Raw genomic sequence first — 72089 nt, forward strand, 5'->3', positions numbered from 1 at the left:
TTCTCCCATGTCCTCAGGAACAAACGTAACTAGTCACAAATCATATTCATGTTCATAATCAGAGGGGTATTAATATGCATAAAGGATCTGAACATATGATCTCCCACCGAATAAACCAACTAGCATCAACTACAAGGACTAATCAACACTACTAGCAACCCACATGTACCAATCTAAGGTTTTGCGGCAAAGATTGGACACAAGAGATGAACTAGGGTTTGAGATGAGATGGTGCTGGTGAATATTTTGATGGAAATTGACCCCCTCCCAATGAGAGGACCGATGATGATGACGGTGGTGATGATTTCCCCCTCCCGGAGGGAAGTTTCGTCGGCAGAATAGCTCCGCCGGAGCCCTAGATTGGTTCCGCAAAGTTTCCGCCTCATGGCGGCGGAGTTTCGTCCCTTAAGCTTGCTTATTATTTTTTCTCGCACGAAATACCTCATATACCAGAAGATGGGCACCGGCGGCCTGCCAGGGGGCCCACGAGGCAGGGGGGCGTGCCCAGGGGGTAGGGCGCGCCCCCCACCCTCGTGGATGCTGGGTGGCCCCCCTCTGGTACTTACTTCGCCCAATATTTTCTATATATTCTGAAATGGGCTCCCGTTAAGTTTCAGGACTTTTGGAGTTGTCCAGAATAGGTCTCTAATATTTGCTCCTTTTCCAGCCCAGAATTCCAGCTGCTGGCATTCTCCCTCTTCATGTAAACCTTGTAAAATAAGAGATAATAGGCATAAGTATTGTGACATAATGTGTAATAACAACCCATAATGCAATAAATATTGATATAAAAGCATGACGCAAAATGGACTTATCAACTCCCCCAAGCTTAGACCTCGCTTTTCCTCAAGCGGAAGCCGATATCGAAAAATATGACCACATGTTTAGAGATAGAGGTGTCGATAAAATAAAATACGGACATGAGGGCATCATGATCATTCTTAGAACAGCAACACACACACACACACACACACATATATATATATATTGTCATATGATTTCTTATGCTAAAGTAACAATTCCTTCACAGTTTCAAGTATGAATCATAAACTTCATCAAAAACTAACAAACTATAATCTCAGTCATTGAAGCAATTGCAATTTATCATAACTTCGGAAAGATTCAATATGAGAGCTTTTCAGCAAGTCCACATACTCAACTATCATTTAGTCTTTCACAATTGCTAACACTCACGCAATACTTATGGGTATGAAGTTTTAATTGGACACAGAGAAAGATAGGGGCTTATAGTTTTGCCTCCCAACCTTTTACCTCAAGGGTAAAGTCAACAATAATAGTTCATGAAAACTCACATCCAATTAGCTATATATATCAGGATCTTTCCAACACACTGTGCTTGCCAAAGGATAAAATGTAAAAAGGAAAGGTGAAGATCACCATGACTCTCGTATGAAGTATATAAGACAAGAATAAAGATAGGCCCTTTGTAGAGGGAAGCTGTAGCGACCTAACCCGAATGGATCAAGTCTCTGTGCTTAAGTGTCATCCCTGGATCGGTATGCTGACACACACAGTATTCGAAGGATTTATAACAGAGGTAAATCACATGTATAAAGTAACGTAAATACTATTACCTCAATCCATATAGCGGAAGCAACAAGGTTGTGGATTCCCATCAACACCAACGGCAAAGTTGAGTGTAGAAATCGTAACCCTAACGTATCACTTACTCGTCGTAAGATAATCCTGCAACATGACACGTTGCAGCCCGAAACGGGTCAGTACATTGAATGTACTGGCAAATTCACACCATAGAGAATGTTGAATAAAGACTATCACTACATGCATATTTGGCTGGTGGAAAAGCTCTATGGTTATAAGGTTTTTGCGTAAAGCCAATTTTTCCCTACTGCAAAGGAATAAATTTTATTTAACTATCATGCTGGTTGTTGAACATTGAGAATGGTTGACAGCATTCTCAATCCCAATTAAGTAACATCATTAAACCCAACAATATTCATTTAAAGTAATGTGATGAGATCAACAGGATAATCCAAGAACTAGATACTCAAAATGTCCATAACCGGGGACACGGCTAATCATGATTAGTTTATACACTCTGCAGAGGTTTGCCCACTTTTCCCCACAAGACTCGATCGCCTCCGTTGGATTTCTCGCACTACATGGTGTTTGAGAAATGGATGACCGAGACATAGTCTTTCAGAAGCGCTAGCACCTTACGATCGGGTAGACCGTACCACCTACAACCCCTACATCTGCTAGTCTACCACTGTAAGAGTTCGCACAACTTAGTCAACTATGCCAAAGCCCATAATGGCATGTGGCTGCACACAGAAGTTTCTAGTATGAATAATCTCATGATCCCTTTGAGCCTGGGTGGCGGTCCAAAGAAAAACAGGCAAGTCCTGGAAACCCCAGGTGCCTCAATCCACCCAGATGTGTGTTTAAGTTGCCACCTTAGATAAACCATTAATTATCAATCTCACATCTGTCATGGATATCACTCACCCAATCCACGTCTACTAGCATAGCATGGCATAATAAGCAAACGTAGAAGTAACTCCCAAAGGTTTGAATGCAGGGCAATAGGTTCCTACCTCATCAACTACTTCCCAATACCCACATGTTATCAATCCTACTCCTGCAATGTTTGAGGGTGAAGCTAATGCATAAAAACTGGGTATGGAAGGGGATATGATCAAAGTGTGAACTTGCCTGCAATGTTGACAAAGATGATTCGCACTCAAAACTCTTGATAGATCTACTCGTCACACTCCGGTCAATCTATCGTAATCAAGCAATAGTAACCACACATAAGCAATCACTCAAAAGATCAGAAAGATCGAAGAAGTCGATTCGGAAAACATCAAAATCAAGCAAATAGCTCTTGCAACATAAAACTACTTCTAACAGTACCAAAATTATGTGAATTTGGCCTTATCAGAAGGTTTAGGTCAAGAGCTTCGATTTGCAAAAAGAATCAACTCAAACGGAGGTACGAAACTCAAGTTATGATCAAACGAAGTTTGAATTCAAATCTGACCTAATTCAAATTTTAAAACTTTCAAAAACATGTTTAAGTTGTTTATCCGGATAGAGGAGATCATAACGAATATGTGGGCGTTGCTTTCATTGGATTTGGACTAACGAGCAAAAAGTTACGGTGTTTCGAAGATCAGGGGCTATTCTGCAAATAAGTTATTCACAAACAGGTCCCTGGCCGAAATAACAGAAAAAGAAAAAAACTAAAAGGCGAACATTCGTTTTCTATACCTAACCAGTGAACATTCTCTAAATATACTAAACGGGGTTTTAAAAGAAACCGACTACTAAAACGAAAACCTAAAAAAAACCGGACCGGGCGGTTCTTACCGGTTTGATCTAAATAAACCGACGGCGGTTTACGGCAAAAACCGGCGACGGCAGTTCCTAGCGATCTCTGGCGAGATCGCGGCGACGGCGGGGTGGGGCGGTGGCTACGCGGCGCGGGAAGGCGGCGCGGGGTAGCGGAGCTAGCGGCGGCGGCGGCGCAAGGTGCGCTGGGGCGCGGGCGGGGTGGAGAGCGAGGCGCAGGCGAGGGGCGGCTGCGGCGGTGATGCAGCGCGGCGGTGGCGGCGAGATGTGGCGAGAGGGGCGGCGCGGTGTGGCAGAGAGGGGAAACGGGGCCCGGGGCTCCGGATATATAGGGAGGGGAGGAGGTGGCGTGGAGGAGGGGCAAGGGAGGCGGTGGCGGTGTCCATGGCGACCACGGCGGCGGCGCTGTCGTGCAGGCGACGGATTCCGGCGGGAGCTCGGGGACGGGCGCGCTGGGCTGGGCCGTGGCCTGGCAGGAGCGGGGCCGGCCCAGTTTGGCGGAGGGAATCTCTTTTTTTTAATAAACTTTTTTTTCAGAGAACTAAAATAATAAAAACAAAATAACTAAAAAAAATATTATATAGGCATATAATATATCAAAATTTTCAGAAAAAGAATATCTACAACATGAACATTTTTGTAAAATCAAATAAAATCCACACAAATTCAGATAAATCAAAGAGTGCTACTGGTCTATTAAAATCCAACTAAAATCTTTTTAAAAAAATACCAAAATGATTTCAAATAAATTTTTCTCCAATTTTCTAATGTACGGAATCATGTTACCCTATTTTCCATGTATTTTATTTTTGGAGAAAAATAATTTGAATAAAACTCAAATAAATCCAAATTGAAAATAAATTCAAAAGAACTTTGAATTTAATTCTTTGAAACTCCCAACTCATATTTCATATAATTTGAAGAAGTCCTTTTATCTTCTCTCATGAAAATCATTGAGCTGCATGAAGTTTATGAATTGAAATATTTCCAAATGAAATCCAATTATTTTCAAATACCCTTTCATTTAATTTAAATGGAAGAAGTCATATCATCTTCGCTCAAGGGTTTTGTATTTGAAAAGAATTTGAATTCATGGAGATCAGAAAGCAAATATGAAAGTTTGGGAAAGTCCTTTTATTCCCTCTCATTTAACTTTCAAAAAGTTTCGAATTCACTCACTTTAAAACAATCAATCAAACAATAAGTCAAATCTATCTATTTATTATAACATTCCAAAATTTAGAATTTTGGGATGTTACAGAAGCAGAGGTTGTCATGTGCTTTTATGGTTGGATGCATGAAATCTTAATGCAAAAGAACATCACTTTATATTGTCACTTGTGATATGAACCTTTATTATGCAGTCTGTCGCTTTTATTTCTTCCACATCACCAGATCGTATAAAGCTTATTTTCTCCGCACTAATAAATCATACATATTTAGAGAGCAATTTTTATTGCTTGCAACAATGAGAACTTACTTGAAGGATCTTACTCAATCCATAGGTAGGTATGGTGGACTCTCATGGCAAAACTGGGTTTAAGGATATTTGGAAGCACAAGTAGTATCTCTACTTGGTGCAAAGAATTTGGCTAGCATGAGAGGGAAAGGCAAGCTCAACATGTTGGATGATCCTTGAAAATATAATTTATTTCGGATGTAAGAAAACATTACCCATTATGTTGTATTCCTTGTCCAACATCAACTCTTTAGCATGTCATATTTTAATGAGTGCTCACAATCATAAAAGATGTCCAAGATAGTATATTTATATGTGAAAACCTCTCTTTCTTTATTACTTCCTATTAATTAAAACTATGACCAAAACTTTGTTTTTTAACTCTCAACAACTTTTATTCATCATACTTTCTATATGTGAAGTCATTACTCTCCATAAGATCCATATGATCTGTTTATTTCTTTTTATTCTTTCTTTTCTCTTTTATTTTTATTCCCTCAAGATCATAGCAAGATGGCAAAGCCCTTGACTCAACACTAATCTTTATTATATATAGCTCACGGACTCGATTACATAGAAGGATCATAAAGCAAAACTTAAAACTAGATCATACTAAAATTTTATTCTGCTAGATCTAGATATTACCAAAAGGATCGAACTAAGAAAAAGGTGAAGATAAAAATGTGTGATGGTGATACAATATCGGGGCACCTCCCCCAAGCTTGGCAGTTGCCAAGGGGAGCTCCCATACCAGATACTCAGTTCTTCTTTGCTGGTGATGGTGATGATGATGACAATTGTGCCTTCAGCTTTTTCATGTTGTAATTGAGAAGAGCGATCTCCTCTTGTAAATCATCGACCTCCTATTCCAGCTTCAAGATCTTGTCACATAAATCTCCTTTGCTTTACTGCCGAAAATGAGAAGTAATAGATCGGTTGTTAGACAGTTTAGCCCTCTTGGGGAGACTAGACTTCTTGAACTTCACGTGCATATCCCCAGGTTGAGGTGGAGGGACATCCTCCTCCTCCGAACTTGAATCATAGATCATCCTCAACTGAGCATCCTCATCATCATCTATAGTTCGACCACTTGGAGATATGTCCCCATAGGTCTTTGGATCGGCAATGAGATGTGAGATATAGCTTTCTCCGTCGGAGTCTTGAGATGACATCTTGCTCTAAATCTGCAGCAGAAACAACTTGAAACAAAACAGAGGATATTTGCGTGGTACAGTGGTCAAAACCTTTGGGAGATTATATAATGAATTTTTACCGACCAAAAGAAGTATCGCACAAGAAAACGGAGTCTGGAGAGCACACGAGGTGTCCACGAGGCTGGGGGCGCACTCAGGGGGTAGGGCGCGCCCACCACCCTCGTGGACGCCTCGTTTCCTTCCCGGACTACTTCTTATTTTCCTATTTTCTTAAATATTCCAAAATGGAGAAAATTGCTATTAGAACTATTTTGGAGTCGGTTTACTTACCGTACCACATACCTCTTCCTTTTCAGAGTCTGAAACATTCTGGAAAGTGTCCCTTATGTATTCCTCCGGGGTTACGGTTTCGATAACATTAGTTTCAACATTTATAGGATTACCTGAGATATAATGTTTGATTCTTTGACCGTTCAACACCCTTGGACTTATGCCTTCGAAGTTGTTGATTTTTATAGCACCGGAATGATAGACCTCCTCGATGACGTAAGGACCTTCCCATTTAGAGAGGAGTTTTCCTACAAAAAAATCTTAAACGAGAGTTGTATAACAATACATAATCACCTACATTAAACGCATGTTTTTGTATCATTTTGTCATGTCATCTTTTAACTTTTTCCTTAAACAACTTGGCATTCTCATAGGCCTGGGTTCTCCATTCATCAAGTGAGCTAATGTCAAAAAGCCTCTTCTCACCGACAAGTTTGAAATCATAATTGAGCTCTTTAATGGCCCAATATGCCCTATGTTCTAGTTTGAGAGGTAAGTGACATGCTTTTCCATAAACCATTTTATACGGAGACATACCCATAGGATTTTTATATACAGTTCTATAAGCCCATAATGCATCATCAAGTTTCTTGGACCAATTCTTTCTAGATCTATTAACAGTCTTTTGCAAAATTAATTTAAGCTCGCTATTACTCAGTTCTACTTGACCACTAGACTGTGGATGATATGGAGATGCAATTCTATGATTAACATCATACTTAGCAAGCATTTTACGAAAAGCACCATGAATAAAATGTGAACCACCATCAGTCATTAAGTATCTAGGGACTCCAAACCTCGGAAAAATAACTTCTTTAAGCATCTTAATAGAGGTGTTATGATCAGCACTACTAGTTGGAATAGCTTCTACCCACTTAGTAATGTAATCAACAACAACTAAAATATGTGTATACCCATTAGAGGAAGGGAACGGTCCCATATAATCAAATCCCCAAACATCAAATGGTTTAATAACAAGTGAATAATTCATAGGCATTTCTTGACATATACTAATATTACCAATTCTTTGACATTCATCACAAGACAAGACAAACTTACGGGCATCTTTGAAGAGAGTAGACCAATAAAAACCGGATTGCAATACCTTATGTGCAGTTCTGTCTCCAGCATGGTGTCCTCCATAAGCCTAGGAGTGACACTTGCATAGGATCTGTTCCTGTTCATGCGCAGGTACACAACGTCTAATAACACCATCTACTCCTTCTTTTATAAAGGTGTGTGTCATCCTAGAAGTAATGTCTTAAATCATAGAAAAACTTTTTCTTTTGTTGGTATGTGAAACTAGGTGGTATAAATTTAGCAACTATGTAATTAGCATAATCAGCATACCATGGAGCAATACGAGAAGCATTTATGACAGCTAATTGTGCATCAGGAAAGCTATCATCAATAGGTAGTGGGTCATCAAGAATATTCTCTAACCTAGATATGTTGTCTGCAACGGGGTTCTCAGCTCCCTTTCTATCAATAATATGCAAATCAAATTCTTGTAGTAAGAGAACCCATCTAATGATTCTAGCTTTAGCATCTTTATTTTCCATAAGATATTTAATAGCAGCATGATCAGTGTGAACAGTTACTTTAGAATCAACAATATAAGGTCTGAACTTATCACAAGCAAACACAACTGCTAAAAATTGTTTTTCAATAGTAGCATAATTTCTCTGGGCACTGTCCAGAGTCTTACTAGCATATTGGATAGAATTTAATTTCTTATCAACTCTTTGTCCTAGAACATCCCCTACGACATAATCACTAGCATCACACATAATTTCGAAGGGTAAATTCCAATCAGGTGGCTGAACAATAGGTGCAAAAATCAAGGCTTTCTTAAGTATTTCAAATGCTTCTACACAATCATCATCAAGGACAAATGGAACATCTTTTTGTAAGAGATTAGTCAGAGGCCTAGAAATTTTAGAGAAGTCCTTAATGAACCTCCTATAAAAACCGGCATGACCAACGAAACTTCTTATACCATTAATGTCCTTAGGACACGACATCTTTTCAATAGCATCAACCTTAGCTTTATCAACTTCAATACCTCTTTCAGAATTTTTATGCCCCAAGACAATACCTTCATTAACGATAAAGTGGCACTTCTCTCAATTCAAGACAAGATTAGTTTCTTCACATCTCTGCAAAACTCGATCAAGGTTGCTTAAGCAATCATCAAAAGAAGTTCCATATACGGAGAAATCATCCATGAAAACCTCAACAATATTTTCACAGAAGTCAGAGAATATAGCAGTCATACATCTTTGAAAGGTAGCAGGTGCATTGCATAAACCAAAAGGCATACGTCTATAAGCAAAGGTACCAGAAGGGCAAGTAAAAGTTGTCTTTTCTTGATCCTCTTTTGACACAGATATTTGAGAGAAACCGGAATAACCATCTAGAAAGCAAAAATGTGCATGTTTGGATAATCTTTCTAGCATTTGATCAATAAAAGGTAACGGGTAATAATCCTTTTTAGTAGCTTTATTCAATTTGCGGAAATCAATTACCATTCTATAACTTGTAACAATTTTTTGTGGGATCAATTCATCTTTATCATTAGGAACAACAGTAATACCTCCCTTCTTAGGGACACAACGGACAGGACTCACCCACTGACTATCAGCAACGGGATAAATTATACCTGCCTCTAGAAGCTTTAGTATTTCTTTCCTTACCACTTCTTTCATCTTAGGATTTAACCGTCGTTGGTGATCAACAACTGGTTTCGCGTCTTTCTCCAATTTTATTTTGTGCTGGCATAGAGTGGGACTAATGCCCTTAAGATCATCAAGAGTATATCCAATAGCAGCATGGTGCTTCTTCAGAGTTTTCAATAATTTCTTTTCTTCATGCTCTGAAAGGTTAGCACTAATAATAACAGGATATATCTCTTCATTTATTTCCCTTCTTTCATTCATAAACATATCATTTTCATGATTGAGCAAATATTGTTCTAAAGGATCATTAGGGGGCATGGCAATAGAAGCAAGACCAATAATTTCATCTTTACTTGGAAATTCTTTATCATGGGGTTGTCTACGAAATTTAGCAAAATTAAACTCATGAGACATATCCCCCAATCCAATAGTACCAACATCCTTTTTGCAATCTATCCTAGCATTAATAGTATTCAAGAAGGGTCTACCAAATATGATGGGACAAAAGTTATCTTGTGGGGAACGAAGAACAATAAAATCAACAGGATATTTAACTTTCCCACACAAGACTTCAACATCTCTAACAATCCCAACTGGTGAAATAGTGTCTCGATTGGCAAGCTTAGTTGTAACATCAATTTCCTTTATCTCAGCAGGTGCAATATCATGCATAATTTCTTTATATAAGGAATGAGGTATTGCACTAGCTCCCATATCACATAAGCCATGATAGCAACGATCTCCTATTTTAACAGAAATAACAGGCATGCCTACAACAGGTCTATGTTTATTTTTAGTGTCAGTTCTAGCAATTCTAGCAGCTTCATCACAGAAATAAATAACATGCCCATCAATATTATTGGCCAAGAGATCTTTAACCATAACAACACTAGGTTCAACTTTAATTTGGTCAGAGGGTGTAGGTGATCTAGTATTACTCTTACAGACTATAGTTGAAGCTTTAACACGATCCTTTATTCTAATAGGGAAAGGTGGCTTCTCAATATAAGCACTAGGAACAACAGAATCATTATAAGTGATAGTCTTTTCTTCAACTTTAATAGGTGCAACTACTTTTACTTCAATGGGAGGATTATATTTAAACCACTTCTCCTTAGGGAGATCAACATGATGTAACATCCCAATTTTCCTAAATTAGGATTTTAATAGATCATACATATGCATATCATATTTTCCATGCATTATTTGCTTTTCTACAATATTTTTTTCATTATGCAACAAAAAGGCAATTTATTGGAGCGGAGATAACATGACTTCTCCCCTGTTTTTAAAAATGTTCATAATGTGCAGAATATTGTTTCCAGTTCATTTGATATGTTCTGGTGTTTTTCTTAATCACCAAAATATTTTATTTGAGTCTTTTGTTGTTGTTAGGTGTTGCCTATTGCATAAAAACTATTTTCGAAAACTGCATTAGTGTTGGAACTAGTGTTCCTGTAGTTTACAGCTGTAGGGATATTTTGACTGTGTGTCTAGGTATTTTTATTTAGAATTTATATTGTGTATTTTATTTCATTTATTTTTAGTTTTACTGTTGTAGTTTTTGTTAAAAAACGCAGCACTGCGCGGCCCAGCAGCCAACCCTGTGGCCCACCTAACCCCGCACTGCCCGTGGCCCATTCTCCCGCGCCTCCAGCTGCCGAAGCGGTACACCTATTGTTTTCTATGCATGTAGTTATATAACACCTTGAATATATGCATGTATAGGATTATTATATTATTTTGCTGTATTGTGGAGCTATCTGCCGTCATTGCAGATCGTGTTAGTTGTAGTTTTGCTATGCTTTGTAGACGGGGTTGGTTCGTGTATTCATTGAGCTTATGTGAGGATTATATATATATATAATAATTTGAGTAGTAACTCAAGATTTAATTCACCTATGGGCGGAAGTGGTATTGCTAGGGTGGTTTCAAGAACATCATGGTTTATACCCTCTGAATGTAAGTGGACGGCCGCCCAGGCTCAAAAAGATCAGAGTGACTTAGTGACTAGTAGCTTCCATGTGTGACCACTAGCTAAATTGGTTCTGGCTTAGTTGATCAGTTGTGGGACCCTTACCCGGATGTGCCAGTAGATGTAGATATAATAGTTGGGATGGGCCTCCTGTTGGGACTAGGGGACTGCTTCTGAAAGGCTTCGTCTCAATCTTCGGGTTGGGTCCAGTGGGTAAAGCGTACTAAACTCTGCAGAGTATTAAAACTAATCATGATTAGTCGTGCCCCCGGTTATGGGTAAATTTGAGTGACTATGCCATTACAGTTGTTGGATGATCTTGACAGATGTGACACCTAATAAATTTGTTGGGCAACTTAATAATGGGTAGGTTGGAGTTGATTTTGCCAACTCAACCTTGTGTATTTAATTGTACTAATAAAAGAACTAAATAAAATTTAACTATTAGGTAGTTATGAGGACAAAATCAGCTTTCTACAAAATAAACCCTCAAGCCTTTCTTTTGATATACTATGCATATACATGTAGGTCTGCTTTATTATTACTCCTGTGTAACTTGCCAATACATTCCAAGTATTGATCTATATGGCAGCAACGTCTCATGTTGCAGGATATTCTGACGAAGAGTAAGGTACCGTTAGGATCGCGAGTCTGCACTCAGCATCGCCAGTGGGCTATGATAGGACTCATCGTTATTTTCTGCTACTTTCCGCTATTTGGTTGAATAAAGCTAGCCAAGTGCTATGCAGATTGTTTTATTTTATATATTCTGGATCATACGATGTAATAAATGATGCACTTGTTATTCTGGTATTCATCTATACTGTGTGTGCTAGCGAGCTCGATCCAGGGACTAGCACGGTAAGCACAGAGACTCAAATCCTTCGAGGTTTGGTCGTTACAGATGGTATCAGAGCAGTGTGTTGACTGTAGGACGTGACCCTAGAAAATGGATTAGAAAAGCCATAGGAGTGAAAATTATTTTATAAACTAGCTATACTTCTTGCTATTTATTAGTAAATCCCTCAAGTATCTTGAACAGTTAAGTAGGAACTAGTGCTGAGACCACCATTCATGTTTGTTTTATATTGCAACGTTATCGTGTTAGCGTATCTGATTATGCCCACTTTCGTGGTATGAAGATACTAGATAGTTTGCTTGATTGGTAGTTGTTTGTTAAATTGCTTAGTGTCGAAATTATTCGACTATATATATATAATATTACCATATTGTTTGTTGTTTGTTTGTTGGTGTTATTCGTTGCTGTGTTTTGTTGGCTTGATCATATTATGCATATGGGTAGAATATATTTATATATACATAGCTTTTGGCCCTATTATATCTATAAATCATCTATGCTTGCCCACCAGATGCCGCCGAGGCGTGATACTAGACGCAATACTGCAGGAGGAGACAACAATGGCAATGGAGTACCACCATACATACAGCGGGTTATTGAGGGACATGCCCAGTTGATGCAGTTGCTTACTCAGAACCAGAACAACAACAATAACAACAACAATCCGCCGCCACCACCACCTGTGGATATGCTTACCAGGTTCTTGAGGTTGAATCCTCAGATGTTCTCCAGTTCCCCTGAACCTATTGTGGCTGATGACTGGCTCCGTGCAGTCAATAGGAACCTGGAGACAGTTGGATGCACCGATGCAGAGAGGGTGAGGTTTGCCTCACATTTGTTGGAGGGTCCTGCTGCAGCTTGGTGGGACAACTACTTGGTCACTTATCCCATTGCTATTATCACATGGCCTCAGTTTCAGGATGCTTTCCGTGTTGCACATGTGTCTGTTGGTGCTATGAGTCTGAAAAAGAAGGAGTTTCACAGTTTGCGCCAGGGAGGTCACACAGTTAATGCGTATGTGGAGGAATTTAATAATCTTGCACGTTATGCTCCTAATGATGTTAACACTGATGCAGCTAGGCAAGAGAAATTCTTGGAGGGCCTTATGATGAGTTGAGCCTTCAATTGACAGTGGCCACTTTTAGGAATTGCCAGGACCTGATTGATAAGGCTATTGTGCTGGAGGGAAAGCAATAGGCCATAGAGAATCGCAAGAGGAAGTAGAACAACAATAATAAGTATAATTCAGGACCACAACAGAAGCCATGCACTTCATATCATGGTAATGGAGGTAATGGGCATAATCATCATGGAGGTAATGGACATAATCATCATGGAGGGAATGGCCACAACCATAATGGCCACCATCATCACAACGGGCACAAGAGTAACAATGGCAATGGTAGAGGTAATGGTAATGGTAATGGTAATGGTAATGGTAATGGAGGGAATAATAACCAGAGCCACCAGAGTATGCCTGTGCAGAGGGATATTAGCCAGGTTCAAAGCTATAAGTGTAGGCAGATGGGCCACTACTCCAATGCTTGTCCAGGGAACAAGAACGGTAATGGGAATTCAGGAGTCAGCAAGCCAAACCCCTTCCAAAAGGGTCATGTCAACCATGTTAATGTTGAGGAGGTCTATAATGAACCCGATGCAGTGATTGGTAAGTTCTTGATTAACTCAGTACCCGCGCTTGTTCTTTTTGATACTGGTGCATCGTATTCATTTATTTCGAGGGTATTTGTTGATAAACATGGATTGCCAACCAAAACACTTAGTATGCCTATTAGAGTGAGTTCCCCAGGAGCTGAGATGATAGCAGGTGTTGGTTGTCATCAGTTGACTTTGTCTATTGGAAAGCATGATTTTCCTACGGATTTGATTATATTGAAGTCACAAGGTCTGGATATTATTTTGGGTATGGATTGGTTGTAGTTATATAAATGTCATATTGATTGTGCTAGTCGATCTATTACTCTCAGTGCACCAGGAGGGAAGAGGATCAAATATGTGTGTAAGTATAAGTGTAATCAGGTGCAAGTGAACTCTCTTAAGGGGGTAGCCTGGAAGAGGTGGCAGTTGTGAGAGATTATCCAGATGTGTTTCCAGAGGAGTTGCCAGGTATGCCACCAGATAGAGATATTGAGTTTCTTATTGATTTAATACCGGGCACTGGACCTATTGCAAAGAGACCGTATAGAATGCCTCCTCAAGAGTTGGAAGAATTGAAGAAGCAGATAAGAGAATTGCAGGCACAAGGATTTATTCGCCCAATTACATCACCTTGGGGAGCTCCAGTTTTGTTTGTGGAGAAGAAGGATGGGACCTTGAGGATGTATGTTGATTATCATTCTCTGAATGAGGTAACCATTAAGAATAAGTATCCTTTGCCTATGATAAATGATCTATTTGACCAGTTGGAGGGAGCTACTGTGTTTTCTAAGATTGACCTTCGTTCTGATTATCATCAATTGAAGATTCGTGAGCAAGATATTCCCAAGACTGCTTTACCACGAGGTATGGGTTGTATGAATATACTGTTATGTCATTCGGATTGACTAACGCCTCTGCATACTTCATGAATATGATGAACAAGGTGTTTATGGAGTTCTTGGATAAGTTTGTGGTTGTTTTCATTGATGATATATTGGTGTTCTCCAAGAATAAGCAAGAGCATGAGGTGCATTTGCGTTTGGTATTGGAGAAATTGAGGGAACATCAGTTGTATGCCAACTTCAGCAAATGTGAGTTTTGGCTGGATGGGGTAGCATTCCTTGGACATGTTGTGTCAGGTAATGGAGTTGCAGTTGATCCATCTAAGGTTGCTGCAGTTACAGAGTGGGAGACACCCACGACAGTTGGAGAGGTTCGCAGCCAAGTTTGTCAGAATCGCGATTTTGAATCGGATCGAAACTCCAATGGCAGGATCGCAAATCGTAGAATCTTCACTATCAGGATCGTAGAAACATAGATTCTATGAACTAAAATCGTACAATCATAGGGGTTAGTTTGGATCGTAAAGTTGTAGAATCGTACAATAGAATCGCGATTCTGACAACCTTGTTCGCAGCTTTTTGGGCCTTGCAGGTTATTACAGGAGGTTTATTGAGAACTTTTCCAAAATTGCAAAGCCTATGACTGAATTGTTGAAGAAGGAGAAGAAGTTTGTTTGGACTGATGAATGTGAAGCCAGCTTTCAGGAATTGAAGCAGCGTTTGGTTACAGCACCAGTTTTAACTCTGCCGGATATACATAAGGACTTCCAGGTATATTGTGATGCTTCTCGTCAAGGACTTGGCAGTGTGTTGATGCAGGAAGGTAAAGTTGTTTCATATGCTTCACATCAGCTTAAGAATCATGAGCATAATTATCCTACACATGATTTGGAGTTAGCCTCAGTTGTGCATGCATTGAAAACTTGCATGCCATATCTTATTGGTAATCATTGTGATATATTTACTGATCATAAGAGCTTGAAGTATATTTTTACTCAGAAGGATTTGAACCTCGGGCAGTGGAGATGGTTGGAGCTTATTAAGGATTATGATTTGAATGTGCAGTATTATCCTGGTAAGGCTAATGTTGTTGCTGATGCATTGAGTCGTAGGAGCCATGCTAATGCAATTAATATTGATAATATGCCACCCGAGTTATGTGAACAGTTCAGGAATCTTAGGTTGGAGATGGTTCCTAAGGGATATTTAGCAACACTTGAGGTAAAGCCTACTTTGCTTGACAGGATCAGAGAAGCTCAAAAGAATGATAAGGAGATTGCTGAGATAGCAGAGAATATGGTTAAAGGTAAGGCAGAAGGTTTCCATGAGGATGAACATGGAGCCATATGGTTTGAGAAGCGTATTTGTGTACCTCAAGATGTAGACATCAGGAAGTTGATTCTTCAGGAGGTGCATGATTCACCTTATTCTATTCACCTAGGTAATACTAATATGTATTTGGATTTGAGGGAAAGATTTTGGTGGCCTAGCCTGAAGAGGGAAATTGCTGGATATATTGCAACATGTGATGTGTGCCAGAGGGTTAAAGCAGAACATCAGCGACCAGCAGGTTTGTTATAGCCATTTCCTATACCTGATTGGAAGTGGGATGACATTGGTATGGACTTCATTACAGGTTTACCCAGGACTCGATCAGGTTATGATTCTATTTGGGTAGTTGTTGATTGTTTGACTAAAGTTGCTCACTTCATCCCGGTAAAGACTACTTATACCAGTGCTCAGCTAGCAAAAATTTATGTGTCTAAAATTTTTTGTCTGCATGGAGTTCCAAGGAAGGTAGTGTCTGATAGAGGTACTCAGTTCACATCTAAATTTTGGCGTCAGTTGCATGAATCCTTGGGCACCAGGCTGGAGTTCAGTACAGCTTTCCATCCACAGACAGATGGGCAGACAGAGAGGGTAAATCAGATTTTGGAGGATATGTTGAGAGCTTGTGCATTGGACTATGGGTCCAGTTGGGATGATAATTTACCTTATGCAGAGTTCTCATATAATAACAGTTACCAGGCTAGTCTGAAGATGACACCATTTGAGGTATTGTATGGTAGGAAGTGCAGGACACCGTTGATGTGGGATGAGGTTGGAGAACGTCGGTTCTTTGGACCAGACTTGATCAGGGATGCTGAGGAAAAGGTCAAGTTGATCCGTGACAGGCTGAAGATAGCACAGTCTAGGCAGAAGAGTTATGCTGATGCAAAACGTAAGGAGGTGACATATGAGGTAGGAGACCGTGCATATCTTAGAGTTTCACCACTTCGTGGAATTAAGAGGTTTGGAATCAAGGGTAAGTTAGCACCACGTTTTGTGGGGCCTTACAAGATCTTGGAGCGTAGAGGAGAGGTAGCTTATCAGCTGGAGTTGCCAGAAGGAGTTCATAATGTGTTTCATGTATCTAAGTTGAAGAAGTGCCATGCAGAGATGATGGATGTTCCATTGAGGGACACAGTGCCACTTGAGGCAATTCAGTTGGAGAGTGATTTGACATATGAGGAGAAGCCTATTAAGATTTTGGAGACAGCATCGAGAGTTACTCGCACCAAGACAATCAAGTTATGCAAGGTTCAGTGGGGTCATCACACAGAGGAGGAAGCTACCTTGGAATGAGAGGAAGATCTCAGGCAGGATCACCCACACCCATTTGCTAGCCAGCCCGAATCTCGAGGGCGAGATTCATCTTAAGGGGGGTAGGTTTGTAACATCCCAGTTTTCCTAAATTAGGATGTTAATAGATCATACATATGCATATCATATTTTCCATGCATTATTTGCTTTTCTGCAATATTCTTTTCATTATGCAACAAAAAGGCAATTTATTGGAGCGGAGATAACATGACTTCTCCCCTGTTTTTAAAAATGTTCATAATGTCCAGAATATTGTTTCCAGTTCATTTGATATGTTCTGGTGTTTTTCTTAATCACGAAAATATTTTATTTGAGTCTTTTGTTGCTGTTAGGTGTTCCCTATTGGATAAAAACTATTTTTGAAAACTGCATTAGTGTTGGAACTAGTGTTCCTGTAGTTTATAGTTGTAGGGCTATTTTGACTATGTGTCTAGGTATTTTTATTTATAATTTATATTGTGTATTTTATTTCATTTATTTTTAGTTTTACTGTTGTAGTTTTTGTTTAAAAAAACGCAGCACTACGCGGTCCAGCAGCCAACCCTGCGGCCCGCCTAACCCCGCACTGTCCGCGGCCCAGTCTCCCGCGCCTCCAGCCGCCGAAGTGGTACATCGAACCCTATCTGACCCGCACCAGCGCCCGACCCGCTGTCTATCTCTCTCTACAGCGGACCCCGCCACGCACCCGTCCCCTACCCCGAGCCGGACATTGCAGCCGCCGCACGCACGCACGCCGAGGCCGAGCCGGTTCGCCCCGCGCCCCTGGCCAACCCTGTGCAACCTAGGGACACCGTACGCGAGCCCAACTGCTCGAGAGACCTCGCACCCCCTCCTCGATCTTCCTCGTGGCCGCACGCGGGAGCTAGGGCGAAACGGATCTCGCCAGAGTCCATGCCGACTGCTGCCGTTCGCTGGAGGATTCTGTCGTCGTAAGATCACCGCAGCCGCACCGCTTGCCCTCTTCGTCCCCCCTCCACGAAGAGCTCCCTGACATCCTTGCGTGGCCGGAATCGCAGCGGAGCCGGAGGAACACGCTCGACCGACGCACCGGAGCAGCTGATGTTCACATCCTCGCCGCCGTCAGTAGAGGACGCCCTGCCGCCGTTGAACACCACCACCACCTCCGCTACTCACCTCCGCACCCATCCGTCGCTTCACCTTCGCCGGAGACCGTCGGAGACGCGCCGGCGTCGACGCCCGAGACCGCCGCCGCCGTTTTCCTTTTTCTTTTTCAGATTTCAGCTAAAACTTCAACTAGTTATATCTTTTATTCTATAAGTCCAATTTAGGTAATTCTTTTTCCTGTGTACTCACAAAAATCAGCACGTTATCACAGTACCAACTTTGCACATGTTTGAACTGTTCAAATTTGAATTCGTTTGAATTTGAATTAAATCTTCCGGAGCCCGTAACTCTCAAACCGTTTGTCGGTTTTAAGTGATTCTTTTTGCATTGTGACCGTAGTGCATTTTAGGTGATGTTGAGTTTTAAAAATGGTTTTCTTGTTGGTGGTTTTGTTTTGGTTCTATTCATGTTCCGGTGATTGATTTGTTGAATTGTGTGAAACATGTAGATTGTCCGGAGTGCGACGCGAGCTGTTTGTCAGGAGTGTGACTATCTGAACCAGAACCAAGGCAAGTTACACCTTGATCATCCTTTACCTATTGTTTTCTATGCATGTAGTTATATAACACCTTGAATATATGCATGTATAGGATTATTATATTATTTTGCTGTATTGTTGAGCTATCTCCCGTCATTGCAGATCGTGGTAGTTGTAGTTTTGCTATGCTTTGTAGACGGGGTTGGTTCGTGTATTCATTGAGCTTATGTGAGGATTATATATATATATATATAATAATTTGAGTAGTAACTCAGGATTTAATTCACCTCTAGGCAGAAGTGGTATTGCTAGGGTGGTTTCAAGAACATCATGGTTTATACCCTCTGAATGTAAGTCGACGGCCGCCCAGGCTCAAAAAGATCAGACAGACTTAGTGACTAGTAGCTTCCATGTGAGACCACTGGCTAAATGGGCTCTGGCTTAGTTGATCAGTTGTGGGACCCTTACCCGGATGTGCCAGCAGATGTAGATATAATAGTTGGGATGGGCCTCCTGTTGGGACTAGGGGACTGCTTTTGAAAGACTTCGTCTCAACCTTCGGGTTGGGTCCAGTGGGTAAAGCGTACTAAACTCTGCAGAGTATTAAAACTAATCATGATTAGCCGTGCCCCCGGTTATGGGTAAATTTGAGCGACTATGCCATTACAGTTGTTGGATGATCTTGACAGATGTGCCACCTAATAAATTTGTTGGGCAACTTAATAAAGGGTAGGTTGGAGTTGATTTTGCCAACTCAACCTTGTGTATTTAATTGTAGTAATAAAAGAACTAAATAAAATTTGGCTATTAGGTAGTTATGAGGACAAAATCAGCTTTCTACAAAATAAACCCTCAAGCCTTCCTTTTGATATACTATGCATATACATGTAGGTCTGCTTTATTATTACTCATGTGTAACTTGCCAATACATTCCAAGTATTCACCTATATGGCTGCAACGTCTCATGTTGCAGGATATTCTGACGAAGAGTAAGGTACCATTAGGGTCGCGAGTCTGCACTCAGCATTGCCAGTGGGCTATGATGGGACTCATCGTTATTTTCTGCTACTTTCCGCTGTTTGGTTGAATAAAGCTAGCCAAGAGCTATGCAAATTGTTTTATTTTATATATTCTGGATCATACGATGTAATAAATGATGCACTTGTTATTTTGGTATTCATCTATACTGTGTGTGCTAGCGAGCTCGATCCAAGGACTAGCACGGTAAGCACAAAGACTCAAATCCTTCGAGGTTTGGTCGTTACACATGAGTAGCAAAGGATTCACAGAAAGAAGCTACTATCTCAGAGTCAAGTCCATATTTAGTGCTAAATGCACGGAAAGTATCGGTATCCATAAAAGATTTAGCACAATCAAACTTAGGTATTATACCTGACTCCTTACCTTCGTCGAGATCCCAATCTTCAGAGTTGCATTTAATTCTTTCCAATAAATCCCATTTGAATTAGTCTTCATCATAAAAGAGCTAGTACAAGATTGAGCCTTAAGCCTCCCCCAAGATTGAGCGATGCTTTATCCTTCGCCAGGCCAAAAATTATATATATAATTACGATCACGATGAACAAGATGCATAGGATAAAACTTCTGATGAAATTCCAATTTCAATCAGTTGTAGTTCCATGATCCCATATCATCACATAGCCTAAACCATGTCAATGCCTTTACCTTCAAAGATAAAGGGAAGACCTTCTTCTTGATAACATCCTCGGGCATACCTGCAAGCTTAAATAATCCACAAACTTCATAAACATAGATTAGGTGCAAATCGGGATGCAATGTTCCATCTCCTGTAAACGGATTAGCTAGCAGTTTCTCTATCATACCCGAAGAAATTTCAAAGTAAACATTTTTAGTCGGTTCAGTAGGTTGAGGAGCAACTCTTTGCTCTACTGGTCGGGGTGAAGATACCCCTAACAAGCCCCTCAAAGGATTATGTTCCATAGAAACAAGTGACAGTATATTTCAGCACACTATATAAATTTTTCCTTACCAAAGGCGCTTCACTCCCCAGCAACGGCGCCAGAAAAGAATCTTGATGACCCACAAGTATAGGGGATCTATCATAGTCCTTTCGATAAGTAAGAGTGTCAAAGCCAACGAGGAGCAGAAGGAAATGATAAGCATTTTTCAGTAAGTAATTCTCTGCAAGCACTGAAATTATCGGTAACAGATAGTTTTGTGATAAGGTGATTTGTAATGGGTAACAAGTAATAAAAGTAAATAAGATGCAGCAAGATGGCCCAATCCTTTTTGTAGCAAAGGAAAAACCTGAACAAACTCTTATATAAAGGAAAGTGCTCCCGAGGACACATGGGAATTATCGTCAAGCTAGTTTTCATCACGTTCATAAGATTCATGTTCGGTACTTTAATAATTTGATATGTGGGTGGACCGGTGCTTGGGTACCGCCCTTCCTTGGAAAATAATCCCACTTATGATTAACCCCTCTTGCAAGCATCTGCAACTACAAAAGAAGTATTAATGTAAACCTAACCATAGCATGAAACATATGGATCCAAATCAGCCCCTTACAAAGCAACGCATAAACTAGGGTTTAATCTTCTGTCACTCTAGCAACCCATCATCTACTTATTACTTCCCAATGCCTTCCTCTAGGCTCAAATAATGGTGAAGTGTCATGTAGTCGACAGTCACATGACACCACTAGAGGAAGGACAACATACATCTCATCAAAATATCGAACAAATACCAAATTCACATGACTACTTATAGCAAGACTTCTCCCATGTGCTCAGGAACAAACGTAAATAGTCACAAATCATATTCATGTTCATAACCAGAGGGGTATTAATATGCATAAAGGATCTGAACATATGATCTCCCACCGAATAAACCAACTAGCATCAACTACAAGGACTAATCAACACTACCAGCAACCCACATGTACCAATCTAAGGTTTTGAGGCAAAGATTGGATACAAGAGATGAACTAGGGTTTGAGATGAGATGGTGTTGGTGAAGATTTTGATGGACATTGACCCCCTCCCGATGAGAGGATAGATGATGATGACAGTGGTGATTATTTCCCCCCTCCCGGAGGGAAGTTTCCCTGGCAGAACAGCTCCGCCGGAGCCCTAGATTGGTTCTGCCAAGGTTCCGCCTCGTGGCGGCGGAATTTCGTCCCTTAAGCTTGCTTATTATTTTTTCTCGCACGAAATACCTCATATACCAGAAGATGGGCACCGGAGGCCTGCCAGGGGGCCCATGAGGCAGGGTGGCGCGCCTAGGGGGTAGGGCGCGCCCCCCACCCTCGTGGATGGTGGGTGGCCCCCCTCTGGTACTTACTTCGCCCAATATTTTTTATATATTCTGAAACGGGCTCCCGTTAAGTTTCAGGACTTTTGGAGTTGTGCGAAATAGGTCTCTAATATTTGCTCCTTTTCCAGCCCAGAATTCCAGCTGCCGGCATTCTCCCTCTTCATGTAAACCTTGTAAAATAAGAGAGAATAGGCATAAGTATTGTGACATAATGTGTAATAATAGCCCATAATGCAATAAATATTGATATAAAAGCATGATGCAAAATGGACGTGTCAGCCTACTTTCTAGAGACCGTGCGGGTTGTTTGAGTTCATCGCCCATGGTGCTATCTGAGTAACCGTATGCAATAGAAAACCCCAGTAACCAGGGTAATTAACCTATTATTGATAATCCATGTACTAATCAAACTGATATTTCTTATAAAACACACCAGATATTTCATATCCGTATAACATCAACCATGATTTCATAATCGAATTACATCAGATAGCTTCGGCACACAGTTGCGTCATTACACAACAGCACCAAGTTTCACATGCAACATCAAAAACCTTTGGAAAGTAGCATCATACATGATAAATAGACAAATGAATCTCATCTGGGAAACTGCAGAAGCGGAAGGCAAATATTGAGCCTTCAGTGATGTTGAATGTCCTTGCAACTTTAGGCCAGTGGCTATGGATAATTGCCCACCCAACCTTCGTCCTCTTGAACAAGACTTCAATATTGTATCGTGGGTGTTGAATGAATACCTTCCTTGCTTCTTGACCATGCAGGTGGTTTGAGAGGTAATCATTGATGAACTGCTGTGAAAAGTACTGAAAACAAAGATATGCATAAATCACAGTTATAAATTTTGAAATGGCGCAAGGGGTAAAAACAAGGTAAAAGAGTTAGTACCATCCTATAGTTTACTGATATCTTCTTCATTGTGCAAACGAATATCTTGCTGTTATTTGTCGCAAGTTTCTTCATTCTAACACTCTTTCTGAGTTTATTGACTTGACTGATATTCAAGGACATCTCGTTTCCCCTTATGCAAAATGGGTCAAACAGTGGGTCTAAGCCTTTGACAGCAGGACCTACATGTGCAAGGCCAAATTGTAAGAAACCTAAATATTATAATGATTCCTGCAACTGCACAATAATGTGCTATTACCAAAGGAACATGCTTGAACAAACCTCGATGGTAAACCGTAGTGTCTCCCATTGTTTCCCTGCAACACACATAAGGAAGATCTTGATCAGGTTAACTAAGAGTTGCCATACTATCAGTATAATATGTATTGAGTATAGCCAAATTCGATTGGTGTCACATGCATAACAATACAAAATTGTACCCACATCAAATGAAAATCAAACTGCAGAACTGAACCAGACAGTTAAATGGACAGCAAACAAAATGAACCAAAATAGTTAACTGAGCATGACATTGCAGAATAGAAACATGTACTAGAAGATAAGACAGTTAACAAAACAAAGAATGCTTGAGAACAATACTACAAAATGTAGCAATTGTTGGACCAAAGTGTTAACTGAACATTACATTTCCCAGGACCAAACTGTTAACTGAACATCAGATTGCATATTAACATTACAAAGGACAAATCACTAGAAGGCACTAGTGATGGCCTCGAGAAAATAGCAGGCACTGTGTTTTAAAGTAGACAATCGCGTGGCGGTGTCGACGGTGGCCTCGAAGACAAGGTGCTCCTTCAAGATCTGGTGGTCGGCACGCATGGCAGCCATAGCAACCTTGTGCACGTGCGTGGCCGCATGCTACTGAGCTTCACATTATACTGCGTGCAAAATGGATGTGGGCGGCGCTTAATTGGAGGAGGGGGACAGTGATTTCGGTAAAAGGTGTAGAGCCATCGGTAAGGGCATGTGGGACGGGAAAGGAGGAGGATGGTGTGGTGGGGTGTGGATTACCTGACCATATCGACGAGGCCGCGCAGCAATAAGAAGGGTCGGCGGTGAGGAGGCCGCGCAGCAAGAAGAAGGGTTGCCGGCGAGGAAGTGGCGCTGCAAGAAGAAGGGTCACCGGCGAGGAGGCTGAGCTGCCAGTAAGCAGCAGTGAAGGTTTGAACTTGGAAAGCAAGGAGGAACAATGGAAATGTGGCTTTTGGTGGGAGGGAGGTGGGAGATAGATATTTCCGTGGTGGCAAAATAATTTCGCTCAGTGCCACGAGAAACTAGCGTGCAAGTGTGGTTCAAGCGGGGGCTGTGGACTGTAGATGACGAAGCTTCCTGCGTAAGCCAGACAAGAAGGTGCGCCAAGATATTTTATATCGCATCCCACACGATTCTTTCTAGTAAACTGTTTTGTGGTATACCTGATTTTTCTTATGTTTTGAAAGACAAATGGTGTTACGGAGGGAAAGGTTGGTGTTCGAATTGCTAGAACATTTACGTACAGTGAACATGCAACTAGTACATAAGTGTCATGTTTAAATTTGGAATTATTCCGGGTTAGTTTGGCATTTTTATGCATTAATTGAGTTTCTGGGCATTTAATGTGCATAATTCAAATTTGAACTACAAGCACATGCTCGAGTGCACCAAAGTTTGTTTAAAAATCACATGTGTGTCTTTAGGTGAATTTATAGGTCCCATGCAAGAAATGGGAATGAAATTCAAACATCTGGGCGTCGTCGCTCGGCCGGAAAGATTGAGAAACTTGGTTGTTTAATTCCTGTAAATCCAAAACATGCCTGAAAATCATGAACCTTGGCATGGTGTCATGACATGGCACCAACATGCTGTGGTAAATTTTTTGGATGAATTGGGACAAGCTTTCGTGTAAGCTTCTTGCAAACCAGAGCTTACCTCAAGAAGGCTCGTGGTTCCGAAAGGGAACGTGTCACCTCCGTGTGCGAAACGACATACGTACACTGCCTTCTCCCGCCTTAATTTTTTTACATAGGCAGATTAGACCAAATAGAAGTATTGTGCCAAATTTTGGCATTATTTCGGGTTCATTTGGCCTTTTTATACATTAATTGAGTTTCTAGGCATTTAATGTGCATAATTCAAATTTGAACTACAAGCACATGCTCCAGTGCACCAAAGTTGGTGAAAAATCACATGTGTGTCCTTGGGTGAATTTCTAGGTCCCATGCAAGAAATGGGAATAAAATTCAAACATCTGGGCGTCGTGGCTCGGCCGGAAATATTCAGAAACTTGGTTTTTTAATTCCTGTAAATCCAAAACATGCCTGAAAATCATGAAACTTGGCATGGTGTCATGACATGGCACCAACATGATGCAGTAATTTTTTTGGCCGAATTGGGTCAAGCTTTGGGCTAAGCTTCTTGCAAACCGGAGCTTCCCTCAATAAGCCTCGTGGTTTCGAGAGGGAACGTGTCACCTCCGTGTGCAAAACGACATACGTACACTGCCTTCTCCAGCCTTAATTTTTTTACACGTGTAGATTAGACCAAATAGAAGTATCGTGCTAAATTTTGGAATTACTTCGGGTCCGTTTGGCCTTTTTTATACATTAATTGAGTTTATGGGCATTTAATGTGCATAATTCAAATATGAACTGCAAGCACATGCTCCAGTGCACCAAAGTTGGTTGAAAAATCACATGTGTGTCCTTGGGGTGAATTTCTAGGTCCTATGCAAGAAATGGGAATGAAATTCAAACATCTGGGCATCGTGCCTCGGCTGTAAAGATTGATAAACTTGATTTTTTAATTCTTCTAAATCCAAAACATGCCTGAAAATCATGAAACTTGGCACGGTGTCATGACATGGTACCAACATGCTGCCGTAATTTTTTGGCCGAATTGGGACAAGCTTTGGTGTAAGCTTCTTGCAAATTTGAGCTTTCCTCAAGAAGGCTCGTGGTCCTTAGAGGGAATGTGTCACCTCCGTGTGCGAAACGACATACGTACACTGCCTTCTCCAGCCTTAATTTTTTACACAGGAAGATTAGACCAAATAGAAGTATCGTGCTAAATTTTGGGATTATTCTGGGTTCGTTTGGCCTTTTTTATACATTAATTGAGTTTCTAGGCATTTAATGTGCATAATTGAAATTTGAACTACAAGAACATGCTCTAGTGCACCAAAATTGGTTGAAAACTCACATGTGTGTCCTTGGGTGAATTTCTAGGTCCCATGCAAGAAATGGGAATGAAATTCAAACATTTGGGCATCGTGGCTCGGCCGGAAGGATTGGGAAACTTGGTTTTTTAATTCCTGTAAATCCAAAATACGCCTGAAAACCATGAAACTTGGCATGGTGTCATGACATGGCACCAACATGCTGTGGTAATTTTTCTGTCCGATTTGCGAAGGCGCACACATTAACAATCAACAAAGTCATTTTGGAACAAGTGTTGTCATGTTACAAATTAGAAACACAAGCATTATTGAAACCGTGGGTGTTCTACTTACCAATTACGAGCCGCCACGCGTCCCCTTTTTTATTGGCTAGGAGGTGCCGTGCGGGTAGATATTTGAGTACGGGAGGCGTGCGATCAGACCCCTGCGTGTGCTCATTGGGAGGAGAGCCCTTTGACCTCTGCCTGCCGCGCACCTCCCTCCCAACATCTCCATTAATGGCGCCCGAGCCCCTGTTCTACGGCATGGCTATATGTCTCATGGACTGAGATTAAAAGAGAGAAATGAAAATCTGAAAATAAAGTTTGGCACTGATCTTGATCTAAGATCCGACGGACCAATATAGCATCGAATGTGACTTATAGCAAGCATGATGAATATAAGGACAATGACAGTGGATAATAATTGTCTTACATATTTAGGAAAATAATTAAAAAAGCCACATGCGACAACGCCTGAAATACACAAGGGCAAAAGAAGAAGGAAGACAACGATCTGGCTCGTTGATCTCTACTTTCTTGATGCGTTGCTGCAGGCCGCAGGAACTAGTCTCCACGGCGAGCGGCGATGAGCTCTTTCTTGTCCTCAAGATGCTGCTTGAGAGCATCCACGGATTCCTCCACTGGCCTTCTGCGCTCGATGCGCAGCATGGCATTCTCGTCCATAAGTTTCTCGACGATGACGCTGGTCCTCTTCAACAAGGCAGTGGTCTCTTCCTGCTGCTCCGCACTTCTGACGATCTTTGCCCTCAGCAGGTCACGCTCAGCCAGGAGCTTCCGCAATACTCTCATTTAGTTGTCAGATGACGCTGGTAGCCTGTTTAAAAGAGGCTTTCATGTCCTCCTGCAACCTTGCCCAGTCGGAGATCTGATCCATTTGGCTATGGACGATCACATGCATGCGCCTGTAAGAGTCCTTGCCTGCCCGCAAGACATTTTCCCTGGCCACCGCGGTGTGGGAGGACATCTTTGCCGCATTCGCGGCGCGATTGGACATCTCTTCTACTTTCGCGGCGCGGCCGGACCAGTCTAGTGCATCGACAGTGCGGCCAGACCTCTATGCTGCTTCGGCGGCGCGGCGAGACCTCTGTGCTGCTACGGCCATGCGGCATGACGTGCCCGCTGCGTTTGAGGCGAGGAGGGACATCTCTCGTGCTTCCGCTTCCATGCTCGCATCTCCCTGGTGGAAATCTCTTGACCCAGAGCTCACACTGGCCATGGCAAACTCAAGGGAACGATGATGAATGACGTGTTTATTTTTGTGGATAAGGAGTTGAGGAGGAATGTGCAGTTATCTTGGAGTAGTAGTATTTATAACTGAGTACTAATACGCTCCTAAGTGGGAAACCGTTTAGGTTTTGATCGGTGTGAATAGGTTTGCAATTTGGAATGTCACTGCACGCAGGCTCAAAATTTACTGACGGTTATAAGTGTGGCACTATTCCCGGAAGGCGTAACATGGGCACGTACACCTTCTCGGCCGCGTACGTGGCGTTTGCACCATAGGGTGCACCGCAATAGGCAATGTCAGCACACGTCTTGTTCCAACAACCGTGCGCGCTCGTTATTACCATCGCACACGCTTCTTTTAATTAGAATGTGTGTGCCCGTCTAGCGCACACACGTTGATCTATCTAATTGTTTCAGTTTGTTGTGGCTAATCACAAACAGTTCATCCGTGTGAAGTGTATGCCATCAATCGCAAACACTTTGATCTGGCTGACCCATTTCTGTTATGTTGCCTAATCGCAAACAGTTAATCCTTCTGAAGTGTATGCACTCCATCGCACACACCTTTACCTAGCTGTCCGTTTCTATTGTTCCTCCTCATCACAAACAGTTCCTCCGAGTGAACCGTATGTTGTATATCACACACGCCTTCATCTGGCTGCCCATTTCTTTTGTTCCGCCTCATCGCAAACAGTTCATTGAACTGAACCATATGCCCTGCATCGCACACGCAACTAAAATTTGAACCGTGTTTGATGGCTCCACCATCATAAACGTTTTGCACTTTTTGACAGTTTTTTACACCACTGTTGCGATTATTGCATCGCACACAATTTCGTTGAAGGGTCTCTGATTGTAGTGTCGCTTTAGCAACATCCTGTAGTAGTGCATCAAGATCCGTGCAAAATTTTCTTTTTAGATTTTCTTTTCTCTCATAAATCTCAGTCTAGTGAGACATAGACACACCATTAAGCGCCTGTAAAACAGGGGCTCGGGCATCATTAATGGAGAAATTGGGAGAGAGGTGGGCGGCGGATGGAGGTCAAATGGCTCTCTTATCGATAAGCATGCACAGGGGTCTGCTCACATGCCTCCCGTACTCAAATAGCTACCCTACACGACGCCTCCTAGCCAATAAAAAGGGGACATGTGACGACACGTAAATGGTTAGTAGAACGCCTGCGGTTTCAATAATACTTGTGTTTCTGATTGTAACATGGCATCACTTGTTCCAAAATGATTTTGTTGGTTTTTAATGTGTGCGCCTTCGCAAATCGGACAATTTTTTTACCATAGCGTGTTGGTGCCATGTGAAGCTAACATGCCGAATTTCATGATTTTCAGGTGAGTTTTGGATTTATAGGAATTTAAAAAACAAGTTTCTTAATGTTTCCGGCTAAGCCACGATGCCGAGATGTTGGAAATTCATTCCCATTTCTTGCATGGGACGTAAACATTCACCCAAGGACACATATATGATTTTTCAACCCATTTTGATGCACTGGGGCATGTGCATGTAGTTCAAAGTTGAATTATGCACATTAAATGCCTATAAAGCTAAAATAATGTATAAAAAGGCGAAACAAACCCTAAATAATTCCAAAATTGAGCATGGAAGTCCTATTGGTCTATGTTGCCTCTGTAAAAAAAGTCAAGGCAGGAAGAGGCAGTGTATGTCGTTTTGCACGCAGAGGTGACAGGTTCCCTCTCGGAACCACGAGCCTTCTTGAGGGAAGCTCCAGCTTGAAAGAAGCTTATAGCAAAACTTGTCCCAAATTAGACAAAATTTTTACCACATCATGTTGGTGCATGTAATGATACCATGCCAAGTTTCAGGATTTTCAGATGAGTTTTGGATTTATAGGAGATTAAGAACCAAGTTTCTCAATGTTTTCGGCCAAGCCACGATACCCAGATGTTTGAAATTCATTCTCATTTCTTGCATGGGACCTAAACATTCAATCAAGGACACACATATGATTTTTCAACCAACTTTGGTGCACTGGAGCATGTGCATGTAGTTCGAATTTGAATTATGCACATTAAATGCCTAGAAAACTCAATTAATGTATGAAAAAGGCTAGACGAACCCCGTTAATTCCAAAATTTAGCACAATACTCCTACTGGTTTATGTTCTGTCTATAAAAAAATCAAGGCGAGAAGAGGCAGTTGATACGTCTCCGTCATATCTACTTTCCTAATGCTTTTTCTCTTGTTTTGTACTCTAATTTGCATGATTTGGATGAAGTAACCCGGTGTCAGGACCCCGATTCCAAACCACATCGATCTAGCCAGTAACACCTCATATCACTTTGTGGCCTCACGCACGGTATTCCACGGGTGTCGCCTTACCATGGCCCGGAACCGTTTGCGCCTTTTGGCTCACGTATATGATAGTGTCGCTAGCATCCATATGACAGAGAACCCCAGCCGACATGGCTAGTCGTGAACCCAAAGCGGCACAGACCTATGGAGACAGGCATACATGAATCACATCGAGCATGTCGGTCATCAGCGAGTGATTCTGGGCTGTAGCACTGGGCTAACAGGACTCCGGGGAACCCGGGCTGTAGCAGGCTAGGCAGGACTCCGGATATCACCGCGTGACATTTCCCCGAAGGGACAGACATAGGAACGAAGTGAAACACATGCCGGCCAGTCAAGTGTCCTGAACAGTAGTGCTGGGCTAGCAGGACTCCGGTGAACCGGGCTGTAGCGGACTACTATGGTTCGAGGAACACTAGACTACATTTCCCCATAAGAAAGGATTCCAAGGATAAACAACTAGATTGTCGGATCCCACTCATACCAAGCATTTCAATCATACACACAATATGCCCGATATGAGTACATACAACATGGCATCACAACAAAACTCTACAACTCAAGTACTTTATTTAAAGGCTCCAGAGAGCCATACATAACATGTTCATACAGATAGGGGTCACATGACCCGACACTCAAGTCATACAATCATACAAGCACATGCGGAAGCAACTAGTCTGAGTACAGACACTAGAAAGAAAGAAGGCTTCTCGAAGCCTGTCTATCTACATAGGGCCCTCCATGGCCAGGATCACCACCTGGGTGGCTAGTCACTCGTCGACGTCAAGGTCTACTAGAACCCATCGGAGGGGGCGGTGTTGTCGTCTAAAAACAGTAATTAAGCAAACATGAGTACAAAGGTACTCAGCAAGTCTTACATCAGAACCTAATATACATGCTCATTCTCAAGAAGGTGGTGGGGTTATTGCAGCAAGCCAGCTTTGACTCTTGGCTAAGCTATCCTATGGAACTTCACTAGTAAAATAGTTTTCGCACACGAGTCCACTACTCACCAACACAATACTCCACTATGGATCCTCCCTCATCATCCTACGAGAGGGCCATCCTCGGTACTCACGCTTATCTTGAGACTTTTAATAGTATCCATTTAACTTGTCTATGAACTGTATAGGCAACCAAGTAGTCCTTTACCGCGGACGCGGCTATTCGAATAGTTTTATACCCTGCAGGGGTGTACCTCGTCATACACGCTTTCACCACTTACCGCCGTTTACACGACATGTACTCGGCAACCTTCAAGCGGAGGCCCAACGAGGGTGTCGGCCACGTCCTACCTAAACACTCAAGTCTCTAGTCCAGGTTCATCGCCTATCCAGGTTCCATCCGTAGGGAGTCCGGCCGAGGTTTCCACATACGGCCCCGAACGATGTGAACAGGGTTCCCGAGACACCAAACGGGTGACTCGGTACACCGTGCCACGGTGTATCTACCGCAACATAGCCCACCCCTAGAGTCAGCGCTATGCATGGCCGCCAACACATAACCAACAACACTAGAAACTATTTGCAACTCCTGGACAGAGTACTAAGGGATTTAAGAAGCCGAGAGGGTCAATTAAGGATCCCAATGCATGGTAGTAGCTGAATCTTAAATCACACATACAGATCTCAGTTCTTAGGGACGGCCTCAATGAAACAACCCACCATGTACTCCTACATGGCCTCTCATAGATACCTTTACCCAAACATGTTCCACACATCCCTCACGTTATCGACATAAACATTTCACTCTAGCCCATCACCCAGATGAACCAGACCTGACACAACGCTAAGCATAGCAGGCATAGCAAAGTAGGAATCACATACATGGCTCAATCAACTCCTACACATGCTAGTGGGTTTCATCTAGTTACTGTGGCAATGACAGGTCATGCAGAGGATAAGGGTTCAACTACCATAGCACACAGCAGTTTGAAACGCGTTGTCTTAATGCAGTAGACAAGAGCAGAAGCGGGAACATGGGTTGTATCGGAATGATCAATGGGTTGCTTGCCTGTTGTAGAGGTAGTAGGGTACTGCCCTTCAGACGGATACTCGGGGTTATCCTCGGAGGCAGAACCTACCACGAAAGACACACTGAACATAATCAACACATGGCAATATGCAACAATATGATGCATGCTATGACATGGCAAGATGAAAGTGTTTTGGCCTAATGCAAGCTAAAAAAGAAGGGAATGATCTCATTTGAATCAAAGATTCAAATATTAGCTCATTAAACATGGCCTTATTAGTGCATTACCTTATTCTGCTTAAACAGCAGGGTTAACTTGTTTTGTCATGCATGAAACCATTACAGATGGATAGATGAATTTTTCTGATCATTTTTCATATATAAATCTTTGCATTTGGAGCTATGGTTGATTTTCTATGATTTTTAGAAGTTTTGACTATTTTCTGGAATTTCCTATTAAAGAATAAATCCAGTAATTGAGTTAATGCGTCAGCACTGCATCACTATGACGTCAGCGGGTCAAAGGCGCTAGCCCAGGTCAAACCTGACTGGTTGGCCCCTTCTGTCAGTCTCTTAGCTAACTAACAGAGTTAGTTAGTGTTTAGTTAGCACTAAACTGGGTTAGTTGGGCTCTGGGCCCACATGTCAGTGAGAGAGCGTTAGTTAACGACGTCATTAACCTCTAACAGAGTGATTGGCTCTAATTTAAACTAATCTAAATTAGTTAGGAGCCGGCCCCACCTATCAGTGTCTCAGGCGGAGTCAAACTGGGGTCAAACCCCTGGTCAGCGGGGTTAATCCCGCCGGCGTTGAGTCGCCGGCGAGGCCGAGACGGCGGAGAGCTTCGGAAATCGCCCACAGGCGACCAATTCGACCGCGGTTTGGTCCTACGCGTAGCTGGGTCTCGCGCGCATCTAGTGGGGCAAGTGGGAGGAGCTGGGGTGGAGCGAGCTCGCCGGAGTCGAGCTCGTGGCGGCGGCCGGAGCTCGGCCGTTGGTGGTTTTGCTGCTGCAGCGAGCTAGTGGGGAAATGGACGCACTAGCGAGGCGCTACGAGGTGCGGTGAGTGCGTTAAGCACCTGTACTTGACCAAATGGCCACCGGAGTGACGCCGGCATCGAGCTCGCGCGGCGGCGTGCTACGGTGAGCAAGGGGGCGGCGTCTACGGTGAGCAAACGAAGCAGAGAAGAGGGGGATCGGTAGAGGAGCTCACGGCGGTTGCAGGACGCGTCTCAGCGGGCTCGGGGGAGGTCGGACGTCGTCAGGGTGTTGCCGGCGATCTCGGCGGACCGAGGAAGAAGAAGGCGTCGGGGAGGCGCTTGGAGGCGTCCGGCGTCGCGTGAGTCGACGAGGAGGCGTGGACGATGGAGGCGGAGCTCACGGGCACGTCAGGGAGGCGAGGGGGTGGCTCTGGTGACAACTACGGCGAACGGTGGCGAGGATCGCGCTCGGCCATCGCGGGAGAGGGTGAGGGAGACGAGGGGGAGAGAGGGGAGGAGTGCAGGGAGGTGTTGGGCGTCTCCGTGGCGCTCGGATGGGGACGAGGAGGCAGCAGGAGGTGGAAGCAGGAGGTGGCTGCAGGAGCACGCGCCGGCGACACGCCTCTGCCTACTGGCAGAGGTGGGTGACGAGTGGCACAGGCCAGGTGGGCCGGGCCAGCATAGGTAAGGCCCAGGTGGGCTTTTCCCTCTCTCTCTTTTTCTGATTTGTTTTCTTTTTCTATTTAACTTCAAATGTTGGGCTTTATTAAAAAAATACTAAAATGTTTCCAAAAATCCTGAAAATAATTGTGGGCTCTGTTTAGAATATTTCCAACAGCAAACATTTATTTCCAGAATTATTTGAGCATTTAAATTATTTTATAGCATTTAAATGCCCAAAATCAAATACTTATGATTTAATTCAATGACCTTCTATTGACCTAGAAAATTGTGCACCAATTTTGCCAGAGGTTCTAACCCAAGACAAAGAGGGTGAACTTTTTAGAAGGGCATTTCAGGTTCATTGAAAATAATTTTAGTAAACCCTAGTTGTTTCCAGGGGGGTGTTGGGGGTTCTGTCATCCCCATTTCAAACTTAAAAGGAAATTAAACATGATGCACACTCTAATTCTTGAACTAGCTAGGGTGTGACAACTCACCCCCACTCAAAAGAATCTCGTCCCGAGATTTAGGATCCTCCGGAAAGAAGGTGGGATACTCGAGTCGAAGACGATCCTCCCTTTCCCAAGTGGCTTCTTTCTCGGAATGTGTGACCATTGAATCTTGAGAAACTTGATATTACGACGTCGAGTGGTACACTCGGCTTGATCAAGGATACGAACGGGATTCCCGATATGAGAGGTTATCTTGTAGATCAAGCGTTTCGTGGTCCATTCCACGGATAGGATCCGCGAAGCAATGCCTTAGTTGAGAAACGTGGAAGACATCGTGAACTCTGGAAAGATGCAAAGGTAGTTCCAATTGGTAGGCAACTTCTCCTCGTTTGGCAAGAATGCGAAAGGGTCCAATGTAACGAGGAGCCAATTTGCCTTTGATACCGAAATGATGGGTTCCCTTTAACGGAGTAACCCGAAGGTAAGCCTTCTCGTCGACTTCATAAGTCATAGGCTTATGTTTACGATCATATTGACTCTTTTGACGAGATTGGGCTGTTTTCAATTTCTCACGAATAACACGAACCTGCTCTTCTGCTTCCTGAATCATATCCAGGCCAAAGAGTTGTCTTTCCCCAGTTTCTGACCAGTTAAGAGGCGTTCAACATTTTCGTCCATAGAGAACTTCGAAAGGAGCCTTGCCTAAGCTAGCTTGATAACTATTGTTATAAGCAAACTCCGCGAATGGAAGGCATTTCTCCCAACTCATTCCGAATGAGATGACAGAAGCTCGGAGCATATCTTCCAGAATTTGATTGACTCGCTCTACTTGACCACTTGATTGAGGATGGAAGGCGGTACTAAAAGAGAGACGAGTTCCCATAGCATTTTGGAAACTTTGCCAAAATCGAGAGGTGAAGAGACTCCCACGGTCCGAGTTAATTTCCAATGGAACACCATGAAGAGACACTATTCGGGAGATGTATAAATGGGCTAGCTGGCTAGCGGTGATACTCTCACGAACAGGTAGGAAATGGGCTACTTTGGAAAGACGGTCGATCATGACGAAGATGGCATTATTCCCTCTCTTGGTCCTGGGAAACCCAGTGATGAAATCCATATTGATTTTATCCCATTTCCACTCGGGAATAACCAAAGGTTGAAGGGTGCCAGCAGGCCGTTGGTGCTCTGCTTTAACACGACGACAGACGTCGCAGCTAGCAATGTATTGAGCGATTTCTCTTTTCATACTAGTCCACCAAAACCTCTGGCGTAGGTCTTGATACATTTTAGTACTACCGGGATGAATGGTGAGAGGGGATTCATGAGCTTCCTTAAGGATCAACTAGCGCAGATGTTGTTTCTTGGGAACCACCAAACGGTTCTCGAAGAAGACAGCACCTCGCTCATCCATGGAGAAACATTTAGCAACTCCGCTAGCGATGTTTTCCTTAATTCAGGATATGCCCTTATCATACCGCTGGGCGGTTATGATTTGATCCATAAGGTTAGGTTTCGCTACCAGGGTGGATAGAAAACCTCGAGGAACAATGTGAAGATTAAGCTTACGAAATTCCTCGTGGAGAAGTGGTTGACTTTGTTGTAACATCAGGTTGTTACAATAGGACTTATGGCTTAGCGCATCAGCCATGACATTGGCCTTGCCCGGGGTGTAAGTTATTCCTAAGTCGTAATCCGAGATCAACTCGACCCAACGTCTTTGCCTGAGATTTAAATCTGGTTGGGTGAAGATATATTTCAAACTTTGGTGATCGGTGAAGATCTCGCAACGATTACCGAGGAGGTAATGTCGCCAAGTTTTGAGTGCATGGACTACAGCTGCAAGCTCTAGTGGGATAATTTTCCTCATGTGGGTGTAATTGCCGTGAAGCATAGGCAATTACCTGACGATCTTGCATGAGTATGCAACCTAGTCCTTGTCGTGAGGCGTCGCAATAGATAATAAAGTCCTTGGAGAAATCTGGTGGTACCAGTACGGGAGCAGATGTCAGGCGTCTTTTCAGTTCCTCAAAGCTGAACTCGCACTGTGGAGTCCACTCGAACTTTTTATCTTTCTTGAGGAGTTCAGTTAGAGGTTTAGCAACCTTGGAGAAATTCTCGACGAAGCGGCGGCAATAGCTTGCTAAGCCAAGGAAACTCCAAACTTGCTTGACCGTCTCAGGTGGAGTCCAATCAAGGACGGCTTGAACTCGCTCGGGATTGACAGCAATACCCTTACCAGAGATTACATGGCCTAGATAGGTCAATTCTGGCAACCAAAATTCTCACTTGGAGAATTTGGCATAAAGGCGATGCTCTCGAAGTTTCATCAATACCAGCCTTAGATGTTCGGCATGTTCCTATTCATTCTTGGAGTAGATGAGTATGTCATCGAGGTATACTATGACAAACTTATCCAAATACTCCATGAAGACCGAGTTCATTAACCGGGAGAAGGTGGCTGGGGCATTGGTTAAACCGAAGGACATAATGGTGTACTCACATAACGAGTAACAAAGGCCGTTTTGGGAATGTCCCCGTTTCTGATTTTGATTTGATGGTAGCCCAACCTCAAATCCATCTTGGAAAAGATTGAGGATCCAGCGAGCTGATCATACAGATCGTTGATCCTGGGAAGCGGGTATTTGTTCTTGATGGTGACCAAGTTGACAGGTCGGTAATCCACAACCATTTGATCCGTTCCATCCTTCTTCTTGACGAAGAGGACGGGGCAAGCCCAAGGAGAGGAACTAGGACGGATGAAACCCTTTTTTAAGGACTCATCGAGTTGGTTCTTAAGCTCGGCTAGTTCTAAGGGTGCCATCTTGTAGGGTCTTCTGGAAATTGGAACGGTTCCTGGAACAAGGTCTATCACAAACTCGACATCCCTGTTAGGTGGAACACCTGGTAGTTCTTCTGGAAAGACATTCGGAAAGTCTTGGACTACCGGAACATCCTCAAGGTCTGGAAGGGGGTTGGCATTTAGGGAGTAGAGCTGGCGCTTGGCCACTCGAGTTAAGACGTTGACTGTCTTGCCCGATGGGTGAGTAAGTTGAACGGTTCTTGTGGCACAATCAATCTTAGCATAATGAGCTGACACCCAGTCCATACCCAAAATGATGTTTATGTCCGAGGACTTGAGGGCTATTAAGGAAGCAAGGAATACAAGTCTATCAACAAGAATTTCGTTCCCATGGCTTACTCTAGAAGTTTGCCATTTGGAACCCGGAGTTTGAATTACCATGGAAGTGGGCATGTCACAGAATGTCGTGTTATGCATTCAAGCATAGTTCTCGGATATGAATGAATGAGATGCTCCAGTATCGAAAAGAACAGATGCCGGATGGCAGTTAACAAGGAGCGTACCAAGGACGACGTTAGAATCCTCATGAGCCTCCTCGGCTGAAACATAGTTGACATGGCCACGGGCAGTGGTGGTCGGCTTGGCATAGAATGTCTTTCCCGCGGGCTTACCACGGCCAACAGACTTTCCAGTTTGATTGGGGTTGTTGTTCTAGGGACACTCTCGGCTATAGTGACCCGGCTCTCCACACTTGAAACAAGTCACAACATTGGGGCGTGGAGCAGCATTAGTAGCGGGGCCACCATAGGGCTTGGGCGGTGCAAACTGCTGGTTGGGACGAGGCGCCTCAAAGGATGGCCTCGGGATGAACCTAGGTGGCAGTGCCGTGCTTGGGATCCACACCCAGCGCTTCTAAGCTCCAGAGCCGGATGAAGAGCCAAAATCACAGGAGTGCTTGCGTGAAGCGTCATAATCAGTCTGGCCTGTCTCAGCATTGCTGGCTTTATTGACCAACTTCTGAAAGGAGGTGCACTCGTGTAGACGAAGATCACGGCGAAGCTCAGGGCTAAGTCCCTTGTGGAACCTTGCCTGCTTCTTAGCGTCAATAGATACCTCTTCAGGGGCATAGCGTGCCAGATTCCCAAATTCACGACTATATGCATCCACAGTCAGTCTTCCTTGGGTGAAATTGCAGAACTCCTCCCTCTTGCGATCCATGAGACCTTCCGGAATGTGATGCTCACGGAAAGCCTCACTGAATACAGCCCAAGTAGTGATTTGGCCGACCGGGCGCATAGCTTCAAAATTTTCCCACCAGAGGCTAACATGGCCTTCGAGATGGTAGGCAGCGTAAGTAACCTTGTCGGCTTCGGCTACGTTGGCAGAACGTAGCTTGTGGGTGATGCTGCGAAGCCAGTCATCCGCGTCGAGGGGCTCGACGGAATGGTTAAACATTAGTGGGTATAGCTTGATAAAGTCATTGATTGACACCAAGTCATTTCGCGGATGGCGTGCAGTGTTCTGCTCAATCCGCTCCAGCAAGCGGTTAGTCTCACGCTTGTTTCTTTCTGCCTCCAGCATTACTTCGGCCAGAGAAGGCGTGTGAGGCAGATTTTCACCCCTAGCTGCACTGGCTTCCCCCTGCTCCGGGGCAGCAGGGTTGCTGCGGGTGTTGACCATCCTAGGAGAAAACAAGACAACGGTTTAGATAAGGATGGCTCAAACTTAGCAAGGAAGTGCAGAATGTAATGGATAACACGGAATGCAGAGATGTTCATCTGTATGTCATGGTAATATAAGACTGCCATATATATATATATATACCAACGGTCATACACATCATACATAGTTTAGTACAAGCCCAGGCTACAGTACAACTATGATGAAAGACGTTACATCTCATCGGAGGCATTCCAAGCTCCTATACATTATTTGTCTACACCTCCGGAATTGATTACACACAAAGCCATATTCCACAAGTCACGCATGACAGTGGAGATACAACTGTTACAATACTAGTGGTACTACTACTAACTCAGACAGCTCTGTAGTAGTCCTCATAGAAGTCACCTCCATAGCCTGGAAGTTCAACGTGATCATCCGAGAACAGACGGTCCTGAGGAGCTTGTGGACCAAAGGGGCTAGGATGAGGTCTTGGACCAACAAACGGTGGCCTGCGAGGACCACGGGGTGGGGTGATGCCTCCCACATCACGCCAATCCACCATGTATGGCAGAGCAGATCTCACAGGATACAGATCCCTTGTATCCATACATCCAGCTTGCACCACGGGTGCAAACCGAGTCAATGTGGCCCAATGATCAGCACGGGTATTGAAAAGCTCCAACCTCAAGGCCCGATTCTCTCAGTCCTTATCTTCGAGCATCTCGGCAGTGGTACGAGTTAATGAGTCCTCCTGAGTGGAGTCAGCATGGATAGCCTGGAGATACCCTTGCGCTCCCGGAAGTGAAGCTGGCATGTAACGGAAGTCGGTGTTCCGAAGCAGGCCGGTCCGGACTCACATGATGGTCATCATGGAATAGGCAGCATCCTGCACAGCCATCTCAACAGTAACCCCGAGTCCAGAGGAACAGTGAAGGGGCTCGGTAGATCCAGGATAAGAAGGAAATATCCTGACGGTGCAGAAATATTGGCTTTGATTAAAGTCATGGAACTGCTCTTCGACAGTGTATTCAGGATACCAACGGTAACCCGTCTCGATCATTACCCGGACTAACATAGCAGTATGACCGGGCATGTCGAGGCACCGGGTCAGGCGAACCACTTGGTTTTGAACACGGTTGGCCATCTGAAAGCACAACCACAAAGTAAAGACATTAGAATTTCGAGGGAAAATTGGACAGCCTAACAGATGTAAATGCTCAGAAAAAGATTTGAGACATCCACAACAGTCTGCAATACCACTCAACAACATCATATCAAGGTTCTAATTCAATTAGCAACATACTAAAAATAGTAGAAACTGAACTGGGACTTGTAACAACAATCCTATAAGCTACTACGGATTAGTAACACGTGAACCTGATAGAAGAAGAGAGCCTAGTCCTTAACCCACGTTGAATGAGAAGAGAATGACTCAGATCAGAGGCATAGGGTAAAGGAGTAAAAGAGCCTTACGTTCCCTCCCACAATCAATTCCCCTACATATAAGTAAAGCATTTCTAGACTCGACATCGACCAGTTTGGCTCAACGAACCTACAGGCAGTCCGGCTCTGATACCAACGCTGTCAGGACCCCGATTCCAAACCACATCGATCTAGCCGGTAACACCTCATATCACTTTGCGGCCTCACGCACGGTATTCCATGGGTGTTGCATTACCATGGCCCGGAACCGTTTGCGCCTTTTGGCTCACGTATATGATAGTGTCGCTAGCATCCATATGACAGAGAACCAGGGCCGACATGGCTAGTCGTGAACCCAAAGTGGCACAGACCTATGGAGACAGGCATACATGAATCACATCGAGCATGTCGGTCATCAGCGAGTGATTCCGGGTTGTAGCACTGGGCTAACAGGACTCCGGGGAACCCGGGCTGTAGCAGGCTAGGCAGGACTCCGGATATCACCGCGTGACATTTCCCCGAAGGGACAGACATAGGAATGAAGTGAAACACATGCCGGCCAGTCAAGTGTCCTGAACAGTAGTGCTGGGCTAGCAGGACTCCGGTGAACCGGGCTGTAGCGGACTACTATGGTTCGATGAACACTAGACTACATTTCCCCATAAGAAAGGCTGCCAAGGATAAACAACTAGATTGTCGGATCCCACTCATACCAAGCATTTCAATCATACACACAATATGCCCGATATGAGTACATACAACATGGCATCACAACAAAACTCTACAACTCAAGTACTTTATTTAAAGGCTCCAGAGAGCCATACATAACATGTTCATACAGATAGGGGTCACATGACCCGACACTCAAGTCATACAATCATACAAGCACATGCGGAAGCAACTAGTCTGAGTACAGACACTAGAAAGAAAGAAGGCTTCTCGAAGCCTGTCTATCTACATAGGGCCCTCCATGGCCAGGATCACCACCTGGGTGGCTAGTCACTCGTCAACGTCAAGGTCTACGTATAACCCATCGGAGGGGGCGGTGTTGTCATCTGAAAACAGTAATTAAGCAAACATGAGTACAGAGGTACTCAGCAAGTCTTACATCAGAACCTAATATACATGCTCATTGTCAAGAAGGTGGTGGGGTTATTGCAGCAAGCCAGCTTTGACTCTTGACTAAGCTATCCTACGGAACTTCACTAGTAAAATAGTTTTCGCACACGAGTCCACTACTCACCAACACAATACTCCACCGTGGATCCTCCCTCGTCATCCTACGAGAGGGCCATCCTCGGTACTCACACTTATCTTGAGACTTTTAATAGTATCCATTTAACTTGTCTATGAACTGTATAGGCAACCAAGTAGTCCTTTATCGCGGACGCGACTATTCGAATAGTTTTATACCCTGCAGGGGTGTACCTCGTCATACACGCTTTCACCACTACCGTCGTTTACACGACATGTACTCGGCAACCTTCAAGCGGAGGCCCAACGAGGGTGTCGGCCACGGCCTACCTAAACACTCAAGTCTCTAGTCCAGGTTCATCGCCTATCCAGGTTCCATCCGCAGGGAGTCCGGCCGAGGTTTCCACATACGGCCCCGAACGATGTGAACAGGGTTCCCGAGACACCAAACGGGTGACTCGGTACACCGTGGCACGGTGTATCTACCGCAACATAGCCCACCCCTAGGGTCAGCACTACGCACGGCCGCCAACACATAACCTACAACACCAGAAACTATTTGCAACTCCTGGACAGAGTACTAAGGTATTTAAGAAGCCGAGAGGGTCAATTAAGGGTCCCAATGCATGGTAGTAGCTGAATCTTAAATCACACATACAGATCTCAGTTCTTAGGAACGGCCTCAATGAAACAACCCACTATGTACTCCTACATGGCCTCTCATCGATACCTTTACCAAAACATGTTCCACACATCCCTCATGTTACCGACATAAACATTTCACTCTAGCCCATCACCCAGATGAACCAGACCTGACACAACGCTAAGCATAGCAGGCATAGCAAAGTAGGAATCACATACATGGCTCAATCAACTCCTACACATGCTAGTGGGTTTCATCTAGTTACTGTGGCAATGACAGGTCATGCAGAGGATAAGGGTTCAACTACCGTAGCACACAGCAGTTTGAAACGTGTTGTCTTAATGTAGTAGACAAGAGCAGAAGCGGAAACATGGGTTGTATCGGAATGATCAATGGGTTGCTTGCCTGTTTTAGAGGTAGTAGGGTACTGCCCTTCAGACGGATACTTGGGGTTATCCTCGGAGGCGGAACCTACCATGAAAGACACACTGAACATAATCAACACATGGCAATATGCAACAATATGATGCATGCTATGACATGGCAAGATGAAAGTGTTTTGGCCTAATGCAAGCTAAAACAGAAGGGAATGAATTCATTTGAATCAAAGATTCAAATATTAGCTCATTAAACATGGCCTTATTAGTGCATTACCTTATTCTGCTTAAACAGCAGGGTTAACTTGTTTTGTCATGCATGAAACCATTACAGATGGATAGATTGAATTTTTCTGATCATTTTTCATATATATCTTTGCATTTGGAGCTATGGTTGATTTTCTATGATTTTTAGAAGTTTTGACTATTTTCTGGAATTTCCTATTAAAGAATAAATTCAGTAATGCATCAGCACTGCGTCACTATGACGTCAGCGGGTCAAAGGCGCCAGCCCAGGTCAAACCTGACTGGTGGGCCCCTTCTGTCAGTCTCTCAGCTAACTAACAGAGTTAGTTAGTGTTTAGTTAGCACTAAACTGGGTTAGTTGGGCTCTGGGCCCATATGTCAGTGAGAGAGGGTTAGTTCACGACATCATTAACCTCTAACCGAGTGATTAGCTCTAATTTAAACTAATCTAAATTAGTTAGGAGCCGGCCCCACCTATCAGTGTCTCAGGCGGAGTCAAACTGGGGTCAAACCCCTAGTCAACGGGGTTATCAGTGTCTCAGGCGGAGTTAAACTGGGGTCAAACCCCTGGTCAGCGGGGTTAATCCCGCCGGCATTGAGTCGCCGGCGAGGCCGAGATGGCGGAGAGCTTTGGACATCGCCCACAGGCGACCAATTCGACCGCGGTTTGGTCCTACGCATAGCTGGGGCTCGCGCGCATCTAGTGGGGCAAGTGGGAGGAGCTGGGGTGGAGCGAGCTCGCCGGAGTCGAGCTCGTGGCGGCGGCCAGAGCTCGGCCGTTGGTGGTTTTGCTGCTGCAGCGAGCTAGCGGGGAAACGGACGCACTAGCGAGGCGCTACGAGGTGCGGTGAGTGCGTTAAGCACTCGCACTTGACCAAATGGCCACCGGAGTGATGCCGGCGTCGAGCTCGCGCGGCGGCATGCTACGTGAGCAAGGGTGCGGCGTCTACGGCGAGCAAATGAAGCAGAGAAGAGGGGGGATCGGTAGAGGAGCTCACGGCAGTTGCAGGACGCGTCTCAGCGGGCTCGGGGAGGTCAGACATCATCGAGGCGTTGCCGGCGATCTTGGCGGACCGAGGAAGAAGAAGGCATCGGGGAGGCGCTTGGAGGCGTCCGGCGTCGCGTGAGTCGACGAGGAGGCGTGGACGATGGAGGCGGAGCTCACGGGCACGTCAGGGAGGCGAGGGGGTGGCTCTGGTGACAACTACGGCGAACGGCGGCGAGGATCGCGCTCGGCCATCGCGGGAGAGGGTGAGGGAGATGAGGGGGAGAGAGGGGAGGAGTGCAGGGAGGTGCTGGGCGTCTCCGTGGCGCTCGGATGGGGACGAGGAGGCAGCAGGAGGTGGCCGCGGGAGCACGCGCCGGTGACACGCCTCTGCCTACTGGCAGAGGTGGGTGACGACTGGCACATGCCAGGTGGGCCGGGCCAGCACAGGTAAGGCCCAGGTGGGCTTCTCCCTCTCTCTCTTTTTCTGATTTGTTTTCTTTTTCTATTTAACTGCAACTGTTGGGCTTTATTAAAAAATACTAAAGCGTTTCCAAAAATCCTGAAAAAAATTGTGGGCTCTGTTTAGAATATTTCCAACAGCAAACATTTATTTCCAGAATTATTTGAGCATTTAAATTATTTTATAGCATTTAAATGCCCAAAATCAAATACTTATGATTTAATTCAATGACCTTCTATTGACCTAGAAAATTGTGCACCAATTTTGCCAGAGGTTCTAACCCAAGACAAAGAGGGTGAACTTTTTAGAAGGGCATTTCAAGTTCAATGAAAATAATTTTAGTAAACCCTAGTTGTTTCCAGGGGGTGTTGGGGGTTCTGTCATCCCCATTTCAAACTTAAAAGGAAATTAAGCATGATGCACACTCTAATGCTTGAACTAGCTAGGGTGTGACACCCGGACCGGCGCTGTTTTCAGCAGAACTACCATGGTGTTGTTTTTGTGCAGAAATAGAAGTTCTCGGATTGGAATGAAACTTTGCGAGGATTTTTATACAATAAAAGATAATTTCTGGAGCCAAGAACCAGCAGAGGGGGGCACGTGGGTGGGCACAACCCACCAGGGCGTGCCACGCCCTCTAGGCACGCCCAGGTGGGTTGTCCCCACCTGGTGGCCCCGCAGACCCTGAAACCGATGCTATAAAATCCTATTTTTCCAGAAAAAATCAGGGAGAAAGAATTATCGCGTTCCATGAGACGGAGCCGCCGCCGTCTCCTGTTCTTCATCGGGTGGCCAAATCTGGAGTCTGTTTAGGGCTCCGGAGAGGGGGATCTTCAATCTTCATCATCACCAACCCTCCTCCATCACCAATTCCATGACGATGCTCCCCATCGGGGGTGAGTAATTCCTTCGTAGGCTCGCTGGCCTGTGAGGATTTGAATGAGATTCATCATGTAATCGAGTTAGTTTTGTTAGGGATTTTTTGAGAAAAAACGGTGGGGAAGGCCCCCACTGTAACTCTCATCTTCATTTATAATATGAGACAGTTACATATGGATGTACATGGTGGAGAAAAAGTGGGAAAATAAAACAGAAAGTCTACAAATAATCTAGCCAACTTTGCATGCCCTCCTTCAATCCAGGTTTTGCCTTCTTTATGATCATGCTGAAGTGTTCCTTTAAAGTGGCCATACAGTATGCCATATTCTTGACCTTGTGATCAAAGATGATGCTATTTCTGTGCTTCCATAAACTCCAGCATCCAGCAATCAGACACTCTTTAAAACAACCATAAGTATGTTGTTTCCTACCCTCCAGGAGCATTTCTATAAGGTTATAATTAGTGTCCCATTGGTAACCAATGTTCATCCAGAAATATTGGCTGAAATCACAGCTAAAAAAGAGGTGCATTAGATGTTCATTAGGTTCATCATCACATAACACACACTTACTTGTCTCAATGTAGAAATTCTTCCTGTTAAGTAGGTCTCTAGTATTTAATCTATCTTGTAACAGAAGCAAGAAGAAGAATTTCTGCTTGGGGAGTGAACATGACTTCCATATCCATTGATAAGGTTTGGTAGCATTAGTAGGATTTCCCATGAGTTCGAGATATATTCTCTTATTAGAGTACTTAGTGCCACCCCAATAAAATTTCCATGAGTCTGGCATTTACTAGTTATCTCTACTATTGATCAGCTCTCTGAGATTTTTACTCTGTTGTACTGCAATGGAAGACATAGGCAAGTGAAACAAGTTATAAAAGTCATTGTCCTCCATTATTTTATGATATTGATGTTGCTATGACTTTGCCATGCTTAATGCTTGTCACTTTGGGCCCGGGTGCCATGATTTCAGATCTGAACCATTTATGCTACCATCATTATATCTATGTTCTAGATCCAATATTGCAAGTTATAGTCGCCTACTACGTGTTATGATCCGGCAACCCAGAAGTGACAATAGTCGGGACACTTCCCGGTGATGACCATAGTTTGAGGAGTTCATGTATTCACCGTGTGTTAATGCTTTGTTTCAGTTCTCTATTAAAGGGAGGCCTTAATATCCCTTAGTTTCCAATAGGACCCCGCTGCCACGGGAGGGTAGGACAAAAGGTGTCATGCAAGTTCTTTCCATAAGCATGTATGACTATTTACGGAATACATGCCTACATTATATTTATGAACCGGAGCTAGTGTCGTATCGCCCTAGGTTATAACTGTCACATGATAAATATCATCCAACAAATCACTGATGCAATGCCTACGATTTTCCTGCATATTGTATTTGCTAAGTTACTACTTCTATTGTTACTGTTGCACTTGCTACAAAACTATTGCTATCACTATTACCATTACTATTATTGTTGCTTCTACTATCAAAACTATCATACTACTTTGCTACTGATCACTTTGCTGCAGATAATTAATCTCCAGGTGTGGTTGAATTGACAACTCAGCTACTAATACTTGCAAATATTCTTTGGGTCCCCTTGTGTCGAATCAATAAATTTGGTTTGAATACTCTACCCTCGAAAACTATTGTGATCCCCTATACTTGTGGGTTATCAAGACCTTTTTCTAGAGCCGTTGCCGGGGAGCATAGCTATATTTGTTGAGTTACTTGGGATTATTATCAGTTCATCACTATGAAGAATCTGAAGGATGCTAAGACTAAGATATTCCCTCTAAGATGAGGGGAGGTAAGGAACCGCCATCTAGCTCCGCACTTGATTCACCTTCTGTTATAAGTAAACTTGCAACACCACCACATGTTATCACTTCTGATATGTCGCAAGTCATTGATGATGCTACTTCTGATATGAATGCTACTCTTGATGATGCTAGTCCCTTGCATGATGATAATGTGCTACTAGGTGAATTTCTTGATGAACAAATTGCTAGAGTAAGACAACATGATATTGTTGAAACTGATGATGAACTTGAAACTGAAAATCTTAAAACACCTATTAGAACTAGCCCTCCTAGATATGAATTGCCAAAGGTACCGGAAGGTTATGTTATGCGTGAGGAGGCAACTAGAGATATTCTTGCTTGTAAGGACAGAGATGATCTAGAGAAATTATCATGCAAGTATAAAGAAAAATCTTTGAATGCTAAAATGAAAGATGATCCTCAGTTTGCTACTTCACCTATCTTTGTTGATGATAAGGATTATGAATTCTCTGTCGACCCAGAGTTAATTACTTTGGTTGAATCTGATCCTTTCCATGGTTATGAAACTGAAACTGTCGTGGCACATCTCACTAAGTTGAATGACATAGCCACCCTTTTTGCTCATGATGAGAAAATTCGCTATTATTATATTCTCAAATTATTTCCGTTCTCATTAAAGGGTGATGCTAAAGCTTGGTACACTACTCTTGCTCCTAGTTGTGTGCGTAGTCCCCAGGATATGATTTATTACTTCTCTGAAAAATATTTTCCTGCTCATAAGAAACAAGCTGCCTTACAGGAAATATTTAACTTTGTGCAAATTGAAGAAGAGAGTCTCCGACAAGCTTGGGGGAGTCTTCTCCAATTGCTTAATGCTTTACCTGATCATCCTCTTAAGAAGAATGAAATACTTGTTATCTTCTATAATGGACTAACCGATACTTCTATGGATTTCCTAGATAGTTGTGCTGATTGTGTTTTCAGGGAACGACCTATTGGGCAAGCTGAATAATTATAGAGTAACATATTGAAAAAATATGATGATTGGACTCCTCCTGAACCACCGCTTAAACCCAGTCTGAAGAAGAGGGGTAGCTTATATCTCAGTCCTGAAGATATGCAAGAGGCAAAGAAATCTATGAGATAAAAAGGTATTGAAGCTGAGGATGTCAAAAATTTACCTCCCATTGAAGAAATACATGGGCTTGATACACCACCACCACCTAAGGTGGTAGAGGTAAATTCTCTGATGAAATTCAAGGATAATGATAATCGTCACAATATGCACCCTAGACAATGCCTTTATGAGTTTGAAAATTACATTAGAAAGCAAGATCACTTCAATGCAGATGTTCTGAAATAATTGAAATCCAATTCTGATATGATTGCTCTCTTGAGTGACTTGTTATTTTGAATCTCAAATGATGTTAGAGGTGTGGGAAAGCATGCTTCTATGGTTCAAACTCGGTTCGAACAAGTTGCTAAATCTCAAAGAGAGTTGCTTGATGAAATGAACAACAATATAAATGACTTTGTTGTTAGAGTAGACACTAAAGGATGTAAGGTGACTCAGGAACCACTTTGTCGGTGGGAACGACACCTATGGGATCACTGGGATCCCTTCTACGGTTGGCGGGCGTGGAGTTGTGCAAAGAGCGGGTCTAGTACCCAGCACAAAGGTCGTTGACCCAGGTTCGGGCCGCAAGGATGTGTAATACCCTAGTCCTTCTTTGGGTTATATTTGAGTGTTCTTGAGCTTCCAAACTAGCTGCAGTGCGTGCATAGTCCAAAAGATCTGAATCCTTCTCGCGTACGCCTCGGGCCTCCTTTTATAGTAAAAAAGGGGCCGCCATAGTGGCACACAGGAGGTGAAAAGGTAAACAATGTACAAGCTTATCCCTGTCATTATGGGACAAGGCACATTAAATGCGCCTCTTAGGTATCCCGTTGCTTTATTGGGGATGGTAACGAGGCCCGTCCCATCCGTCGCCGTTCCACCTTGCTCCGACGCGCGTCTAGGCCAACGAGGCATGCATCACCACGTAAGCTGGCAGGCTGCTGAGATGGCGCGGTGGTAGGGTCTTCACGAAGATCTGCATGCCACCACGCAGGTGCTTGCTGAGTTGGCCTGGAGGCCGCGCGTCGCCACGCAGGTGCCTGGCCAGCTGGTTGGGCTGGCAGCTGCATGGGAACGGCAGTGGGGTTTTGGTAAATGTGGGCCTGGCTGTGGCCCCGCATGTGTCCTCGGCAAGGGTCTTGCCGGGGCCCCAGCAAGGGTCTTGTCGTGGCATCGCGGTCTTCCCCAGCAAGGATCTTGCCGGGGGTCTCGTGGATTTCCTCGGCAAGGATCTTGCCAAGGATCGTCGTCTTATGGTCCTCATCCGATCTTGTGTGCATATGATCTTCTCGAAGATCTGCATGCCACCATGGAGATGCCTCCTGAGCCTTGGTTCCAATGTGGTTCGTGGTGTTGGAACCCTTGGGCTCAAGGTTGGCGCGCTCCGTTCGCATTGGGCAAGTTGCCCCGGCAAGGCTCTTGCTGGGGCTACAGAGGCCGCCCCAGCAAGGGTCTTGCCAGGGGAGTCCACCTCACCCTCTTGCTCTTGTGTCTCTGGTCTTGGCGTTGTTCTGGTTGTCTTGTGCTTCGGCTTCCTCTGCCTCGCTAGGTATGGCCGTAGGCGCGGCTCTAACTGTCCGCACACAAGTAAATGGGTAGAAAAGAGAGCCCCTACTTTTGTGCATCGACACACGTTATCCTGAGGGACACCAAAAGATAATTGAACAAGACTCTCAAAGAGTTAACACTGATGCACCTAGTCCTTCTAAAAACAAAAAGAAGAAGAAAAATGATAGGACTTTGCATGCCTCTAGTGAACCTGAAGTAGAAAAAACCCTCATAATGATAATGATGTTTCTGTCTGTGATGCTAAAAATCAATCTGGTAATGAACACTCACCTTCTGATAATGAAATAGATAATGATGAGGTTCATGAGGATACTCAAACAAATAATAAAGAACTAGACAATGATGTTGAGATAGATCCTGTAGTTGATCTTGATAACCCACCACCCAAAAATAAAATATATGATAAAAGAGACTTTGTTGCTAGAAAACACGGTAAGGAAAGAGAACCATGGATTCAAAAACACATGCCCTTTCCACCTAAGTCAACTAAAAGGAAAGATGGTGAAAAATTTGAATGCTTTACTGAAATGCTGAGGCCACTCTTTTTGCGTACTCGCTTGACTGATATCTTGAAAATGCCTCCTTATGCAAAGTACATGAAAGACATCATCACCAATAAGGGGAAAATACTGGAAGCTGAAATCTCCACCATGCTTACTAATTATACTTTTAAAGATGGAGTACCTAAAAAACTAGGAGATCCGGGAATACCAACTATACCTTGCACCATCAAAAGAAATTATGTGAAAACCGCTTTATGTGATTTGGGAGCTGGCATTAGTGTTATGCCTTTCTCTTTATATAAATGACTTGAGTTTAATAAAATCACACCTACTGAAATATCTTTGCAAATGGCTGACAAATCAACTGCCATACCTATCGGTATTTGTGAGGATGTGCCCGCTGTTGTTGCTAATGTTACTATTTTGACTGACTTTGTTATACTTGAGATGCCCGAGGACAACACATGTCGATTATCCTTGGTAGACCCTTCTTGAATACTACAGTGACTATTATTGTTTGCAATAAAGGCAAGGTCATGTTTCATATCAATGGTAATGAGCATACGGTGCACTTTCTGAAGAAACAATTCCAAGTGAATGGTATTAATGTTATTGAAAAATCTCCGACAATCACTATTGGAAGTTTTCAACTACCTCTACCTACTATTAAAAAGAAATATCAAATGCTTATTGTTGGGGACATTCATATCCCCGTTGAGGTAACTTAGTGATTTTGGAAAAGTTCTTCAGTTTCATCCTAATCGAAAGTGGTTGTTAATAAGACTTGATCAACCTTATTAATGGATCGTTTTTTAGAAGTATGAAGTTGATGAATTTAGTGAGCACCACCTTCTGTCCCTGCCTTTAGTTTTCTATTTTTATTAGTTAAATAAAATAAAATGCCATGTTTTGTTTGTTTTCTGAATTTCCCGTGCAATAAAAAAATGACCCAAAAATAAAATTTCTCAAAATGCTTTGAAAATTTAATGCAATTTTTTCTGAATATTTAAGAATTTTTGGTGCAAATAACATCAGAGGGAGGTGCACCAGGTGGGCACAACCAACCTGGGCGCGCCAGGACCCCCAGGCACACCCTAGTGGGTTGTGGTCCCCACGTGCCCCCTCTCACTCATCTCTTCATCCCACATCACCACCTACCTCCAGAAAACATCACCATTGCTCTCTCTCTCTCTCCCTCTCTCTCTCCCTCTCTCTCTCTATCTCTCTCTCTCTCTCTCTCTCGTGTTCTTGCTCTCAAACCCGCGGATTTCGATCTCTTTGCTCGAAGCTCCGTTTCCGAAACTGTATCGGGGGATTGTTGCTTGGTATGTGACTCCTCCGTTTTTCCAATTAGTATTTGCTTTAGTGGTTTATATTTTGAATAATTAGCTACTCTTGGTGGTGTTGTAGATGAGTTTGCATGTTGAATCCTTAGAGTTCTAAGTAGTTTGAATGCTTGATATGGCCTGTATGTATCCGTATGAGTAGTTCCTTCCAATCTTGTGAAGTTTTGTTGAGAAAATTTTGTGGACTAAAAATTTCAGAATTTTGTTCATAGGAAAAAGTTGAGTATCTTTAGGAAGTTTTCTTCCAAGAAGAACTCCAAGGGAGTTATTGGGGAGTCATCTGACAGTGATCTCCATACCCAGAGAATGGCGGAGGTATGGCCATGCGAATGGCCGCATAACCCGTTCATGGAAGGGGCCAGAATCCTTCAGGAGTTTGCGCAATATGCTATTAATGTCGGCCTCACCGACTTCATCGCAACTGAATGTGAACAGTATCATCTCCTCACAAATTCCTTTGTGCAAAGCTTTAATTGCCTTCCTAGGATTAATCACCCTGCGGTAGAGTTTAATTTATATGCTAAAACTCGTCAGATACCCACTACTAGGGAAAAGCCTAGCAGTAGCGTGGGTGGCCGTGCTACTGATACGGCACTACAGCTAATGCTTATCAGCGTTGGTCCGCAACAAGCACTGCTGCTAATAGCTGCAGCGCCCTTTAACAAAGAGCGCTACTGCTAAGAACTTGTCGCTGCTAAAGCCATACCCCGCGCTATTGTTATTAGCTTTTGAATTTCTTTTCTTCTCCATATTTTGTGCTGCTGAATTTTGTTTAGGGCTTTATACAATAATCTCTAGCATATAATACACATAAAAATGTAATCATAGCATATACATACAAATGGTCTCATCAAATCATGTCATCATCATAATCATCATCCAACACAAAGTGGTCTCTCGTCATCATCTCGAAATAGTAATACAAGTCTTGAATACTTGCAACTACATCGTCATCCATCTAAACAATGATATATGCAAGAAGAGCTATCACTATGAGTGAGAGCGGAACTATGCAGTACATGAGGCGGCGGTTACGAGTCCTCTCTCGCCCTAGCATGAACCTCAAGTAACTAGCTTCGGCTTCTTGTCTTCTTTTGAAGCCTTTATGGCTGGCGCCCGAGACCCCATCCACTTGCGCCTGACACTCAGGCCACTCGTTGTACACTCCTGGAACCTTCCCTTTGTACATGACATAGCACTGCTTCTTCGCCATCAAGAATCTAGGTACCTATTAAAGATGCATCTTCATCAAGAGAATGTACAATCATATGCAACAAAATATACTAGAGCAACACGAAAAAGAAAGGGTTAGCAACTAGATGCAACATATAGTATGCAAACTAATTAACTATAGGTACACATGTCATCGTACCCAAACTAACAAAGTAGCGTTACGCAAGTTCGGCAGGGACCGTGGACATCACAAAGTTTCATCGCTACAGAAAGTATACAAGTTCAACTGACACATATCATGAGCATCAGCATCATAAATCACTAGAAGTTTCATCCTTCCATGTCATCAAGGATGGACCCTAGCTTCTTGAACGGCATGAGGTCATGACGTTGCATTCCTATGCAAGTTCGGACATCAGCTCACGATATAGGGACGTGGTGGAACATTCCCTTCTCATCAACGACTTCTTTCATGATGATTGTTGCAATGTCCCTCTAGATGCGGAAGAAGTCATCTCTAAGTTTATAATCCGCTTCGCCATGAGATTCTACCCACTTGCGGATATGATCATCATTTCGGCTTATCATGCGAAACTTTTGGTGATCCGTGCTGAACTCAATCATGAGATGGAGGAGGTAGAATCCATCTTTCTTGCTTGGTTTTGGGACATGGATGCAGCAGAAGTTATTTTTATGCGAGAAACCCAACTTCTTGTTCATTTGTTTCCTGACCTGTAGGTGGCCACCCCTAACGCTGAAGCCTTGGAGAGCATCATCTAGGATATTCATTATGTGGGTGTAGTCCTTCTTCTCGTAGTTTCTGTTAGGCTTAAGATACACGGCATGGGAGACTCGCGGGTAAAGAATGATAAGGACGGCGCGCCCATTGCTGTGGGGGAAAACACCTCAAATTATTCTCCATATGAGCGAGAAGGAATGATTGAAATGTATGAAAGGGTTGTCCAGAACTGACTTACTTTGGATGATAAGGCAGGAGGACAATTTCCTTGTCCTTATTCTATACCATGAAGTTTTGGAGGTACTCCCTAGCAGTTTCACGTTCAAAGTCGCCGAGACTCAAGAAGGACTTGTGCATGTAGTACGGATCCGCCACACAAATTTGCGAGACTTCTTCTCTCTTCATGACGGAGCTCATATGTAGTGCAAAAAGGCGGACGATTGTAAAATGGAGCCGCCTTGTCAGAAACATCTCGAAGATATGGTCAAACCACATGAAGAACACCTCCGCGGGCTGTGTGTCGACGTAGCACTTCCCCTCAACCACACGAGCCGCATATGTCTGATATCCTGGATCCTTCGAGGCTAGTAGGCTTTTCTCAGTCGACAGCACATGGTCGTGCAGTCTCTTGAGATCCCCTAATAGTGCCTCCAATGGTTTCGGCGGTAGCATCGGCTCGCCCGTGACATGTAACATGGCCGCACCTTTGACGGGTACACGCTCTTCAAAATCCATCGTTTGGCTACTATGTGCTCTGGCTTGTTTGTAGGCAGATGAGCCTATCTTCCTCAGTCTCTTCCTCTCCTTTTTCTTGGGCACACCTTCCAGACCCTTACTTAACCCCTGCCCTAGTGTTGTCGGGCTAAGCACTGTACGACCCCCGGCTAGTTGAGCCTATGTTGAGGCGGCATCTTCTAGCGTGTCCTGTGAGGATTTCATGAAGAGAGATTTCTTGCAATCCTTGCTAGGACGTTCCTGCCCGGGTAGACCATCCATATCCTCATCAGCATGCTGATAGCCCGATTCGTCATATGGTTGACTCATCATATCTAAGTCACCGTCATAGGCGCCTGTATTGAGGAAACTCATTGGGTCCTCTGTCTCCTCCATATCATCATCCATTTTTGTTCTACAGGGCCGATTACATCAGCCACTATTGGACCCCCTTCATCACGTCGTCTGCCACTCTCTCCCGGCACTACATGAGCTGGTAATTGCGTTGGCGGGGTGGTGATCTCCATACATGCTTGTTGATGTGTGGTTATTGGTGTGCTCTCGGCCGGCTCCAAACAAAGAAGATTCTTCGGCCATAGCAGCACCCAACCCTTGCAGCTTCTAATCCATAGCGGGGTCTCGTCGTCCTCTCCCCCTAGTTGTACTAGAGGAGGCAAATCCTCATGCCCCGATTTTACACTTGACAAGGTAACCCTGAAGTGCCCAACGGGCATTGGCTGGCTGTGGAACATGAGTTCCAAGGGCTTTGCTATGACCCCCTTTCCCATGTATACCTTCTGCCCTTTGATCAAGTAGAGCACGGTGCACGGGGTTTCGTCGGCCTGTAAACATATCTCTACGGTGTAAAACATCCGAAAGAGAATGAAAACATAATATTCTAGATATATATGTTGGTTCGACATGTAATTACGGTGAGGGCGTCAAGCTCGGACAAAGACGAAGGCCCGCCTAGCGTGCCAGAGACTGAGGACGGGCTGCTATGAGCGGGTGCGGGTGCGAGAGCAGGTCTGGTTGCGTGAACATGTGATGGTGCGGAGGTGTTGTTCACGTAGTTGCTCGCGGCGAAACTAGGCATGGGGAAATCATGTATCGTCTTGTCTGGATTTTCCTTCGTCCAGTTGATGATACCCGGGACCAAGTTAGTAGCGAAATCATTTCTGCAGGCATTTACAGCTGCATTGACTGCCTGCTGTAGCAACTCATTTTTCTCCTCGGCTGTTTTTCGCGTCCTTGGCTGTTTTTTTCTCGAATGCAAGCTTCACCTTCTCGTCGATGTCCGCTTGAATAAACTTCTTTTTCTGCTTCTTGGCCTTCGGGCCCTTGTTTTAGAACACCATCCACATGGCATCGTCTTCGACACCATGCACACGTCCATATTGCGGCCGCTGGCCCAAAGGGAGTCCCTTAAGTTTGTTCAAGGCTTGGTTGAGAGGGGTGTCCCACTTGGGCCTCATCGTCGAAGTAGGGCTTTCGGCTGCAATCTGGTGTTGCTTCTCCTATAGAAGGAACATGAACCATTTATGAATGTGTAGTTGACTTGATCAAGAGCTAAATGTAAGGTGGTAAAAGAATAATTACCAGTATTCTAATCAATCTCCTCGTGATCTGGTCCATGTAAAAAACCTTCTTTTCCTTGTCCCACTTGTAGCGGGCCCTGATGAAGTCACGCTCCAAGGGGTTGGTGAACTTCGCGAAGGGGTCTGGGAGACCCGCGGCTTCACGTTCCGCGTCCTCCTTATCCCATATGGGCCTTTTACCGAGGTAGCCACGGCTTCCGAGGTGATGCTTCCCCGTGTTCCTTTCTTGAAGGCTCTTGAATTTTGTAGCCTTAGCCTTGGGTGCCTCGTAGCACAAGTGTCCTTGAACTTTTCGAACTCCTCTTCCATAAGTGTCGGGTTTTCCTCCAGAATCATGGACAGGGGTTCCTCAGCCCCAATAGCTCGTTTCACCCTCCCTTTCCAGGAGGCCAAATCATTGTTGAACATGTCCATGGCATGATTTTTAATCTTTTTCATCTTCGGATGATCCCACGGTTGTTCTATGCTATCACCCCGGTCGGAGAACTTGAATCTCTTGTGCAACTTCATCAGGAGCAACAGCCTCAAATGTTCTTTACTCCTTAAGTCATCGTCGTTGATGCTCGTGCATTCCCGTAGGATGCATCCTACTTGGTTGCTATAGCACTTGCGAGGTTCTTCCGGCTCCAATGGCTCAAACTTGCCAGGTGCCATCTTTGTGATCACCAGTCGTCCAATGTCAAGTTTGTTAGGTTTTCGTATCCTCTGCTACTTATGCTTCTTATTTTCGGTAGCAGCATGGCGCCGGTACCTTCCCCGCTGGTCTCGGCGCCGCCATTGGTGCCGGCACCGTCGGTGTTGATGTCGGCATCAGTACCATCATTGAGGCCGACCTGCAAACCTTGACTATGCTTAGTAGACAAAAATTCGAGGTACTCTTTTTCACCCTCATAATCCATCTCGTCTGCATCTTGGTCAGAAGGCCTGGTTTCTTCGTTGTTCGACATGTTTCCTATGATTAAGTCTCCTCGTTTAATTCTAAAACTATAAAAAATATGAGAAATGACATAAAAAAGATCTATGTTTGCCAGAATGCCTTTTCCAGGCAACTCCCGGCACTTGACATGCCTACTTTCTGGCACAAGTCATCCAAAGTTCATAGAAAATTTCGGCATGCCCTTTGCTAAAAAGTGGACATATCGAGCGCCTGAAATTCATCATAACGGAAATGAATGAACATTCCAGCGAAATATAGGCCACTTAGATCATTTACCCTGCACATAATCATCATTTTCCAAATATGACATGTCCCATACATCAAATGTCCCAATGAGATGCCCAAATTCCAAATATGACATGTCCAAATCACATGTCCACTTCAAATTTGCATATAAAAGGAAGAAAAATACAGAACTTGAAGAAAAATGCAAGAAGTCCTTTTTCTTCACAATATTTGAAGCTAAATTCAGCCTACCTAAATTTGAAACTAAAAAATAGCAACAATTGCTTTAACTAAAAAAAATTAAATAGCAACAGTTGCTTTAACTAATCTGTCCACTTCAAATTCTATTTTTTTTAAATAGCAACAATTGCTTTAACTAAAAAAATAGCAATAATTGCTTTAATTAATATGCCCTAGGTTTCATACTAATTATAATTAACTAACTAGCAATATAAAATTTAAATAACAATAATAACTTTAACTCAAAAATGCAATAAACCTATATAATCAATTTTGTTTTTCTTACACTAAAAATAACTTAGGGTTCATATTATTTCATACTAACTAGCACTAAATAGCAGGGAAGAGGGGAGGGGAGAGGGCTTACAGTGGGCAGAGAAAGAGATGGGTCGGGGGAGACGGCGGGGCACCGAGGCGAGGCGGGGTCTGGGGAGACGGCACAGCACCGCCGTGGTCGGGGGAGACGGGGGCGAGAGCCGGGGTCGGGGGAGAGCGCCGGGGGCGAGCGCAGGGGCGCGACGAGGGCAGGGCTCCGGTGGCGACGACATGGGGGAAGAGAGAGTGGGGATTTGGGGGGAAAAGTAGAGGCGGCAAGAAGCAGAGAGAGGATTTTGGGGGTTAAGTCGAGGTAGCAGTAGCGTGTTCCGGAAAAACGCGCTATAGCTAAGTTAGCTATAGCGCTTTTAGCCAGATAGTGTTTTTATCCAGAAAGCGCTACTACTACATTGACTATCTATAGCTCTTTTTCAGAAAAGAGCTACTGCTATAACTAGTACCTATAGCAGTTTTCCTGTTTGTTTATTCTTCTATTTTCTTATCCTTTATTTTCTCTCCCTTTTCTTTTCTTTTCTTTTCCTTTTTTCCAAGAGTAGTGAACGAAGGGAAGGTGATACAATGTTTATAACTAAGGCGATATGTATTGCATCATTTGACAGTTAAGCATGTATACAAAATAGGAACATATATATTACATCATTTGACCCATGCATAATGGTTAAGTGTGTACACAAAATAGGAACATATATATTACATCATTTGACTGATAATGGTTCCTTAGTGATGATGTTTTCCTTTTTGAGTGGGCTTCTTTCCCTTCTTGTTCGTTGAAGAATAATCGAGCCCCTCATTGTGACTTTTTCTTTTCCATGGAGTACGGTCTTTCTTAGGTAATGTAGTATTGATTCTTCTTTTGACGTATACTTCATCGTGATCATCATCTTCCTTCATTGGGTTGCCATACTGGTCATAGTCTTCCTCGTTGGCGACTCCATCCATTCCAATGATGTTCCTTCTGCCTCTCCTCATGACAACACGGCTGGGATTGCATGGGTCAGTTATGAACAAACATTGTGCCACATGTTTAGCGTGTCCCCATGGCTCGTTTTTTGCGATAGCGTTCACGGTAGCGCTCTTGGCCTCGGGTATAGTCATGGTAGTGAAATACCGGTTTTCTCTTTCGACATTCTTAGCCCATCTGACACAGAACATCGTCGCGTTGTGCAGTCCAGAGTAGTCAAGCTCCCAGATCTCCTCGACCCTTCTGTAAAATCTCTCAGTTGCGCCGTTGTCACTTCCGATCATGCATTCCATTGTCACCCCGGGGTTCTGACCCCATATCTTTGGCCTCCATGTAGAACGTGTATCTGTTGATATCGTATGCCTGATAGGTGATGAGGTTGGGCGAGGGGCCATGTGCTAAGGCGTATATGAGCAATCCGTCCTTAGGGCCCTCTTCCGGGGGATTAGCAATAATATGCTCTTTGAACCAATGCATGAAAGTGGAGTTGTGCTCTCTAGTAACTTCGGTGTCCGTCCTGCATACGCCCCGGTCACGATACTTCTTTGCGATAATTTCTTTGTGCAGTGCCACGAAAGGATCTACCTCATCTAGGTGTTGTAGCACTACCAAGTTTGCTCTGTCAAAGTTGTTCTGTCAATCTGAGTATGCCACGTGCAGTTCCCTGCGACCATTGGAGTGACCTTCTCCTTCGAAGCCTCCCATTGTGCTTGTTAATGGGCAAACCAACACCAACACCAGGCGGCTAGTCTGCGCCATATAGAAAATTCTCGCAGAGAGAGATGCACTCTTGTGTCAGATAGCCCTGGACGATGCTTCCATCCGAATGGGACATGTCATGAATGAATCCTTTGATGATCCCATTCATCCTCTCAAACAGCATCATGTTGTGTAGGAATGACAGCCCCAGGTCTATTATGTCGTCCACAATATGGACACACAGATGCACCATGACGTTAAAGAACGCGGGCGGGAAGTACATCTCAAGCTCATTCAGTATCACAACAATCTCTTCCTGTAGCCATCAGAGTTGCAATACACTGATCGACTTTCGAGAGATGACATCGAAAAAGTTGCAGAGACCAATAAGCCTGTCACGGATGTGCTTGTCCATTATCCCTCTAAGGGCAACAGGTAGTATCTACGTCATCATCACATGACAGTCATGGGACTTCATCCTGCTGAAGCTTTTCTTGTTCGTGTCTAGATATCTGCTTATCTTGCCACAGTAACTGGAACTAACTTTGACTCTGGTAAGACACTTAAAGAATTGATCGATCTCGGCCGGACATAAGGTGAAGCAAGAAGGGGGGCAATAATCCTCTTCCTTTACTTTCTTTCCCTTCTTCTCCTGCGCCTCTGTCTCCTCTGACTTTTTACGGGGCGCCATGTGCAGATCTTCCCAGATTTTCAAATCTTGCATGTCTTTTCTTGCCTTCGTCCCATCCTTGGTCTTATCTGGCATGTTCATCAGTGTCGCGAGCAAGCTCTCAAGGACATTCTTACAGATATGCATTTGATCAAGGCAATGAGGTGTGTCGAGTTTGTGCTGGTACTCCAAGTCCTAGAAAACAGACCTCGTCTTCCATACCTTCAGCAGCGGCTCCGGCGCCTTTTTCATCATCTTTCCCAGCACGGGACACTGCTCCCAGTCTTTCAACAGCTCATTGATTTCAGTGCCACTCTGCTTACGTGGAGGTCCTCTATGCTCAGCCTCACCATTGAATAGATCTCCATGTTTTCTCCACGGATCGTCCTTCTCGAGCCATCTTCGATGCCCCATGTACACGATTTTCCCAGACCCGCCACCTTTCCTTGACGTTAGTTGTTGAGACATCGTATCATCCATGCACCGTGTGCACCCGCAATATCCATGGCACACCTAGCCTATGACATATCCGTAACCGAGATAGTCGCGCACCGTCGTGATTAGGGTGGCTCTCATATAGAAATACTTGCCTTTGCTGGCGTCCCATGTCTTGGCCGGTGTTTTCCATAACATGTCTAACTCCTGTTGAAGTAGCCCCAGATATAGATTAATATTAATTCCCGGTTGTTTCGGCCCTTGAATCAGCATGCTCATGTGTATGTACATCAACTTCATGCACAACCAGGGGGGAGGTTTTACATCCATACAAACACGGGCCATGTGCTATGGTTGGTGTTCTGGTTGCCAAACGGATTCATGCCATCGGTACACGCGACGAGCACGATGTTCCTTGCATCACATTCAAAATACCAATATTTGTTGTTCAACGCTCTCCACTGGCTTCCATCCTTGTCGTGTCTCAGCTTCGGATCATCTCCATCGTCGGGCTTATTCCTCTCTGCATGCCAGCGCATGAGCTTTGCTTCCTTGGGATCTACGAAATACCGCTGGAGACGGGGAGTGATGGTAAGTACCATACAACTTTCTAGGGAGAATTCTTCCCGGTCTTCTTATATCGAGAAGCATTGCACACCAGACAACTTGTTTTTCTTGCGTGCTCCTTCCGATAAATTATGCAATCATTGATGCATGCGTGGTATCTAACATGCGGCAGATTAAGAGGGCACACGATCTTCTTGGCCTCATTCACACTAGTAGGACATAGATTCCCCGCGGGAAGAACATCCTTTAGTTACTTGAGATGCTCATCGAGGCTAGTGTCGGTCCATTTTTTTAGCCTTCGTCTTCAGGTGTTGGAGCGTGAAACTCAAGCGGGTCACCTCAGGATTGCAACCATGATACAATGGAGTATTCGAGTCTACCACCAGTAGCTGCAGCTTGGCCTCCTCTCTAGAAGCAGCTCTCTCAGTACTCGTCTCCTTGCAAAGCAGTGCTTGAACATGAGGGTCCTGCACGATTGAACTTAGTGCCGATGAACTCTACGGCGTGGAGTCCATGTTCTCTCCACCGCCATGTTCGGCCCCTTCTCTGCCGCCATGTCCAGCCTCTTCCCCGCCACCATTATCGACCATCTCTTCATCTTGCCCCGTGTCGTCATTGCCTGCCCCGTCGGCGTCCTCAACATCATCATCCTCATCTTCAATTATCCATCGAGTATAGCCATCCATGAAACCAGTCATGAGCAGGTGCGCTTTGACACGACCATCATCATAGTGGTCGAGCCAAACTATTCCTTTGCATCTTCGACACGGACATAAAACCTCTGTCGGGTTATTTTCTTTCATGTGCTGCACTGCCGACCGCAACCACCTGTCCACCATCGTTCCACTGACCATCATGAACGCCTGCATGGTAATAATAAACAAATTGATTATAAAAATGCATGCATGCATCAAAGTCATATAAAAATTTGGCATGACCTTCCCGAAAAATAGGACATATAGAGTTTGCCTGGAATTCGCTGAAACGGAAATAATCGACACTTCGGCAAAACATAGGCAACTCACAAGAACAATTCAGCGTCAACTCATGCCACACACACACAATTTCCATTATATCACCCGATTATGTCATATCGCACACACATACACATATTTCCATTCTTGCAAAAGCATTAATTTTTAATCACCTATCTTGAGATCGAGCACACCACGATGGAGATGATGATGTAGTATGGAGATCAAAAGTGGAGAAATCTCTTCTTGACAAGCCTAGATCTAGTTAGAGGGTACATAGGTCATTTCACTAAATGTTACATCTACCTAGCTAGCTAGTCTGGGAGGAGACAACTTCAACTAGTGGAGGGGGAAGGAAAAAGAGAAAGGAGATGCATTAATGGAGGTAGTGTAGTTAGCTAGGAGTAATAAAGAGAGAGAAAGGTAGGTAGAAGAAGGAGAGTAATGGGGGGAGAAGTAGTGAGGAAGAAGTAAAGTGAGGGAGAGAGGAGGTGGGAGGTAGGGGAAAGTGAGGAAGATAGGATGGGGATGGGGAGGGGCAGGGGGAGGGGGAGGGAAAAGGTGGTATATGTTGCGGCTTAGCAGTAGCGCTGGTAGTAAACCGTGCTATTGCTAATAAGATAGCAGCAGCTAGCTTCTGGGACAAGCGGTACTACTAAGCAGGTCCCGCCCTGTGGCCAGTTTCAAAATTAGCAGTAGCGTCACCCAAAAAAAGAGCGTTGCTACTATTACTTTATCAGTAGCGCGGTTATCTGCAGCGCACTACTGCTAAACCTAGGGTGCTGGGAAAGGTCGGTGAATTATAGTAGCAGTGTTATTCCACCGAGCCACGCTACTAATAAATCAGTAGCAGTAGCGCTTGTTTTGTTCCCGCGCTACTGATAATTTGCAGTAGCGCCTCTTCATGTACCACACTGCTGCTAAGATTCTGCGTATAAGGTTTCCCTAGTAGTGACCACTTACTGAATTTTGTGACATATGCATGATCCCTTCTGATGGGAGTTTAGTGAAGCCTAGGCCCATGGAGTTTGATGGTTTTTACCGCACTCTGACAGTGGGTGTCGGTGTACAAAAGTAGGGGCTCTTCTTTTGACCCCTTTACTTGTGCACGGGCAGTCAGAGCCGCACGCCATGGCCACACTTAGCAAGGCAGAGGGGGGAAGCCGGAGGGAAGCCAAAACACAAGGCAACCAAGGCAACGCCAAGACCAGAAGCGCAGGAGAGCAAGAGGGCGAGGTGGACTCCCTCGGCAAGATCCTTGCCGAGGCAGCATCCGCAGCCCCGGCAACAGCCTTACCGGGGCAACTTGCCCGATGCCAGCGGAGTGAGCCACCCTTGAGCCCACCAGCTCCAACCTAACCAACTGCATTGGAACCAAGGCTCGGGAGGCGCCTCTGTGGTGGCATGAAAATCTTCGTCAAGATCATTAACATATGAGATTAGATGAGGACCAGAAGATGGTGACCCTCTGCGTGATCCTAGCCGAGGAAATACACAAGACCCCCGGCAAGACTCTTGCCAGGGATGACAGCAACGCCACAGCAAGAGCCGGGCCCCCTGCAAGACCCTTGCCGAGGGCATCAGCAGGGCCACTGCCAGGCCTGCGCCAGCCAAGACTCCACCGCCGTCCCCATGCAGCTGTCAGCTCAACCAGTTGAGCAGGCGCCTGCGTGGTGACGTGCGGCCTCTACACCAACCCAGCAAGCTCCTGTGTGGTGGCATGCAAGTCTTCCTGAAGGCTCCACCACCGCGCCAGCCCAGCAGCCAGCCAACATGGAGCCACGACGCCTCGTCCGCTCGGACGCGTGTGAAGGCCAGGCGAGGCGGCGACAGCTGGGACGTGCTTCCCTGGCGTCCCCGATAAAGCAAGGGGGGCACGTCGGCAGCGCATTAAATGCGTTTGTCCGACGGTCCCAGAGGATAGGCTCACTGACTGTAGACCTTTCTACCTCCTGTGTGCCACTGTGGCAACCCCTTTTTCCTATAAAAGGAGGCCCGAGGCGACTAGGAGAGGGATTCGGCTCTTTGGAATGGGACAACCACCGTAGCTAGTTCAAAAAGCTCAAAAACACTCAATACATCCACCAAAGCAGGACTAGGGTTTTACGCATCCTCGCGGCCCGAACCTGGGTAAACGATCCGTGTGCTTGCTCCTAAACCTGCTCTTCTCATGACCCCACGCCCGCCGACCGTAGAAGGGATCCCCGTGATCCCATAGGTGTCGTTCCCACCGACTTATTTGGCACGCCAGGTAGGGGGTGCGCAGTTGTGAGAATCTGGTTTAGCGGTCGGCTTAGCAGTTTCTCGTGGCCACGGCTTCTGGAGACGAAGACAACCAAGAGAACGACGCTGCCTCCAAGCGCGAAGGACGCTGGTGCGGTGACAGGAAAGCTAAGTCATACGAAACTTTAAGCAATTTCCTTTTTATATATGAGGTTATTGTCCTCGAAGGTCCAACCGTATGTATGAAAGCCTGCATGCAAAGGGGCCCGTTTGCAATTGGCAACACCCTTGTTTTGTTTCGAGTCCGCTCAACAGCTCAAGCGGCGGCATCGAGAGTGGCGGGGTAGCCTTCCGCAATTCGCAATGCTCTCGATTCTGACTCGAGTCAAGCTCAACAGTTCGAGCGGCCGCATTGAGAGCGGTAAGGTGGTTCACTCGGCAGCAAGCACACCCGGCAGGCCATTGGGGATCCGTCCTCAAGGTGTCGCCCTGGGTTTACGTGCCGGCAAGCCTACCCGTTTAGCGTAGGGTAAACATACAAAGGAAAGATCGAACAGTAAGATAACATGCATTGTATGAAAAGTACTGCAGAGTTATATTACATCAATTGTTGTTACGGTTCTAACTAAAGATATAAACTGTCTTGGCCATGAACTTGCAGCGGCAACGAGAAACGGGGTGCCTAATCCCAGCGCTGGCCTGCCAGCCTCTCGATTCCGCCGATGAGACTGATGATGGGCTTGATACGCTCCTTGAGTGTCGCGAGGTCTGCATCCTCCAGCAAGCTCTCCAGCACGGCATCGAAGTCGAGGTTGGGGTTCCAATGCGTCACCTTGGTGAGAACCCATGTCATGGCACCCCGGCAAAGCCTCCAGGACTCATCGGCTAGGGAGGCCGCCCGGTTGGAGTGGAGCTGCTCCAGGGCCCCGAGGATGCCCTCGAAGAAGATGGTCAACTTGGCGTTGGGGCTCGCGTTGCGCTCCAGGGTATACCTCACATTTGGCATTCCCATGGTAGCCAGCTGCGTGGTGATCCTGCCAGCGACGCCTTCGAGACGCCCAATCCAGCGGTTCTCGCCTTCCACAAAATCCTTGTGGTTGGCGGCTTAATTCTTCCGCAGCTGCTTCTCGGTCTCCAGGTCCTTGGCCAGGGCCTCCTCCCGGGCCTTCTCCTCTGACAGCATCCCCTCGAGACCCTCCAGCTTCAGCTTGAGGTCTTTGATGGAGTTGTTGGCTTCGGAGAGCTGCCCGGCCTTGTCGAGGACTGCGCCCTGCGCCTCAACCAAGGCACCGTTGAGTGTGTCCTTCTCCTTGGACAACTTCAAGACCTGATCCTTGACCCTGTCCCGCTCCACCTCCAGCCCTTCACCTTGTCGGTGTGAACCTGAGCCTGGGCATTGAGTGCCTCCCCATGCCTCTGCTCCGGCTCCTGGGTCCGCTCCGCGACGAGCTTCTCCACATCCTCATCCTTGCCGTGGAGCGTTGCAGCAAGCTTCTCCTCACGCGCGACAAGGTCCTCCTCCTGGGAGTTCAGTGCGGCCTGGTGCTGGGCTCGAGTGGCCTCGGCTACGGCGGCCAAGTTCTCCACTGTCTCCTGGGCCTTTTGAATGTTGGCCCGCATCATGGTGAGCTCCACCTCGCGCTTGGCCAGCTCGCCCTGGGCGGCCTTTAGCTCCTCACAAGCTTGGCGGAACCAAGTCTGCGTCTCAGCGACGTGTACCTTGAGGTCCGCGTCCTCCTTGTCCACCGTTGTCGTCCTGGACTTGACCTTGTCCAGGCGGGCGCGGTGGAGCGCCTGGAGCTCCCGGAAGTTGGCGCCCATGGCTTGGAGAAGCCGCTCCTCCTGAGAACCGTCACCGCCATTTCTTGGCTCGTCAACGACCTCGAGCCCGGCGGCGGCGAGCACCTCCTTGTCGAACACCTCTCCCTCGATGGGCGCCCTAGTGCTCGACGCCCCTGGAAGGTGGACGAAAAGGTCGTCGCTCACCCTTAGGTACCTGCCGGAGCCAGAGGCAGCGAGGAAGGCTGGTCATCAGCCACCTCCTCCTTGGCAGCGGGCTTGCCGGCCTCCCCGGCAGGCCCCTTGCCGGCCTCCTTGGCAGTAGCCTTGTCGGGCTCCCTGGCAGGCCCTTTGGTGGTGTCCTCAGCCACGCCCTTGGCGACCTCCTCGGCGGCGATCTTCTCGCCCTCCGCCTCGGCGGCCTTGGCGACATCCTCGATGACAGTGTCTATGTCCTCCCGGTCCACCGACGGAGGATCTGGACATCGAGAAGGGGATGAAGCAAAGCCAAGATAAATATTCAGAAAGAAGAACAAAAGGGCAGGGATGAGAGGCAAATAATGTACCCATGCCAGGCTGGGAAGAAGTAGCCCCTTCCTTGCCAACATTTGGCGCCAAGGTGGAGCCGCCGGCGCCCAAGTTCTCCTCCTCCTCCTCCGTGTGCATGGGCTCGGTGCTTGGCACCCTTGCCGGGGACGCCCCTCGGGGCGGCGTGGTTGATGGAGGCGGTGTGTTGGGGGTGGCCCTCAATGGCTCCCCCAGCTGCTGTCCTCCTCCTGTGATCACGGCAAGGTCAGCACCAAGGATCATACCTCCGACACACGCTGACGAGGGGCGGGTGATGAGCTTATGCTGGGGGCTGTGTCGGGCGCTGCTCACCACCACCAGTGGCGCCTTAGAGGTGCGTGCCGGGGGCTGGCCGCCCGCCGAAGACCTGGCCCTCTTCACCCTCTGGGCCAGTGTCTCCGTATCCCTGCCAAGATGAAGCCAAGTTAGGAAAACAGATACGGCCGGAGGGACGGAGATGAAAAGATTTGAAGCACTTACTCGTCCTCCATTTCTTCTTCCACTGCCTTCCTCTTCCTCCTCGGGCTAAGAGACCCGAGGTCGAAGAAGACCTCCGTGTCGTCACCTGCCGGAGGAGGGGAAGCATGTGGGGTTGGGGAACGCTTAGACGAAGAAGAAGCAGATGCTTTCTTCTTCGCCACAGCGGCCTTCACCAACTTCTTCACCGCAGCGGCCCTAGTTTGGCGTGCGGATGTCTCATGGGCTTGCCGGGGTGGCATGGCCCTGCCGAGCCGAACCGGCTCGCCGGAGCTGGCCCATCGCAGGACTCGCCCTTTCCCTGCGGCTGGGAGCTCGACAGCTTCAGCCTCCTCGGACGGCTCATCATCGTCGTCATCTCCAATAAGAGGAGCCCCGGTGCCGGCGCTACTGGCCGCCCCCCATTGGGCGAGCTCCTTCTCCTGTGCGGCCACCGCGACTTTGTCCTCCATGCCGCCGACGCTGCCGGCCTCCCTGGCAGCGATGTAGTCCAGCTCCGCCTGGGTGGTGTCCTGGACGAGCCACGGCTCCTCGCGGATGTACTTCTCCTCCAGGGTGTCAAAAAACTCCTGCACTTGATCCTCCGGTGGCTCGGCCCAATTTGGGACGAGGTCGTGCGCGTTGAACTCTGGCATCATGGTGATGATGTCGCTTCATCACGAGTTATTCCTCAGCGGGACCACCCCCGCCGGCAACCCAAACAAGGCCCCCTTGGCAACCTTGCCGGCCTTCGCAGCCTTGCCGGACCTCTCGGCCTTGCCGTCGCGGTCCACACCGAGCTGCAAGAGCCGCTGGCAGAAGTGAGCATGTGCCAACACAGTGAAGTTGTGGTCGAGGCCGGGGCGGAGTCGCATGATGTCCGTTGCGTTCGTGAAGAGCTAGGCCAGCCTCGCCTTGTTATACAGCGGAGCGATTCGGTGGAGCATGAAATCCGCCCCGATCATCTCAAGGGTGAGCCCGGCCTCGGTGAGGCGAAGAATCTTGGTAGTGGCGACCGTGAGCTTCACGTCGTCGGCATCGACACTGCTGCAATCGTTTCCACGAATCGGCGGCGCTTGGCGAACCGAGCAAAACTCTTGTGGATCCTCCTCTTCAATCTTGCACCATCGGCCCTGCCACTCCTCCCACCTCTCCTTCTGAGCGCCCTCCGGGTATGTCCCCTTGGACCTCGGCATCCAGGTGACACAACCAGAGATGGCGCCTCCCTGCTGGATCCGAGGGAAGAAGTAGTGGCGGAAGAGCGTCGTGTTGGGATGCACTCCGGCGAAGCCCTCACAGAGATGGGCGAAAAGAGCCATGCACGCCACGGCATTTGGGGTGAAATCCAGGAGGTGGAAGCCGAAGGTATGCATGATGTCATTGAAGAAATCGGAGAAGGGGGGTAGAGGCCGCAGGAGAAGTAATCGACGAATAACGTATACCGATTCGGGGCGGCTTTGCCGTAGTTGGCGGGGATGACGCATGTGGCAGGATGCCCCGTCGTCTCTCCCCCCATCTTGACCCCCCACAGCGGCCTGATGTTGTCCCGAAGGTGGGCCGCGTCGGCCATCGAGGGAAAGTAGGCGACCTCCATCCGCCACGCCGCCAACTCATTCTTTGGCGGCTCTGCCCCTCCGGCATTCTTGGCCGCTCCCTTGCCCTTGCCAGTCTTGGGTGCCATGGCAGCTGCGAACGGTGGAAGGGAAGGAGCAGCGAAAGTGTAGCGGCAGCAAGCAGGGGCTTGAAGAGGAAGAAAGAAGAAACGGCGGCTCTGAGATTGGACAAGACACAAGGGGTAAATGAGTAGCGTGCCCACGGCCGTTTCCTTTTTATGGTGAAGGCGTGGGCCGCTTCCTTACCATGATGTGACACATGCATGCAGAAACCGCCCCACGCATGACCCCCACGTCACGCACGACCCTCAATGTCGTGCATTCAATGCGGGTCGTGGGGAAGCGCAGCGGACGAGGAGTTACTGCGGTAAAATCCGCCCCACCTGCCCGCGCACCGTTCTGGGCCTAGCCCAACAACGCGGCGCGCTAATGTGTGCCCAGGCCCGGGGGCTCCTGTCGGTGTACAAAAGTAGGGGATCTTCTTTTGACCCCTTCACTTGTGCACAGCCAGTCAGAGCCACACGCCACACCCACACTTAGCAAGGCAGGGGGAAGCTAGAGGGAAGCCAAAACATGAGGCAACCAAGGCAACGCCAAGACCAGAAGCGTAGGAGAGCAAGAGGGCAAGGTGGACTCCCTCGGCAAGATCCTTGTCGAGGCAGCCACCACAGCCCCGGCAAGAGCCTTGCCGAGGCAACTAGCGCGATGCCAGCGGAGTGAGCCACCCTTGAGCCCACCGGCTCCAACCTAACCAACTGTGTTGGAACCAAGGCTCGGGAGGCGCCTCTATGGTGGCATGCAAATCTTCGTCAAGATCATTAACATATGAGATCAGATGAGGACCAGAAGACGGCGACCCTCGCCAAGATCCTATCCGACGAAATCCACAAGACCCCCAGCAAGACTCTTGTCGGGGATGATAGCAACGCCATGGCAAGACCCTTGCGGGGCCCCTGGCAAGACCCTTGCCGAGGGCATCAGCAGGGCCACTGTCAGGCCTGCGCCATCCAAGGCTCCACCGCCGTCCCCATGCAGTTGCCAGCTCAACCAGTTGAGCAGGCGCCTACGTGGCGACGTGCGGCCTCTACACCAACCCAGCAAGCTCATGCGTGGTGGCATGCAAGTCTTCCTGAAGATTCCACCACCGCGCGAGCCCAGCAGCCAGCCAACGTGGCACCACGACGCCCCGTCAGCTTAGACGCGTGTCAAGGCCAGGCGAGGCGGCGACAACTGGGACGTGCTTCCCTGGCGTCCCCGATAAAGCAAGGGGGGCACGTCGGCAGCGCATTAAATGCGTTTATCCAACGGTCCCAGAGCATAGGCTCATCGACTGTAGACCTTTTCATCTCCTGTGTGCCCCTGTGGCAACCCCTTTTTCCTATAAAAGGAGGCCCGAGGCGACCAGGAGAGGGATTCGGCTCTTTGGAACGGGACAGCCACCGTAGCTAGTTCAAAGAGCTCAAGAACATTCAATACATCCACCAAAGCAGGACTAGGGCTTTGCACATCCTCGCGGCCCGAACCTGGGTAAATGATTCGTGTGCTTGCTCCTAAACCTGCTCTTCTCACGACCCCGCACCTGCCGACCGTAGAAGGGATCCCAGTGATCCCATAGGTGTCGTTCCCACCGACAGTGGGGGATGGGAGAGGGGTGTCAAGTGTCACTGCCACTAGCATACATTTTCCCGCTGTGCATTATTTTGCTTTATTCATTGCGACGAGTTTGCTTGCTAGATACAAAGTAGGTGCACTCAGTGCTCCAGGCTTTGTTGTTTTATGTCGTGCACTTCACGACGACAACACTTATGGGTTGGGAGCTATTGTGGCATGTCGCCTCCACATTAACAAATCCAAGGGCAAAATGCATGGTGGTATTTATGCTATTCGCTTAGCGACTCACTTTAACATTCAGATACGCCAGCATGATCATCTTTTACCCAAGGTTTACCTAGATCGCGCGGCTATGGAACACCACCAGTTTATTGCTAGCGATTACCCTAAAATTCCTATTCCTTATAACCTAGTTTTCAGTGTGAACACTCATGATATTATCCCATTGCCTGCACCTTCTTTGTTTGATCCTATTTGTTGGATTGAGGGTTCCGGCTAACCCTTGAGGTTCAAACTCTGGGATGCGCATGAAGAACACTCTCTCCTTAGCTCGCTCGCTCAATGATCTCACGGCCTAACTCGACGAACCCAAGGGACCAGTGACACAAGGGTTTATACTGGTTCGGGCCACCTTGCGGTGTAATACCCTACTCATGTGTGGTGTTGGTGGAATGCCTCATAGGCTAAGGATGAACTAATACAATGGGAGAACAGCCTCAGGAGGCGAGGTGTTCTTCAGCTTGTTGAGCTGGTGGATGTGAGGATGGAATGGATCCAATCCAAGATGAGTCGATCCTTCCCTACGGTGGTGGCTAGTCCTATTTATAGAGGCCCTGGTCCTCTTCCCAAATGTTAGGTGGGAAGGGATCCCACAACAGCCAAGTTCGAAGGGAGACAACTAGTACAAGTTGTCCTGACAAAAGGTGGTCTTCGCCTGCCAAAGGCTCTGGTGGTGACGCTGCTGTGGGCTCCGTGGTGACCTCCGTCCTGCTGGTCTTGGTCTTGTTGCACTGATATGGAAACCTTTGCCTGATGCCTCGGGACTCCTCGCCTGCGCCTGCCTCTTTAGCACAAAAGAGGAAACTGGTACACTACGCCCGTTGGCGCCCGCCTGGCCTTGGTCATCATGGCTCACGTCACGTGAACCTCGCGAGGTGCCCCTTGCATAGAGATCTCCGCTCCTCGGGAGCCAGCCTAGTGAGGCTGCCCCCAGGGAGGTCTTGGCGTCGTCTACCTCGTGAGAGTCTTGAGCTGCTGCTGCTGAAGATGGGCCGTACCAGGCCACTAGTGGAGCCACGCACAAGCCCGCACGTAGGCAAGTCTGGGCACCCCCGGTCCCATAACGCCGACAGTAGCCCCCGGGACCAAGTCGCGCTCGGTCTTGGCTTCGAGGCGAAGCCAAAGGGCAAGTGCGGAGTGCCACGGTCCCCAACCACCTGCGGCCTTGATTGACCTGTGGCGATTGATGGGATGTGGGTGTCTCTGCTTCCCCACGCTACCTCGGCAACCGTTTGACTTGACGAGACCCGGCTGCATGCAAGTGGAAAACCATCATTACCTGTGATCGTGGAGGCCGGCGGTTGGCCTCCCTCTAACTATAAATAAGGAGACGGGCGAAGCCCCCGTTGCTCATCTTCTCCTCCACTCTGTTTCCTTCTTCTTCCTCCTCTTTGCTCTGCCGTCTTGCTACGACACCCATGGCGCCAATGAAGAGGTTCACAGCCACGGAGAAGGGGCAGGCATGCCAGGAGGGGCCCGACTCACAACTGCCCAAGAGGGGTCATGGCCGCCCTCACAAGCACATCGTGATCCCTGTCATGGCCCCTCGCGGGCGCGGGCGTACTCCTTCGGGAACCGTCGTCGCCCTCGGTGGCCGCCGTGGTGCCCTCTCCCGCGGCGGGGTCCGCTCTAGGCAGAGCAGCCCTTGTGCCGAGGGGAGGCCCGCCATGGTCGCCCAGCCTCCTCGGTCACGCTTCCATTCGGCGGAGGTGGTCCCAGAGTTCGTCGTGTGGTCGAAGCAGTCGGTCGGTACTTGGCTCAAGCTCCCGCGCTCCTTCGCCGGCGAGCTGCCGGCCGCAGGTATTGACGGCTTCTGGCTGCAAGCTGACAGCTGCTGCAGCAAGGCCGTGTGGGCCGTGGTGGAGGTCTCCATCGCGGGCAATGCGGTCATGGCCCACGGCTGGCAGACGTTTGCCCGTGCGCGTGGCCTGAGCAGGAGGTGCACCCTCCACTTCAAGTACGACGGTGTCGTGACCCTCTACGTGAGGGTTTTTGGGGAAGATGGCCGCCGCCCAGGGTGCTGCCCCGAGGACAGCGGTGGCGACGACGAAGTGGGCCTCGACCATGGCCGCGACGTCGCCAGAGGTGAGTTCGCCATTAGCGATGGTCGTGGCTCGTCTGGCGGCGACGGCTCCTCCTCCAGCGAAAGCTCCAGCAGCGGTTGCTACGACCAGCCGCCACGTTGATGGGCTCACTATGGGGATGATGGTGGGTCATCCCACCGCCGTGCTCCGATGAAGCGCGAGGAGGACTCTGGCTGGGCCGGGGGGGCGTCGGGAGCCGACCCTCGGGAGACGCTGCGGGCACGCATGCCGCTTTTGCTCGTCCTTTCCCTTCTTCCTGCATTCCAAGAAACAATTATGGGGCCCAGCGAGGCATGTAATGAACTGTAATTTTCATGCCGCTTGTGTTATGTTTATTGTTCGTGTGTTGTGTTATGGCATTCGTGCTTCATGTAGACATAGAGGGA

At 46.1% G+C, this 72089-nt stretch overlaps 1 pseudogene; it reads left to right on the forward strand.

Annotated features, from left to right (window-relative positions):
- The first annotated feature begins 12302 nt into the window (after positions 1-12302).
- LOC147985131 (uncharacterized) lies at positions 12303-18546 on the forward strand (annotated as a pseudogene).
- Positions 18547-72089: the final 53543 nt, after the last annotated feature.

The sequence above is a fragment of the Triticum urartu genome, chromosome 2A (genome assembly GCF_056163025.1).
Source record: "Triticum urartu cultivar PI428250 chromosome 2A, HENAU_Tu73, whole genome shotgun sequence".
Taxonomy (NCBI): domain Eukaryota; kingdom Viridiplantae; phylum Streptophyta; class Magnoliopsida; order Poales; family Poaceae; genus Triticum; species Triticum urartu.